The sequence below is a fragment of the Trachypithecus francoisi genome, unplaced genomic scaffold (genome assembly GCF_009764315.1).
Source record: "Trachypithecus francoisi isolate TF-2019V2 unplaced genomic scaffold, Tfra_2.0 Lachesis_group13, whole genome shotgun sequence".
NCBI lineage: Eukaryota > Metazoa > Chordata > Mammalia > Primates > Cercopithecidae > Trachypithecus > Trachypithecus francoisi.
Genome location: NW_022681458.1, coordinates 58,729,025 through 58,789,972, shown reverse-complemented (window position 1 = coordinate 58,789,972; position 60,948 = coordinate 58,729,025). Strand labels below are relative to the sequence as shown.

At 39.0% G+C, this 60,948-nt stretch overlaps 1 protein-coding gene across 2 annotated transcripts; it reads left to right on the top strand.

The window, feature by feature from the left end:
- The first annotated feature begins 379 nt into the window (after positions 1–379).
- Positions 380–44,817, top strand: NUP35 (nucleoporin 35). Of its 2 annotated transcripts, none has more exons than XM_033230939.1 (9): positions 380–485; positions 11,295–11,465; positions 13,465–13,592; positions 17,223–17,280; positions 34,582–34,723; positions 40,603–40,672; positions 41,556–41,684; positions 42,763–42,927; positions 44,185–44,817. In XM_033230939.1, the coding sequence occupies exons 2-9, from the start codon at positions 11,306–11,308 to the stop codon at positions 44,260–44,262; spliced, it is 930 nt and encodes a 309-aa protein (XP_033086830.1). In that variant the 5' UTR covers positions 380–485; positions 11,295–11,305; the 3' UTR covers positions 44,263–44,817. The 2 variants fall into 2 exon arrangements, with proteins under 2 accessions (XP_033086830.1, XP_033086829.1); XM_033230938.1 differs by lacking the exon at positions 380–485 and adding an exon at positions 7,384–7,522.
- Positions 44,818–60,948: the final 16,131 nt, after the last annotated feature.

Sequence of the window (60,948 nt, the reverse complement as noted above, 5' to 3'; positions counted from 1 at the left end):
CTCAAACTCCTGACCTCAGGTGATCCACCCACTTTGGCCTCCCAAATTTCTGGGATTACAGGCATGAGCCACTGTGCCCGGCCAAATTTGTATTTTTTTAAAGATGATGTCTGATTTTTTTAAAGGTGATTTTTTTAAAGATGAGTTCTCACTGTGTGGCCCAGATTGAGTTTAAACTCCTGAGCTCAAGCAATCCTCCTGCTTCAGCCTCCCAAAGTGCTGGGATCACAGGCATAAGTCACCATGCCCAGCCAGATCTCTACGTCGTAAACATCACAAAGGGCCTTTGGAGATCACTTGTCCTTGGTACCCATGAAGTCATGGTTCCTCTGTGTGCTTTATATGACATCACTAAGTGAATGGTAGCCCATACTACACCAGGTGCTGAAGGCTGAGATGGTGACAGCATGAGTGATAAGATGTTCTCTCCCCTTGCTCTTTCTGAAGATGACAAACTCCATCTTTTTTCTGAAGTCTTAATAAAGGTGGAAATCTTTTTTCTTCCCTTAATTTAAAAAAAATTATTTGTTTTTGTTTTATAGAATAGACTGAGAGTGGGCTTTTAAGAGTAAGAAGTTGATTTTATATTATATACAAACACTGCATAGTTAGACATTTATAAGTAGGTTGATGAATATTCAGTATACGATAGATACACAAGCAGTTTGGGTGTGAATATATTAAACTTATTGAAAAAATTTTTAAATGTGAGATTTTACATATTTCTGACTTTTTCAAAATTTGAGTTTAGAAGAAAGTTGAAATACAGCCCAGAGCAAATTTTCAGGTTGAGCTCTCTGTAGCCCTAGGTACTCCAAACCAAGTGTTTCAAGAGTCACCTGGAGTTGTGATAGTTGGCAGTTTAGGGGGCAAGAACCCTTGTACTCTATCTGCTCCTCCCCTCTCAACAGGGCAGTTGTATTTATTAAGCATCTGCACCATCCTTTGTTGAAGAAAGGGCTCCCCACCTAAGTTTGATAATCAATGGTCTACAAAAATAGCACTTTGATGAAATCTGATGTCCTGGGAGGGAGGAATTCAGAACAGAAATAGGAAACAGGTTCCATTTGACAGTTTATTTAATACGTTCAGAATGGAAGGTAGAGAAACAAGTATTGTAATCAAGATAATATCCATGTACAGAGGAATATCATGAACATGCAATATTTCTAAAATTGCAGTTTAACAAGAAATAAAAAAAGTACAAATGTTTCTCATTCAAGGTAATCCACATTTTGAAGATCTCATTTTACACAAAAAAGAGTAATTAGAACTATAAACAGGTCTTTATTTTATAATAAGCACTAACATAATTAATGTGCAGTTATGATTTTTAAAATTGGCAAACATGCAAAATTGCATTAAATAAGTTATGTCAGATAATTATCCTTTGTTTAATGTTTATTTACAGCTTGTAATTAATGTTTAATCATTTTGTTATCGGTGGTGGGAATCCAAGTTACACAGCATCAGAATATGTTATCAGCAGCAAATCCATACGGGTCTGCAACAACAATTCTTGTGTCCTCAGGAAAGAATCCGACTAAGGGGTGTAAGGCAGAAGAAGAGACCAAGGCAAGTTTTAGAGCAGGAGTGAAGGTTTATTGAAAAACTTTAGAGGAGGAATGAAAAGAAAGTAAAGTACACTTGAAAGAGGGCCAAGTGGGCATCTTAGAGGACAAGTGCCCCATTTGACCTTGGACGTAAGGTTTTACATGTTGGCCTACTTACAGCATCTTGCGTCCCTTTTCCCTTGATTCTTTCGTTGGAGACGGAGGCCTGTTAGCACTTTGGAGGTGAGCATGCGCAGGGTGTTTACTGGAGTTGTACGCATGCTCACCGGAGATGGTCTTCCCTTACCAGCTGAATGTCCTTAGGAGGTCACGTACCAGTTAAACTCCTCGATTTTGCCTCTTAATATGCATGCCTGAGCCCACTCTCCCACCTCCTTAGATCTCATCCGGAAGCTGCTGATCACCAGTTTTAGGTGTTTCTATCTATTGGGAAACTGCCTTTTCCTGGCACTGGCTGCAACCAGTTATTTCAGAGAGACAGTTTAACAACCGCTTGACATTCCCGGTTGGGGTAGGGGGCACCCTCTTTGCTCTGTTTATGCCTAAATAGCTACATACTGTAACCATTCATTTTTCAAGATACATTTAATTGAAAAGTAATGGAAATACAAAATAGGAAAAGTTATGGTCCCTGGCCTCAAGAAAATCCATCTAGTGGGGCTGAAAAGAAAACTTGCAAGTATCTTACAGCAAAGTGAGGTGAAGAGAGAAGATGATTCAGAGTTGGCATGGCTGGGGCAGGTTTCATGACAGAAAGAGACTTGAGCTGCTACTTGAAAGAAACACAAGACTTTGCAAATTGGGGTGGAAAGCTAAGGGATACTAGTCTGAAGGTTGATGTGAGCAAGAAATACAATGTGAGGAGCTGTTCACAAGAGAATGAGGGTTTCTAACAGGGAATAATGAGATAATTGATTGGAGCAAATTTTAGGATGAGGAGGTGAAGGAAATTTTCTTTTTTCGGGGGGCCAGGGAACAGGGTCCTGCTCTGTGGCCTAGGCTGGAGTTCAGTAGCAGGATCATGGCTCACTGCAGCATGGAACTCCTGGGCTCAAGTGATCCTCCCGCCTCAGCCTCCTGAGTAGCTGGGACTACAAGGTACATGCCACCACACCCTGGGATTTTATTTTTGAAACCAAAGTTCTCAGTTACCCCAAGGTGAAAGTAGGGTAACAATGTGTATTGCCTTTGGGGGTTCCTATGGAAGTCTCTCAAAGAGATGCTTCTACCCTCCCACCATGAGAGATTTTGATTTTTTCCTCTTTTGCTGTCCAGGTGACAATGTATATAGTATAATAAAGGATGTTACTACATGACATGTGCTGCACACCTGAGCCTTGTGGAGGCTGAAGAAAAGGAGGCTTCTGTAGAAAATAGGAACTCAGTGAGTGTTTTCAGATAGCTAGGTAATGCGTATGAAGAAGAAAACTTTGGGCCAGGCGCAGTGGCTCATGCCTGTAATTCCAACACTTTGGGAGGCCAAAGCTGGAGGATCACTTGAGGTCAGGAGTTTGAGACCAGCCTGGCCAACATGGCAAAACCCTATCTCTATTAAAAATACAAAAATTAGCCAGGCATAGTGGTGTGCGCCTGTAATCCCAGCTACTTGGGAGCCTGAGGCAGGAGAATTGCTTGAACACGGGAGGCAGATGTTGCAGTAACCTGAGATCGCTTCACTGCACTCCAGCCTGGATGGCAGAATGAGACTCTGTCTCAAAAAACAACAACAACAAAAAGAAAGTTTTGGTGGTGTGTTAAGTGGGAGAAACTGAAGGCAGGGAGATGTGAAGAGTTGACCGCAATTGTATAGGAATTGAAGAGGCAGAAAGAATATCTGATGATGGTAGAGAAGGTGAATGTCAGAAAAAGCGAAGTGGAGCAGACACTGTACTAAGAATAATCACCTTTCAAAGTAGGTATTGTTTCTATTTTACAAACAATAAAATCTAGAAATCAAATATAAATCCAAGTATATAGGTTTTAGTGAGAGAGTTGGGCTCTGAATTGAGGTCCGTCTGACTCTAAATTCCGCTAACACACTATAAATTTAATTTTGAGTTTCTAAGAGATGAACAGAAAAAGGGACAAAAGATGAATTTGCTTTTGAGGTTTGATGTATGGGTAGGTTGTCCAGCAAGCATCTGGAAAAGTGGCATTTGACTTTAGAGATGTTGGGCATAGATTATTAACAATTATTTGAACAGGGTGACAATGATAAGGATTCCAAGGAAGATCACTAAGAGTTGAAAAAGAAAGGAGAGAACAAAGGCTTGAACAACAATAATATTCCCAGGTTAGAAAAAAATGGGATCAATTATTGAAAAACCAGAAAAGGAGTAAAGTTATGAGAAATAGGAAGTGTAGCATCACCAAAAAAAAAAAAAAAAGAAAACATGGCCGGGCGCAGTGGCTCAAGCCTGTAATCCCAGCACTTTGGGAGGCTGAGACGGGCGGATCACGAGGTCAGGAGATCGAGACCATCCTGGCTAACCTGGTGAAACCCTGTCTCTACTAAAAAAAATACAAAACCAGCCGGGCGAGGTGGCGGGTGCCTGTAGTCCCAGCTACTCGGGAATGGCGTGAAGCCGGGAGGCGGAGCTTGCAGTGAGCTGAGATCCGGCCACTGCACTACAGCCTGGGCAACAGAGCGAGACTCCATCTCAAAAAAAAAAAAAAAAAAGGAAACACTTGTACTTAGGAAAAGATTGTCAAAGCTGTTGGATACTGCAGATGTCAAGGAGGCAGGTCTAATTTGCCAATTAGTTGGGGTCAGTAGTTTTATTTCAGAAGAGCATTACACAGGAGCCAATCTGTAATTAATTAAAAATCAAAATAGTAAAGATAAGGAAACAGATAATTTACTAAAATCTATAGACATTTCTTTTGAGATCATGAAAAAATGAAATGAGAGAGAAATTAGCACATGGTAGGTAGGTGGAAGAACAAGGCCTAGGGAGGGTTTCAATACTGGGCTTCTTTATAGCTTGGTAAGGAAAAGAGCCCATTGAAAGGGTAAAATATTGAAATGCAGGTAAAGAAAGGAAAATAAATTTATTAATGGAAAAAAGTTTTTAATTAAAAAAATAAAGAAAATAGGGCCGGGTGCGGTGGCTCATGCCTGTAATCCCAGCTCTTTGGGAGGCTGAGGCGAGTGGATCATGAGGTCAGGAGATCGAGACCATCCTGGCCAACATGATGAAAACCTGTCTCTACCAAAATTAAAAAAAAAAAAAAAAAAGTCGGGTGTGGTGGCAGGCACCTGTAGTCCTAGCTACTCGGGAGGCTGAGGCAGGGGAATCGCTTGAACCCAGGAGGTGGAGGTTGCAGTGAGCTGAGATTGCACCACTGAACTACAGCCTGGTGACAGAGCAAGACTACATCTCAATAAATAAATAAATAAATAAATAAAATAGCAGTAACACCTGTAATCAACCATAAAAATTATATAAAATAAGTTAAAGGCCATTCCTCCAATTTACAAACCCTTTCCTACTTTATCTCTACTGTTAATAGTTTGGTGCAAATCTTTTTCTTTTTCTGAGACAGAGTCTCGCTCTGTCGCCATGCTGGAGTACAGTGGCACGGTCTTGGCTCACTGCAACCTCCACCTCCTGGGTTCAAGCGATTCTCCTGCCTCAGCCTCCCAAGTAGCTGGGATTACAGGCACGCATCACCATGCCTGACTAATTTTTGTATTTTTAGTAGAGATGGGGGTTTCACCATGTTGGCCAGGCTGGTCTTGGCCTCCCAAAGTGCTGGGATTACAGGCGTGAGCCACAGAGCCTGGCCGGTGCAAATCTTTTTCAACATCTTCCTTTATTTAAAGAAGCATCACTCTTTTCTCTCACTCTCTCTTTCTCTGTATCTGTTCCTAAATAAACCTATTATTAAATAAAAATAAAATGGTGCCTCATATGTATGCATATATATTTATGTTTTCAAATTACTTTTTTTCATTATATCTATCACAGAGATCTTTCTAGGTTAGTATTTACACCCATATCAAATCCATCTAATTCATTTTAGCCGGTGTATAGTGTTCTTTTGCTTGGCTAGATCATAATTTGTATAGAAATTCCTTTTTTAAAAATTTATTTTTTATTTTGTAGCAAAGTGGGTTCTTACTATGTCTCAAACTCCTGGGCTCAAGTGATCCATCCCTCAGCCTCCCAAAGTGCTGGGATTGCAGGTGTGAGCCACCACATCTAGCCTCAATGTGTGTAGAAATTTCTTCATTGATGAACCTTTCTTGGTAGCTTAATTCTAAAAAGTGGATTGCTCCGTGTTGTGGGCTGACTAGTCCCCAAAGATATCCATACACTAAGCTTTAGAACCTGTGAATGTTACTTTATATGGCAAAAGGTATTTTGAAGATGTGATTATTAACTTAATCACCTCTACTGGATATTGAAATAGTAAGATTATCCTGGATCACCTGGGTGAGTCCTAAATGTAATCACAAGGCTATGTGATGGCAGAAGCTGAACAAAGCAGTGTCAGACAGACCAAAGATGCTTCATCTTTGGCTTTGAAAAGGCAGGAAGGTGACAAAAGCGAGGAAATACAAGTAGCTTCTAGAAGCTTGAAAAAACAAGGTAATAGATTCTCCCCTGGAGTCTCCAGAAGAAAATAGTCCTTCTGGTACCTTGGTTTTAGCCCCACAATACTCATTTTGGATTTCTGGCCTCCAGAATTATAAGAGATACATTTGTGCTGGTTTAGGTTACTGAGCCTGTGGTACTCCAATATGACTTTATCTGAACTTTATTACATCTGCAAAGACCCAATTTCCAAATAAGGTCATATTCGTAAGTATGAGGGTTAGGACATGAACATAAATTTTTGGGGGACACAATTCAATTCACACACCCATTTTCAAAAAGTCAATTCCATCTGTGAGTGGTTTTAAAATTTGATTTCTGGGAACCTACCATTTAATTCTGGAATTGTTACTGCCTCATTCCAAAGACAAAATTCTTACTGAATTTGAGATTTTGGAAGTCGTAGAAGAAATAGCTGAGCATGGGTGGATATTTTGGAAATAATCCTCATGGTATGGAGCTGAGAACACCCCAGTTATACATATGTAGCACATTATTTTATAAAGTTAGTAATTGAGCAAAACTAAACAACATATTTTTACACACACATATGCAGAATATGGGTATGTGATCTACGTATGACTATGCCCTAAAGAAAAGCAGCAAAGTGAGGGGAGATGGATGGCAGGGATGGCACAGGCAGGAGTACGAAAGATTCCGCGGTGTGGAGGGTTCGTGGGTGCGTATAATTATCCTCCATTATCTACATGTGTACTTATGCGTTCGTTAGCTATATTTTTGTGTGTATTAATATGCAACAAAACATCGTATGAGTTATGCTTTAATGTATAATTGTCTACATAACACAAAATTTAAAAGAAATGGCATACAGATAGTAGAAAACACGCTTTGAGAAAAAAGCGTCATGCACTAAGTCCAGAAATTGACATTGGAAAGAGGCACCAATTGTTTTCATCAAGCTGACTTTCCCAGGTGTTACTCGGAAAAGCTGACCGGTGATAGAGCACTGGGTCAACTCACGCTAATTATGAAACCGTGAGTAAAATAATCTGTGCTTCTATGTAACTCAAGTACCAACAAATCAGGAAGCTCACAGAGGGACGAAAAGCATTCCCAGAACCACACGCTGGTTCGCCACCTTGCCGGTGGAAAAACCCTTTTTTCGGAAATTCTTAGCGCAAAGACTTTGCCCTATTCCAAAATGGCTCCGGCGCCCACAACCTAAGCACAGCGCAGGTCCGGAAGTTACGCAACCCCAAGAGGTAGCACGCCCTTACCCGTAGGGAGCGTTTCCGCCATTTTTGAAAATTGGTAAGGTCCTGGTTTTAAGTGTAGTTGCCGACGCAATGGCAGCCTTTGCCGTGGAACCTCAGGGGCCCGCGTTAGGTGAGTGAAATACCGCTTTTCCTTGCTGGCACTGCCATCCCTGCTTTGGGCCTGGAGGCGGGCAAGACTGAAGGGCAGTCGTCAGGCTCTCGTCTGCTGGCTTCAGTCGCGGAGAGGGAACCCTTGGGTGCCCCCAAGTTTCTAGTTGGTCCCCTACTCGACGCATCGCCTCCATACTGCTACAGAAGTGGCGCCGGGAAGCTGTGGGCCTGGGAGGGTGAAGGAAAGGCCGTCGGGCGGTGACTGAGCTGTGTTTGTGCCCCCACACGCCAGCTACGCCAGACTGGCCCATACCTTAACCTCCTTCTAATACCCGAGACGCGATGCTAGTTGCTGGGTTCCCCGGTTCCCCGGAAGCCTACCTGGGAGGAACTGACCGCGGTACACGTGGGTGGGCGGTGCCCTGAAGTGCGTGGGTGCAGTCCACTGCTTCTTGATCACCTGTGCTTCTAGTTCCTGTTTTGACGACTCCTCTCTCCCGGGCTTTGCAAAAGGAATCTTGTTATTAATGGAAGCTTGAATCGTGCAACGTTTAATCAACCAGGTGGTTGGTAATCATTGAGATATTGGCCTTAATAGCAAGCTAGGAGTTCGCACGATATTTCCCGACTTTATCTGGGGAAAGTGACTCTTATGTATTGTAGGAGGTATTTTTCTCTAAGTCACGATCTGAATTTTTTAAAGATTCACTCCCATTATTTATTGCGGAGCCTCGTTGAAATATGTCGTCTTTGAAAAAAATCTACCTATTTAACAGCACGCGGATTCCTTTTTTTTTTTTTCCTGCTGAGTTTTGCGACTTGTGAGAACCGTCGAAAATTTTAGAGCGGAAAATAAACCGTCTTACTGTCATAGAGACTTACCTGAAAGTTAGGTAATAACTTTCTGAGCTTGGAAAAGAGAGCAAGTGTGATATATATATATATATATAGTGTAGAAAGAGTCTTTTTAGATTTGAAGGGTATGTAATGCTTGGCATGTTTGGTGTAAAATAAGTTCTTTTTGAGAATAGAGTGACTTGAACTGCTTTAGTAGGTCATAAAAAAACTAAATGCATAATGTCAATAATGCAGATACTCTGCATTAAAATTTATGTACAAATGTCGTCTTGGTATTTATTTTTAATATATTTTAGAGATCAGAAAACTCTTCATTTCCAGTTCCAAATTTTTCTGTTGAACAAAAACATTTTGGAGTGCGTATTTATTGGGGTTACAAATGTGAGTAAACCAATCCCTGTATATTGCCTTGCCAGAAATCTGACATTAGCCAGTATTAATGTACAAGTTCACATTTTGCAGATATTCCAGGTGCCCACTGGTGTAGTAAAACTAAGGGTTGACTTCAACAAACTGTACTAGCTGAGTACGAATCTTTTAGGAGCACAGAATATGAAATGGAATTGAGGACATGCAGCATTTTTTCCTTAAGTTTGCTTTAAGTGAAATTTAGTCTGAAGGGTGGTTAGTGACAGTCCTGATTAAGAGCCCATTTGTGCCCTCCTTGCTGCCTGGTGCTTTCTTTTTTCTTTTCCTTCCTTCTTCCCTCTCTCCCTCTTCCCTCCCTCCCTTCCTCTTTTTTGACACAGGGTCTCGCCCTGTCACCCGGGTTGGACTGGAGTGCAGTTGTGCAATCTGAGCCCACTGCAACCTCCACCTGCGCCTCCGGGCTCAAACAGTCCTCCCACCTCAGCCTCCTAGTGGCGTGTGCCACCACTCCCAGCTACTTTTTGTATTTTTGGTAGAGGCAAGGTTTCGCCGTTTTGTCCAGACTGGTCTGGAACTGAGCTTAAGCGATCCGCCCCCCTCGGCCTCCCAAAATCCTGGAATTACAGGCTTGAGGCTTCTACTGTGTCTGTGTGTGTCCAGATATATAACAACTTTTTTTAAGCCGATTCTTACTTTATTTTGCTAAAAATTTTTTTTTTCTTTTAGGGAGGGGAGTGAATGTATTGGATGTTACCAAAAACTTTGCATTTAATATGGTATTCTAAATATCTGTTAGGAATATGCCTTTGTTTAGACTTTTGGTTTGATTTTAGTGGATGTTCTTAGGAAATATTTCTGTAGTGCCATGTAACATAGTAACTAGCACTTTTAAAAATAATTGCAATGTAGTTAGAGTTTTTCACACCTTGTTTTAGCATCTGCTTTATCCATTTATTGAATTTTTTTTGTCTTTTATACACTTGTATAGTTAATATCTAGGCCTAGTATAATGGGAAATAAGAGGAAGAATAAAAGAGTTGGCAGCTTTTAGATATCAAGAAACAGATTTTTAAGGCTGTCTAGAAGTTAAGTAATAGTTAATAAAAAACATACAAATAACATAGCAAACATTTGACCTTTCTGGATGCCATGAGTCACACTCAGGCTTGTCAGCTAGTTGAAAATTATTTTCACAAGCAGAGATTGCAAATTCTACATTTATACTTTAACTACTCAGTTTTTGCTGTTATGAAATACTTGTAGAAAATAATAATTTGTATTTACTGAGCACTTAACTGTGTATCAGGTACCAGGTCAAGCTGTACTTGCTATAATTCTAACAAAAGCTCTGTTTCCCTTTTGCTGAAAGACCTTGAACGCATATCTTTGACTCCATAGCCCATCGTTTTCCTTATTCTGCTATTTTGCTCTGAAAATATAATTATATAGCTCACTCATCTTCATAAGGGAAATAATATCTATAGATTGTGAGGATTAATTTTGTATCAACAATTGTGAGAGGTTTCAGTTCTCTAAGTTGGCTTTATATTAGGGGGATATTTAGAGATGATTCTTTAGTTTTTTTTTTTTTTTAATAAAAAGGATGAGCTCTCACTGTGTTGCCCAGGCTGGTCTTGAACTCCTGAGCTCAAGTGATCCTCCTGCCTTGACCTCCCGTAGTGCTAGGATTTCAGGCTTGAGTCACCACGCCCAGCTGTGATTATTCTTGACTTAAACTAATGATTAAGAAAAAAGATACAAAAATAAGTTTTCTATTCTTTTCAACATGTTTCTGAGTTAGGGTGCTAGTTATCACTGTTATTTTGTAAGTGCTCTAATATATGCATGGTTACAGTTTTATCACAATAATGATGCACTTTTTATGGGGAAGAAAAAGAAACAATTTAGCAAGCTAAACCCATTGTGTTTGATATGCTAATACTTCGTATAAGTAGTGCAGCCTGTCCTTGTTTTCGGTTGTTATCATAGTCCAAACTGATTCGGAAATGGAAAGAAGTTATTACTGTGGTTTTTAAATTCCTGAAATAATGTAAACAAAAATAGCTGTCACGGATTATTATTGTGCTGCCAGGCATGGTGGCTTCACACCTTTAATCTCAGCACTTTGGGAGGCCAAGGCTGGTGGATCACCTGAGCTCAGGAGCTCCAGACCAGCCCGGGCAGCATGGTGAAACCCCATTTCTACAAAAAAATACAAAAATTAGCTGGGCGTGGTAGTGCAGGCCTGTAGACTCAGCTGCTGAGAGGCTGAGGAGGGAGGATCACTTGAGTCTAGGAGGTGGAGGTTACAGTGAACTGAGATTGCGCCACTGCACTCCAGCCTGGTGACAGAGCGAGACTCTGACTCAAAAAAAGAGTGACTACAAGATAACTTTACATTTTTCTAGAAATAATTTTTGTTGGCTTTTAAAATAATAAATTCAACTATAGTTCTATTATATCTAAAAGTTTTGATTAAACTTTCAAAATTATGCTAGATTCTTGCATGTATTTGTCGGATACTGTAACAGAAAAGTCTTTAATTTATATTTTGATTCATGTAGGATCTGAACCAATGATGCTGGGTTCACCCACATCTCCAAAGCCAGGAGTTAATGCCCAGTTCTTACCTGGATTTTTAATGGGGGATTTGCCAGCTCCGGTGACTCCACAACCTCGATCAATTAGTGGCCCTTCGGTAGGAGTAATGGAAATGAGATCACCTTTACTTGCAGGTAGGTGAATTGCTTAAAATAATGTTATAGACATGCTACATACAGGGATGTCCAATCTTTTGGCTTCCCTGGACCACATGGGAAGAAGAATTGACTTGGGCCACACATAAAATACAGTAACTCTAACAATAGCTGATGAGCTAAAAAAAAAAAATTGCAAAAAAAAAAAGTCTTACAATGTTTTAAGAAAGTTTAGCAATTTGTGTTGGACCACATTCAAGGCCATCCTGGGCTTCATGTGGTGTTCAAGCTATGGGTGGGACAAGCTTATGCTAGAATTTTAAAAAGTGTAATGGTGCAGCATTCACCCTCGTCAGTACATTCATTAATTTAAAAATAATTAAGCAATGTGTCTATTATGAAGCAAAGCTTTTATTTTAAGGCTCTTGGAATAGAGATGTAAGCAGTATAAGCTATAATTTCTAGAGCCACTAAAATGTATTCTGTGTTTTATTCATTCTAAGATGTCATTGAATTGGCTTTTAAGTACCACTAGCAAAAATAACCCTAAATATGACATAATGCTAAGATGCCATTTTTTGTAAAATTTCTGTTTTGGAGATGTCAGAGTGTGGTGAGGGGAGAGTGCCTCATAGAGTTGATGAAATACCATCATTTAGCTTCAACTGAATTAATTTAAAGTAATTCATCTTAAGATACAAGAATAGGAAATTATTGGTCGAAAGAAATGTAACTTGAAGATGTAGATATGAATTCTGCTTTTAGTCTTAGTGAATTGAGATTGTCACATATAGCGTGTTTGAGGAAAGGACTGACTTTGCAAACTAGGGGGAGGTTTTATATACAGAATTTGTGATTGTCAGGGTAAAGTATTGTAAATGCAGCCTGTATTTATTGCAGAACTCCTTTAGCAAAGAAATATTTTAAAAAATGACCTCAAAGTTTTGACTGAGTAGTGAGAATTAGCTACGGAAGTGGTTGAATTCTAATTGTGAGCTAATATCCTTTAGTAGTTGTTCAAATGAAAACTCTTTTTACCTTAATTGCCCTTTAAAGTATTTTTGCTTTAAAATGGTTTATTATTATTTAGGATTTATCAGGGAGAATTATAAATTATATTTGAAATAATTCATTTAACATTAAACATTAAATTTCAAATGTGTTTTATTATGGTAGCCAAAATATATTGATTGCTTATGAGCCTGGCAGTATGCTATTCCTTATTTTGTCAGTCTTAAAGGGTAGGTAACAGTATCCCCATTTTTAAAAAGAGGAAACTGAGGCTAAATGCAACAAATAATTTGCTGAAGCTCACTTGCTAGTGAGAGAGCACTATAAACCTCAGGTTATTCTTATTCCATAGACTGTGCTCTAAATAGCTCAAGCTGTACTGTCCAGGCTCAGACATTAGTCTTACCAATGGTCTGGGCTGCATCGCTATTTGTCATTTCATGTTCTCTGATCGAAAAAGACATCTTTATGTCACAGAAGTTGTTCCTTTTATTACGTCTTTATTAAGTACTTAAATATATTTCTACTGTGAGAAACATGAATGGGATCTACTTAATCTAGATAGTCAAACTCTACATTAGGGAATTATATTTATTCAGGAATCTACAGACTGGAGCTGTTTAGTACCTACTTTCAAGTGAGAAATGGGATCAAGTGTTGTATTTAAATGTTAAGCATTTTGTAGAGAGAGCAAAAGTTACATGTGTTTTCTGAAAACTAAGATTTTCATTAACTACTTGCTCTGAATCCTTTTGTTCAAAGTGCAGTCTGTGGATCAGCAGCATTGGCATCACCTGGGAGCTTGTTAGAACTGTATAATCTCAGGCTTCACCCTACACCTTCTGAATCAGAGTCTGAATTTTAACAAGGTCCCCAGGTGACTCTTCAGCTTATTAAAGTTTGAAAAGAACTAGGAGACAAGATTTTAAGTCAATATTTCAAAAATGTAAATTTTTAAAAATCTTACCAAAAAGATAGAAGAATCCTTTCTTTTCTCACCTTTTTTTTTTTTTTTTGTACACTGTAGGTGGGTCACCACCACAACCAGTTTTACCAGCTCATAAAGATAAAAGTGGCGCTCCACCAGTTAGAAGTATATATGATGACATTTCTAGCCCCGGACTTGGATCAACACCTTTAACTTCAAGAAGACAGGTAATATAAATACCATTTTGATCCACAGTGAACAACATCATGGTTTTATGTGACTATTCAGTGAGAGTCAGTACTTTGAAATGTTTCCCTGAGATCTATTTTAATGTAACTGTTGCACAGAATAAGCATTAAACACATTTGTCATACAATCTACTTAAATTGTTGATGATGAACTGTACTTAACAGCGTAGAACTCTTGATTTTCTCTCATAGGTAATTCTCAGGTTTTTATAGGTATGCCTTATCCACCTGCTCATACCTCCAACCTACTTAATATACATGTAGAATGTGATTATGGTTTAAATCATTCTGATTGTTTAAGAAGTTTAATATTTAAAAATTATGTGAAAGAATAAATGAAAATTCAGAGTTTCATCTAGATCTAGGGCACTTGTCAGCTGAGGTTAGTATGGACTTCTCTTTATTTTTTTCTGTTTTTTAAAGTCCCAACAGGGTCCTGCTCTGTTGCCCAGGCTAGAGTGCAGTGACACAGTCATAACTCTGCAGCCTTGAACTCCTGGGTTCAAACAATCCTCCTGCCTCAACTGTCCTATTGGGATATAGGCATGTGCTGCTATGCCTGGCTAATTGTATTATTTTTTGTAGAGATGAGGTCTTGCTGGCTTCAAGTGATCCTTGCGCCTTGACCTCTCAAAGCGCTAAATTTTAAGTGTGAGCCACTGTGCCTGGCCAACTTTTCTTTTAAGTGGAAAATTTAGTAGCTTCATAGACACAAGTGTTGTTTCCTATTATTATTGTGCTTAGTAGGACAATCATAAACAAAGTTTATCAGTTGATAAGTTCTTTGTATAAAGATATGTCTGCTGTTTGCTTTAGATATATGTTTTATGCCTTTCCCTAAATCGTATTTAGTGAAGTTAAGAGTTCAAGAATATTAGAAAGCATTTTTCAGTAGATTCGTGCTATTTATAGGCTTGATATATCTGGCATACTAGGCTTACTTGTCAAGTAAAGCAAAATTCATTCACTGTGGTAAACAGATTACTATTTTTTCCCAGCACTTCTAGACCTGCCTTCCTGTCCAACAGGAGCCACTAGCTAAGTGTGGCTATTTTTTTTTTTTTTTTTTTTGAGACGGAGTCTGGCTCTGTCACCCACACTGGAGTGCTGTGGCCGGATCTCGGCTCACTGCAAGCTCTGCCTCCCGGGTTCACACCATTCTCCTGCCTCAGCCTCCCGAGTAGCTGGGACTATAGGTGCCCGCCACCACGCCCAGCTAGTTTTTTTTGTATTTTTTAGTAAAGACGGGGTTTCACCGGGTTAGCCAGGATGGTCTCGATCTCCTGACCTCGTGATCCGCCCGTCTCGGCCTCCCAAAGTGCTGGGATTACAGGCTTGAGCCACCGCACCCGGCCAAGTGTGGCTATTGATACTAGAGATATAACTAGTCTCAATTGAGATATACTTTAAGTATAAAATACACACCAGAGTTTGAAGACTTAGAAAGAATGTAAAGTATCTTATTTTTTTATGTTGATTACATATTGAAATGAGAATGTTTTGGATATGTTCGGCTAAATAAACAATTACTAAATTTCACCTGTTTGTACTTTTTAAATGTACCTACTAGAAATGGTAAAATTACCTGTATGGCATTTATTGTTCCTAATGGACAGATATTCTGGTCTGGGATGGTTTTCTAAAGGTTGGTAAGTAAAGCTTATGTTTAGTTTGGTATGAAGGCTGGATGTGTTGGTGCACGCCTGTAATCCCAGCACTTTGGGAGGCTGAGGTGGGCGGATTGCTTGATTTTTATGTATTTTTATCATTTTTATTATTATTTTTTGAGACAGGGTCTTGCTCTATCAGCCAGACTAGAGTGGAGTGGAATGCTCATGCCCCACGGTAGCCTTGACCTCCTGGGCTCGAGTGATCCTTTCACCTCTGCTCCTTAGTAGCAGGGACTACACACGTGCACCACCGTGCCTGGCTAATTTTTGTACTTTTGTAGAGATGGGATTTGTCCTGTTGCCCAGGCTGGTCTTGAACTCCTGAGCTCAAGTAATCCACCTTCCTTGGCCTCCCAAAGTGCTGGGATTACAAGTGTGAGCCACTGTGCTGGGCTTTGGGCAGATCGCTTGAGCCCATGAGTTTGAGATCAGCCTGGGCTACATGGCGAAACTCTGTGTCTACTAAAAATACAAAAAAAAAAAAAAAAGGGCTGGGTGTGGTGGTGTGTACCTGTAGTCCCAGCTACTCAGAAAGCTGAGGTGGGATGATTACTTGAGCCTGGGAAGCTCAGGCTACAATGGGCTGTGATTGTGTTACTGCACTCAACCTGCACGACAGAATGAGACCCTGTCTCAAAAATAAATAAAATAATAAAAATTTAAAAATTGTTTGTTACAAGAACCACTGGCTTCTAAATTTGTGCAAGTTTTCATTACTTCTCTGATGATATAGGCAAAGGCTTGCAGATATTGCTGTATTCAAAATGCTTGAAAGACTCACGGGTCATAATTTATAGAGAATGTTTTTGATTTGAAAGTTGGTAAGAGTATCATTGCTAGATTAGAGCCCAAATTAGTTATGCCCCCTGGAATTTGCTCAACCTTTTTCTAATCATGAAAGAATTGGCATTAATAATTGAAGAATACATTTTATATCTCTCCCAACATTCTCTCAGCATTTACTTCTGGTTGCTAGATGAAGCTATTTGAGATTTCCTTAGTTTAATTAGAATCTGTTTTTAAAAATCTTTATTGAGTTCTAGGTAGAGTCTGTTCTCATTGATTGATTGAATATCGTCTTTGTTTTAGAAGGATTTTTAACTGTTTTAGTCCTTAATTATATTTAAAGGGACTAAAATGGGTAATTTACCAGTTTTGGAACGTTCTACTGGTAGTGGTAGGGATATGCTGTCTATTATTGTGTAGACTGATTTGAATCTATAGTATTTCATGGTTTCTAAGTATCTGTTGAAATCATATTCTGTCACCCTTCTGATTTTCTGTATGAACTTGATCATTTTAAAAATTACCATTATCTCTGTTATTTCAAATATTGTACATTAGAAACTAAAAACAGGCCGGGCGTTGTGGCTCAAGCCTGTAATCCCAGCACTTTGGGAGGCCGAGACGGGTGGATCACGAGGTCAGGAGATCGAGACCATCCTGGCTAACACGGTGAAACCCCGTCTCTACTAAAAATACAAAAAAACTACCCGGGCGAGGTGGTGGGCGCCTGTAGTCCCAGCTACTTGGGAGGCTGAGGCAGGAGAATGGCGTGAACCCGGGAGGCGGAGCTTGCAGTGAGCTGAGATCCGGCCACTGCACTCCAGTCCGGCCGACAGAGCAAGACTCCGTCTCAAAAAAAAAAAAAAAGAAACTAAAAACAAATAGTTACCATGTCACCTTTTATGGAAGATAACGTCTTTTTTTTTTTTTTAACATGACTTTTCTTATTTTAACAAATACTAAGGGGTCTAGTATATTTTAGGTTAATACTGTTTAACTTACGGAAAAAAAGAGTGCCTTTGTACTTTGAGCTAATTAGAGGCATCTCCAGCACCTGATAAAAATTCAGTTTTCTGTTGAATGAAGGCTTTTAATGCTTACTGTATTTGTGTTTTGCATTTTTACCATAACACTTTCTTCTGTTTTTGCGTAGCCAAACATTTCAGTAATGCAGAGTCCTCTTGTTGGAGTTACATCTACTCCTGGAACAGGTAAGTGATTTTTTCTTTCTTTCTTTCTTTTTTTTTTTTTTTTTTTTTTTTTTTTTTTAAAGACAGGGTCTGGCTCTGCTACTCATGCTAGAGTGCAGTGGTGTAATCATGGAGTAAACAGCTCTAACACCAAAGACTTCTCTCTTCGTTGAATGAAGATAATATGTTTGTTGGTAATTGCCAAAATTTTTTGTTTTATATTTCAAACCTGGAGATTTTCTGAAATCTCTATAACTTCTTTCAGGAAGGAAATACTTTGTGTATTGATTCTTTTCTAAATCAGATCACCCCAAAGGCATGATGGGGTGAATATTCAGAATGTCTTTTTAAGAAATTGTATACTTAATAGATGTTTGAAGTGTCTCCTTAGTTATTAAAATTTGTCAATAAAAAAGCCATTGCAATTGGGATGAAAAGGAATAGTTAAGACACTGAATAATAAAGGTGTTTTGAGAGATGTTAATGCATAGTTATAAATCTAAATGCTGTTGAATAGAAGCAACCACTGATTATATGCCTAGTTTTTCTTTAAGATTAATGGCTTTTTAATCATCATTATCCTTAGCACAGTTCTTCATATGTAGTCATATGCGTATAATCCCATCAAATGTTTATTCAGCAAATATTTGAGCACCTAACTGTACTCTGGGAAATAGTAGACAAAATAGATACTCCCTACCTTTATGGAACTTACATTTATTTGCAGAATTTACATTTATAAACAAGTAAATTATAAAGTTTGTTAGAAGGTATTGCATTTTGTGGAGGAAAAAAGTTAAGCAGCAAAATGGGGAAAGGTGGGGACTTAGAGTTTTAAATAGGGTAATGTATTAGTTTTCTATTGCTGCCGTAAACAAACTACCACAAACATAAAAGTGGCTTAAATAATACAAATTCATTATCTTTCATTTCTGGAGGTCAGAAGTTTGAAATGGGTCTTGGTGGGCTAAAATCTAGACATTGGTAGTGCTGTGTTCATTTATGGAGGTTCTAGACAATAATCTGTGTTTTTTTTTTTTTTTTTTTTGAGACAGAGTCTCGCTCTGCCCCCAGGCTGGAGTGCAGTGGCCGGATCTCAGCTCACTGCAAGCTCCGCCTCCCGGGTTCACGCCATTCTCCTGCCTCAGCCTCCCGAGTAGCTGGGACTACAGGCGCCCGCCACCTCGCCCAGCTAATTTTTTTGTATTTTTAGTAGAGACGGGGTTTCACCGTGTTAGCCAGGATGGTTTCAATCTCCTGACCTCGTGATTCGCCCGTCTCGGCCTCCCAAAGTGCTGGGATTACAGGCTTGAGCCACTGCGCCCGGCCTTTTTTTTTTTTTTTTTGAGATGGAGTCTTGCTCTGTCACCCAGGTTAGAGTGCAGTGGCACGATCTCGGCTCACTGCAACCTCTGCCTCCTGGGTTCAAGCGATTCTCCTGCCTCAGCTTCCCGAGTAGCTGAGATTACAGGCACCCACCACTGTTCCCGCTAATTTTGTGTGTGTGTGTGTGTGTGTGTATTTTTAGTAGAGATGGGATTTCACCATATTGGCTAGGCTGGTCTTGAACTCCTGACCTTGTGATCCACCTGCCTTGGCCTCCCAAAGTGCTGGGATTACAGGCCTGAACCACTGCATCTGGCCAGCAATAATCTATTTTCTTGCCTTTTCCATTTCTGGAGGCTGCTTACCTTTCTTGCTTGTGGTTCCCTTCCTCCCTCTTCACAATCAGCAACTTTGTAACTCTCTGACCTTTCTTCTGTAGTCACATTGCCCTCTCTTAAAGACCCCTGTGAATACATTGGGCCCTTCTAGGTAATCTAGGATAATCTTTGTATTTTAAGGTCAGTTGATTAGCAGCCTTAATTTCACCTGCAACCTTAATTCCCCTTTGCCGTGTATGTAACATTCACAGGTTCCAGGGATTCGATCATGGACATCATTTGGGGACCTACCCAAGATTATTCCACCTACCACTGATAGTTAGGGGACAAACTTTACTCAAAAGTCTGTAAGTGAGGGAAGTAGGGAATAGTATTCTAGATGGAGGTAACAGCAAACACAAAGGTCCTGAGGTGGGAGTGTGTCTGGGGTGTTCAAGGAAGAATAAGGGGACAGTGTGACTGAAATGGAGTAAGTGAGGGGGAGAATAGTAGAAAATGAGGTCAGAGAGGAGAGGTAATGGGGGCAGATGTATTACAGGGCCTTGTAGGTTATTGTCACAATTGGTCTTTACCCAGAAAAGGTGGAAGACAATAAGGACGAAACTGTTGCTGGATACAACTAGTTTGGGAGTAAAAATTAGCCTAGAAGCAAGGAGACAAGTTAAGAGGCTACTTGTAGCAATCTAGATGAGAGATGATAGTGATAGAAAAAGAAGGCAGGCAAGAAGGAAAAGAATACAGTAACAGAAAGATGGAACATTAGAAACAATAGCAAGACAGTAGATTTTAAACTAAGAAATCAGGCATGTGCCTGTAGTTCCAGCTACTCAGAAGGCTGAGGCAGGAGGATTGCTTGAACCCAGGAATTCGAGGTTGCAGTGAGCTGATTTTGTCACTGCACTCCAGCCTGGGTGACGGAGCAAGACCCTATCTCTAAAAAAAAGTAAATAAAAAAAAAAAAAAAAAAGCAAAACTAACCAAATTAACAATTATGTAAAATGTATTAAACACTCTGGTTAAGGCAGATGTTGTCAGAATAGATAACAAAAGGAACACCCAATACAAATTGGATCCTTTGAATCCTGCGAGTCTGAATTTCTTCAGGCAGTCTGTGAGCACTCATTGGCCGTGTCTTTAAAGTCTACATTTCTAGTAACAGGTTGTTCAAGGAAACTCAGTCATTTTCTATCACGATGCTCAGAATTCTTCCAGCCTCTACCGACTGCCTGATTTCTAAAGCCATTTCCACATTTTTAGCTGTGTGTTAACAGCAGCACCTGACTTGTCCCAACAATCTGTACTAGTTTGCTGTAGTTGCCATAAGAAATTACTACAAACTTAGTGGTTTAAAACAACATGTATTATTTTCTAGTTTCTAGAGATCAGATATCTGGGCCGTTGCTTAGAGCTCAGGTGTCAGCAGGGCTGTGTTTCTCTCTGGAGGCCTTGGGTGTGAATCTGTTTCCAGGCTCCTTCAGGTTGTTGGCAGAATTTAGTTCCGTGCGGTTATAGGAATGAATGAGGTTCCTCTCCTTGCTGACTGTTACCTTAAGGTTCTTAACTTCTAGAGTCTGCCCTCACTCCTTGCTTGGCTCATGGCTCTCCATCTTCCATCTTCAGATATCAAACATCTAGAATGTCACCCTAATCTTTTCAGCTACATAACTGAGGTTGAATATCTAGGAAAATTAGTTCTGAACAGCCTTAAGCTGATCAAACTGTAACAAATAGGTGGATGATGATGCTTTGTTACACACAGAAATAGTGACTATTCAGTTATTTGAATCATGCCAGGTACCACTGGCTCACGTCTGTAATCCTGAGGCAGGCGGATCACTTGAGTCCAGGAGTTTTGAGACCAGCCCGGGCAACATAGTGAGATGCCTGTCTGTACAAAAAAATTAAAAAATAAGCCTGGCATGGTGGCACACACCTGTAGTCCCAGCTACCTCGGAGGCTGGGGTTAAGAAGAGCACTTGAGCCTGGGAAGTCGAGGCTGTAGTGAGCAGTGATCACACCACTGCATTCCAACCTGGGTGACAAGAGTGAGACCTTGTTTCAAATAAAATAATGGAGTCCGTAAGTGATTCCAGGGACGTTGAAAATCCAAAAACAGGGCTGGATGTGGCATGATGGCACATGCCTATAATTCCAGTACTGTGGGAGGTCAAGGTGGGAAGACTGTTTGAGCCTGGGAGTTTGAGGCTGCAGGCAGCTATGATTGCACCACTGTACTCCAGCCTGGGTGACAGCGAGACCTCAAAAAAAAAAAACACAAAAAAACCCCACAAAAACACATAAAGTTAAGTAATGTTTTACATTTTAGCAGCTCTCTTAGTTGACTGAAAATCATACATTTTAATTTTCTTAACTGTTGTCAAGTGGAAAAGCACAGGATTAATGTTAATATCTTTTTGTTAACTTATTTTTTTTCTAATATAGTGACTTCTGTGAGGTTTTGTAATTGTGGAAACTATATATGAAAATACAAGAGCTGTGATAGGAAAAATAGCTATCCTGAATTGGCCACTGGGAGCCACTGCTGCTTCTACTTTGAGTTTAAGGAATTTGCATATAGAAAGTCTTAATAGGACATAAGTTAACAAGAATATTTTTGAAAAGATGACAAGGTGTGGAGACCTATCATCCATGGCCAATGATAGGCAAGAAATAGGAAAAGAGAATTGATAAGAAAATTGAGGGGAAAACCTAGTTTTTCATTTAGAGCTTTTTTTTCTTTTTTTCTTTCTTTTTTTTTTTTTTAGCTCCTGTATTTAGTGTTAAGTGAAGTTTTTTTGGATGATTAGTAAATCTTAGCCTTCTGAGATTGGCAACTTTTATAAAGAGATGTCATGGGATATAATGGCATGACTGCCATTTTATGCTTAGGGTTTTTTTGCATCCAATAAGGAGGTTGATGTGTTTTTGTTTTTTCTTTTAAACATTCTGTAACTGATGTTAAGATCTTTTTTAGAATATTATTTCTGGTGCAGGCAAACATTGGTCATAAGTCAAAATAGGAAATCTGGATTAAAGAATATAAGAAACTCTTAGTCATGGTATATTACTGCCCCTGGTAAAGAACATTGAATGTGTTGGCTCTGCTTGCTCCATCCTCATCCCTCGATATTTTTCTCTGCTGCTATTGAAGTTTTCTTCTGCTTTTCTTCTTCCTTTATATTTTTTATTAATTTTTTTCTTGAGAAGTCCTTTCACTTGTATATTAGCTCTCTTCCAAAATGGTAGGTCACTAGTTAATTAACTAGAATCGTTATTTGTGTTAGCATATTGTTAACAGGTTAAGTGTAATATTAAGTGATAGTAGCATTTTATGGCTGCTTTTGTTGATGCAAGGACCTCAGAGTTTTGATAGTGTTCCTGGAAGTGGGGACCAAAAGTGACTCTTCGTTTTTTGGTTTGGGTTAGGTACTCCTTACATGTGCTCCTTTTAAAGTTCTCTCTGCTTGGCTCTCTTCTGTCTTTATTACTTGATTATGAACTCTTTCAGGATAGAGACTTCCTGTGTCTTCAGTGTTTACCCATCTCAGAGCTGGGTACAAAGGGCCTAACATTAATCCTCTGCTTTTCCACTTGACAACAGTTAAGAAGATTAAAATGTATGCTTTTCAGTCAACTAATAGAGCTGCTAAAATGTAAAACATTACTTAACGTTATGTTTTTGCATTTCTTTCTTTATTATTTTTTTTGAGAAAAGATCTCGCTGTCACCCAGGCTGGAGTGCAGTGGTGCAATCATAGGTCCCTGCAGCCTTTAACTCCCAGGCTCAAGCAGTCCTCCCACCTTGACCTCCCATAGTACTGGAATTTTAGGCATGTGCCACCATGCCATACCCAGCCCTTTGTACATGTTTGTTGACTGAATATATTGATGGATTTAAGCTGTAGAGAGTTGAATGGTGGCCTCCATACAATATGTCCACATCCTAATCACTGGAACCTGTGACTGTTAACTTATATGATTGCATTAAGGATTTTCAGAGGGGAGACTCTGAAGGAGAGTCTAAAGAGTTAGGGAGGGAAGAGGAGGGAATCCTGGATTGCCTGGATGGCTCCTAAACCCAATCACAAGGGTCCTTGTGGGTACGAGGCGGAAAGAAATTTGAAACAGAAGAGGAAGAGAAACATATAGAGGAGAGAGAAGGTGATGTTCATAAGGGGACAGAGATTAGAGTGTTGTTTCCAAAGCATGCCGTAAGTCACCAGAAGATGGAGGAAGCAAGCAGTGGATCCTTCCTTAGAGTCTCCAGCAGGCATGCCACCTTGCCAACAACATAATTTTGGACTTCAGGCCTCCAGAACTTGTGAGAGAATAAATTTCTGTTTTAATCTATCCAGTTTGTGGTAATTTGTTACAGCAGCCACAGGTAACTAATATATGTAAATATTGTTTCGAGACAATGACGTTCCAACACCAGTACCTACTACCAAATAAGAGGATTGGAGTATTTGCATCCAACTTGGCAAGGCATTTTTCTTTAATAATACTGAATAAACACTGTCCTTATTCTAGACTATGTAGCTTCTTATTGCTGCTGAACCATATTATCACAAATTAATGGCTTAAAACAACACGAATGTATTGTGTTACAGTTGGGGAGATCAGAAGTCTGAAGTAGGCCTCAGTGGACTAAAATCAAGATGTTAGCAGGACTGCATTTCTTTCTGGAGGCTCTAGAGTATAATTTTTTTTTCTTTTCCAACTTCTGGAGGCCGCCCACATTCTTTGACTTGTGTCCCCCTACCATCTTCAGAGGCAGCAGTGTTTCTACATCATTGTTTTCCTTTCCTCTTCCCCTTTTAAAGACATTGTTGGTTATATTGGGCCTTTTTGGATAATCTAGGATAATCTTATTTTTGATAGTCACCAAAATTTTATTTACTCTCATGTCAAATTATGCTACCATTGAGTGGTCTCTAGTTACGGTGGTGGCAATATTTATGTTTTAGTCAAAATAATAAATTCAGATAGTTTTAGAAAATTAAATAGAGCTTACTGTAATCCCAGCACTTTGGGAGGCCAAGGCGGGTGGGTCGCCTGAGGTCAGGAGTTGAAGATCAGCTTGGCCAACATGGTGAAACCCCATCTCTACTAAAACTACAAAAAATTAACCAGGCATGGTGGTGGGCGCCTGTAATCCCAGCCACTCAGGAGGCTGAGGCAGGAGAATCGCTTGAACTGGGGAGGTGGAAGTGGCAGTGAGCCAAGATTGCACCACTGAACTCCAGCCTGGGCAACAAGAGCAAAACTCTATCTCAGAAAAAAAAGAAAAAAAAAAAAAAGAAAGAAAATTAAATAGAACTTAAATACTTATAACAAAATGCAATAATCTTTAACCTTATTTTGAACTAGCCACTCCAGATCTTAGAGCTATTCTTTTTGGAATTTACTTTCATGTTCAAATGAGATGCTAGATTAGTTTACTCTTGCCGTTATAACAAATTACCACAAATGTAGTGACTTAAAACACTTTACATTCATTCTCTTAGAGTTTTGGAAGTCAGAAATCCAAAATCAGTTTCACTGGGCTAAAGTCAAGGTGTTGATAGGATTGCCTCTGGAGATTCTATGAACAATCAGCTTCCTTGTTTTTTTTTAGCATCTAGTTGGATTCTTGTTTATGCCTTTTTCCTCCATCTTCAAAGCATATCATTCTAATCCCTGCTTCCATAATCACATAACCTTCTCCGAAGTAAAATCTCCTTGTACTTCCCTCTTGTAAGGTTACTTGTGGTTACACATAGGGCCCACCTGGATAATCTCCCCATCTCAGGATCTGTAATCACATCTGCAAGATCCCTTTTACCACATAGATAGCATTTGCAGATTTCAGGGATTAGGATTTTGTTCTCTTGGAGGGTTGTTATTTAGCCAGCCACATATCATCATATTGCTAATTCTTAATTTTCAGCTTTTAATTTTGCTGTATTTCTCTTAAAGTAATTGAAGATACTATATTTTCCCCTCATATTATCTGAATATAGTTACATCTAACTTTATTCCTTTGTCAGTGTTTGAATTGTGACTATGTAAATACTGCTCAGTGCTGAACCAATTAATATGATTATTCTTTCTGTAAAACTCTTGATTCTCCAATAGCTAATAATTGTATTTTTTTCTATGTGCCATTTGTTCCCTTTATTTTAAGCAAACATTCTGTTGCTATGGTATACACCTATTTTAGCACACTCATTTTTCAAGCACATTTTTCTTTGTTTTAAACTGAGAATTTCTCTCTCCTAGCCTCTGTCTTGATTTCTTGTTTTGGCATGGTGTATGACTATCATCCTAGGACTTGCAAGTTTCTAGCGTCAAGTTCTTTTTCCTAGAAAGCATACCTTCCTCTTTATGTCCTGGTTTTGGTGAAGAACATATTTGAGTAGCTTTCTAAAAAAGCTTGCTTAGGAAGTAAAAATCTAAGACCTCATGTCAGAAATGCTTTATTTTCAGTCTTCACACTTGATTGATAGTGTAGGCGGGTAGGTTGGAATTTTGGAGGCATCATTCCATTGTCTTCTGCCTTCCAGTGTTCTGTGGAAGCCATTTGTGATGATGATTCCTGAGTATTTCTGTGTGACCTGTTTTCCAAAATTTATGGTATCTCTATGGTTGGTATTCTCAGTTTCACAAATGTGACTAGGTGTAGAGCTTTTTAAATTGTTTTTCTGGGGAATTGATGGATCCTTGGCATCAAGAAGCTTATACTCTTCAGTTCTGGGAAACTTCCCTGTATTATTTGCTTGACAATTGCTTTCTCTCTGCTTTCTGTGTTCCCTTTTTTGGAATTATTTCTGTTTGTGTGTTGCATTCCTGCAGAGATTTCTAATTATTTCTTCCCTTTTATGTTATCATTTATATCTGTATGCTACTTTCTGAGAGATTTTCTCAAATTTTGTGTGTGTGTGGTTTTTTTATTTTTTGGCTTTTGTTTTTGTTTTGAGATGGAGTTTTATTTGAGATGGAGTTGCCCAGGCTGGAGTGCAGTGGTACAATCTCTGCTCACTGCAACCTGCCTCCAGGTTCAAGTGATTCTCTTACCTCAGCCTCCCAAGTAGCTGGGACTACACAGATGGTGTGCCACCATTCTGGGCGACTTTTTGTATTTTTAGTAGAGACAGGGTTTCACCATGTTGGCCAGGCTGGTCTCAAACTCCTGACCTCAAGTGATCCACCTTCATCAGCCTCCCAAAGTGCTGGGACTACAGGTGTGAGCCACCGTGCCCCACTATCTCAATCAGTTTTTTATTTTCTCTGTCATTTTAATTCCAGGAACATTTTTGTTGTTATTCTTTGAATATACTTAGAAATACAGCATTCTGTTCTTTCATAGGTAAAATGTCCTAGCAGTGAGGTTAATAGCAGTCTTGTTTATTCCTGCTCTTACTGTCTCGTCTCTTCTAGTTATTGATATATATGTTTTTTTACCCCTCTAACATTGCTGGTGAGCAAATATTTATCAAATGAGGCACTAAAAAGCTACTTGGAATAACTGTGTGTATAGGATTCAGTATTGGCAGCAGGATAGAATTGATGGAGAGAAGCTGTTGTGTATCTTACTGGGCTTCACCTTTAAGTGTTCCCAAAGAAGAATCTTTTAATAGCCTTATTGCCTAAGCTGGTGTTCTAAATATAGGCAGGGGCAAGTTTCCTTTTCAGTGTGCAGATTTTCACTTAATCTCCTTACAGTTGTCTTCTGCTGTCAGACTCATTGAGTTTTGAGCTGTTTAGGTTCCTTTTCTCCAGAGACAAACTCTTTGGTCTTTTGAGGGTGGATTGGGAAAGTGACAGTTATCTGGCTGCCTCGGATAAGGAGAGGCCTGGCCTCTAAGCCCTTATTATATACTTTACACTAGTTTTCCTTAAGTTCAGCCAGGAGTTTTCCACAGTATCATTGTCCCCAAAACCTGATACTTTTTTAGAGTGTCTGTCATTAGGTGTTTGCAAGGGATTACAAGTGAATATAGGGTTCAGTTCACTATGCTTGATTGGACATTGTACCCACTGTTCAATATGCTTTTTGGGTACAATGTGTGTGCCATACTGCAAAGTCCGATTAAATAGTCCTTATAAGATTATCCTTACTTCAGATACTAGCTGTTAAGTTTGGAATGATCACTTTAGACCAACTGTCTATAAAGTAAGAGATTCCCAAGGCTGCTTGTAATGTTTGGCAGTTTACTAGAAAGAACTCACAACCCCACTGAAAGTGCGTACTCATGGTTACAGTTTTATTACAGCAAAAAGAAACAACGTAGATCCAGCCAAAGGAAGAGACATAGGGCGAAGTTGGAAAGGGTTCCAAATGTGAAGGGAGATGTGTTATCCTCCCATTGTCAATGTATAGCAATATACATGGAGTACTACCAACTAGGGAAGCTCACTGAAGCATCTATGTCCACAGTTTTTATTGGAGTTTCATTACGTAGGCATGATTGAATTACCAATCAAATGGTTGAGTTCAATCTCTAGTCTTCCTCCTCTCATTGAGCAGAGACCAAATCCCTTAGTACGTTTTGTGCTACTTTGTTTCATGATAAGAAGTTAACACTGCCAGAAACCTGTTTTTTTCCAAGTTTCATTTGGCTTATATCTGTTTAAAATTTACTAGTCTTTTTATCTCTTTTGTTTTCATTTAGGTTAGTGGTCTATTTTGAAATAATTGAATCTTTCTTTAATTGAAGACATTGTCATAAAGGGTAATAAGGTCTTTTGCCCTCTGCTTTAATCCAGTTTTAGGAAGAATGTTTGAATAGTGATTTACTCAGGGAGACACATTACACTCCAATTTGATGTGGTTTGATAGGCACACTTTATTTTCATCTTATAAAGCATGGCATGTGGGCACCAGAAGTCTGATTGAAAGGAAGTAAAATCAGTGGAGCAATTAAACATTAACTAGGTGGGGGGCAATTATGCTAAAGTTATGTAAATAGTTTTAGATTATGTATAAGTAATTATGTTTTTCAGAGTAGTTGACAGGGCAAAAATTAGATTGCTTATTCGTTTGAGACTTATTTTTGGTTTGTTTTATTTTTAAAGGTTGTAATGGTTGTCATAATTTGAACCTTCATTTAATTTCTTGCTTGATGGTTATTACATGATGTAGCATAACTAAATTTTATCTTAATGGTAATACATGTAGACCATAGAAAATTTGGATTGGCTTCAGATTAAATGCCTTTTACTGTCTTTGGTTTGTTAATGGAATCTTTGTAGTAACTAAAATTAGTTAAGAGTATCTTTTGTATAAATATGTGCTTTTGCTTACTTACTAAAGCAATAGTTGGTAACTTAGTTGATAAGCAGATTCTTAAAAATATAATATCTCTTGTCAAAGTAGGATGTTTCATTTTAAATTAGCCTTATTCTAGAAATATATTGGACAGGTTGAGTATCCCTTATCAGAACTCTTTCGGACCAGAAGAGTTTCAGATTTTGGAATATTTGCATTATACTTATCAGTTGAGCATTGAAAATCTGAAATTTCTTTTGAGTGTTATGCTGGTGCACCAAAAGTTACAGGTTTTGGAACGTTCTGCATTTTGTATTTACAGATTTTGGATACTCAGCCTATACCTATTAAATGCCTCTGTGGTGATGAGGGAAATAAATTGTTAAATGTATTATAGGATGATGTACTTTAGTATTCCTGCACATCTACCCTGTACATTTGTACAAATAAAAAAAAAATTATCCCGTATAGTTGAAGATTACCTGAAAGAAAATTTTTAAAAGGTTTAACAAATATTACTTAGTTATTATGTTTATAATGAACCTGTAACACAAGACTTAGGTGTTTCTCCAAAAATAAAATGAGACAATAGACAAGAACTTAAAAAAGTTAACTGTTGTTAGTAATACATAACTTCAATTACAGCACAAATGTTAATTTATAAAGTCAAGTCTAAAAGACTTCTAGGAATGATGTCCATGTCTTGCCTCCAAATGATATCAAAACAAAACTACAGCCTGGACAGGATCAAAAGAGTTGTCAAGCAAAAACTACAATGCAATAATATCATTCTAACTGAAGAGAAAAAAATATAATCACTTAAGAATTTCAAAAGTCTGCTGGGCGTGGTAGCTCACGCTTGTAATTCCAGCACTTTGGGAGACCAAGGCAGGCAGATCACCTGACGTGAGGAGTTTGAGACCAGCCTGGCCAACCTGGTGAAACCTCGTCTCTACTAAAATACAAAAATTAACTGGCTGTGGTGGTGCACACCTGTAATCCCAGCTACTCCAGAAGCAGAGACAGGCGAAACCCTTGAACCCAGGAGGCGGAGGTTGCAGTGGGCTGTGATTGCACCACTGCACTCCAGCCTGGGCAACAGAGCAAGACTCTGTCTCAGAAAAAAAGTATTTCAAAAATGTTACCTCATTAGGGTTGCTAAACAATTTGAGTTCCTAGACTCCTTTGAATTCAAAGTTAGAAACTAGAACTAATCTAATTTAACCTATTAATGTAAACTTTCCTTTAGGAAAAATATGTTTCAGATCACCTCACATCTATTAAGCTTATTAAATAATCTATTTTATCCAGAACGCTATTCTATACCTTACTAGACAACAAGACGTTCAAATAGTAGTGCTATTTTGAGTTCTACAGATCTCCAAAGCGCTTTTTGCTGGGGCTGCACTAATTTACGCTCCCACCAACAGCATGTAAGGGTTCCCTCTGCAGCCTCACCAATGTTCTTACATTCTTATTTTTTGATTTTTTTTTTTTTTTTTTTGAGATGGAATCTCACTGTCACCCAGGCTGGAGTGAAGTGGCACGATCTCGGCTCACTGCAACCTCTGCTCCCTGGGTTCGAGTGATTTTCTTGTCTCAGTTTCCCAAGTATCTGGAACTACAGGCACCCGCCACCATGCCCAGCTAGTTTTTGTGTTTTTAGTAGAGATGGGGTTTCGCCATGTTGGCCAGGCTTGAACTCTTGACCTCAGGCGATCCAAATGCCTTGGCCTCCCAAAGTGCTAGGATTACAGGTGTGAGCCACTGCGCTTGGCCTATTTTTTTGACTTTTTAATAGTAACCATTGTGATTGGTGTGAGATGGTATCACATTGTGGTTTTGAATTGCAGTCTCTCTGATTAGTGACATTGAACATTTTTTCATGTTTCTCGGTCACCTACATGTCTTCTTTTGAGAAATGCCTGTTCATGTCCTTTGCCCACTTTTTAATGTGTTTTTTTTTTTCTTGTTAATTTAAGTTCCTTACAGATTCCTTTGTTGGATGCATACTTTGAACATATTTTCTCCTATTCTGTAGGTTGTCAGTTTATTCTTTTGATAGTTTCTTTTGTGTGCAGAAAGTCATTAGTTTAATGAGGTCCAACTTGTCAATCTTTGTTTTTGTTGTATTGGCTTTTGCGATATTAGTTATAAAGTCTTTGCCTAGGCCAATGTCCAGAAGAGGGTTTTCAAGGTTTTCTTTTAGAACTTATTTTGAGGTCTTACATTTAAGTCTTTAATTCATCTTGAGTTAATTTTTTTATATGGTGAGAGGCAGGCTGCTTATGGCTAGCTAGTTTTCCTTGCACCATCTATTGAATAAGGCATCCTTTATCCATTCTTTATTTTTGCCAACTTTGTTGAAGATCCATTGTTTGTAGGAGTGTGACTTTGTTTCTGGATTCTCCATTCTGTTTCATTGGTCTGTGTGCCTGTTTTTGTACCAGTACCATACTGTTTTGGTTACTATAGCCTCATAGTTTGAAGTCAGGTAATATGATGCTGCTGGCTTTGTTCTTTTTGCTTAGGATTGCTTTGGCTGTTTGGGCTCTTCTTGCTTCCCTGTGAATTTTAGAGTTGTTTTTTATAATTCTGTGAAAAATGATGTTGGTTATTTGATTGAAAATGTGTTGAATTCCTTTGGGCAATATGTTCATTTTAATGATATTGATTCTTCTAATCTATGAGCATGGAATGTTGTTCCATTTGTGTCATCTGTGATTTCTTTTGTCAGTGCTTTGGAGTTCTTGTAGAGATTTTTCACCTCCTGGGTTAGATGTATTCCTAGGTATTTTAATTTTTTTTTTTTGTATGTGGCTATTGTAAATGGGATTACATTTTTGATTTGGTTCTCAGCTTGAATCTTATTGCCATATGTAAATGCTACTGATTTTTGTGAATACTTTTTAAAGCACTTGCTTATGAGTGAGCATGTGTGATGTTTGTCTTTCTGTGCCTGGGTTGTTTCACTTAAGATACTGACTTCCAGTTCCATCCGTGTTGCTGCAAAATTGATTCCTTTCTTTTTAATGGCTGAATAATATTCCATTGTGTATGTATACCACATTTTGTTTATTCACTCACCCATTGATGGACCCTTAGTTGATTCCATATCTTTGCTATTGTAAATAGTGCTGTGATAAACTTATGAGTCCAGCTATCTTTTTGGTATATTATTTCTTTTCCTTTGGTTAGATACCCAGTAAGAGAGATTGTTGGATTGAATGGTAGTTCTATTTTTAGTTCTTTGAGAAATCTCCATACGGCTTTCTATAGAGGTTGTACTAGTTTACCATCAGTGTATGAGTTCTTTTTTCTCTGCATCCTTGCCAGCATCTGTTTGTTTTGTTTGACAATAGCCATTCTGACTAGGGTAAGGTAATAATGTAGTTTTGAATTGCATTTCTCTGATGATTAGTGATGTTGAGCATTTTTTCATATACTCTTAGCCATTTGTATGTCTTTTGAAAAATGTCTATTCATGTTCTTTGCCCACTTCTTTAGTAAGTTATTTTTGTCAAATATATATATATATATTTTTGAGATGGGGTCTTACTCTGTCATTTAGGTTGGAGTGCAGTGGCGCAATTTCGGCTCACTGCAACCTCCACTCCCAGGCTCAAGTGATCCTTCCATCTCAGCCTCTCAAATAGCTGGGACTACAAGCGCACACCACTACGCCCAGCTAATTTTTTGTATTTTTAGTAGAGGTAGGATTTCGCCATGTTGCCCAAGCTGGTCTTGAGCTCCTAAGCTCAAGCAATCCTCCTTCCTTGGCCTCCCAAAGCGCTGGGATATCAGCTGTGAGCCACGGTGCAAAGCCAAGCTTTTTATCACAGTAGCTTTTTCCCCCACCTTCTATAGATAGTCTTTTTGGTTTCTTGAGAACATACTTTGAGAAATCCAGGTGACTGTAAACACTTTGGAATGAGTTAGGATGGTTTTCAGCTCATTTGGGAATTAAGGATAAATGACAAGCGAGGAGATATATACAATAGTTAGAATGTGTTAAGTAGCCTCCAGAAAATCAGTAAAAATGGAGCATGACTCATGCGCATTGACCTGTAGAACAGTGGTTCTCAAACATCTTAGTTTTATAGTTTTTACCTTGTTTATACTCTTAACAGTTAAAGAGCTTTTGTTTATATAGATTATAGCTATCAATATTTACTGCATTCAAAATTAAAACAGAAAATTTTAAAACTTAAGTATTAACTGATTTAAAAATAATAAAGCTATTTCATATAAACAACCCTTTTTGAAGTGAACAGTAACTATTTTCTAAAGATAAAAAAATTTTGTGGAAAGAGTGACATTGTTTTTGTTTTAAAAATCTTTTTAGTGTCTGGCTTAATAAAATACCTCTGAATTCTCATGAATCTGCTTCTCTGTTCAACCTGAGTCCATTGAATCACATAATCACATGAAGTTGCCTCTGGAAAACTCCATTGTATACTCATAAGAGACTGAGAAAAAGGCAAATGAAACTTCATGTTTTTGTGAAAATAATTTTGAGTTGGCTGATATCATGAGAGGGTCTTGGGGGAGCCAAGGGTCTGCAGACCATGCTTGTAGTACCGCCATAGGAAATAAACATAACTAGATTACCGCCTCAGAGCTCATGCTTTGGATTCCTATTGCCTGGATTGGAATTCCAACTTCCCTACTGGATGTTATTTAATGTTGTCATTTTCCTAATTTGTTAAATGGACTAATTGGACCGATTTTATAGGATTGTTAGGATTAAATGTAATTACACTCATAAAGTATAATAATCACTTAATAAAATGCTACGTTTGTTTTTTTTTTTGTTTTGTTTTGGAGACAGAGTCTCTCTGTCACCCAGGCTGGAACGCAGTGATGCTATCTCAGCTCACTGCAACCTCCGCCTCCTGGGTTCAAGTGATTCTCCTGCCTCAGCCTCTCGAGGAGCTGGGATTACAGGCATGTGCCACCACACCTGGCTAATTTTTGTATTTTTTAGTAGAGATGGGGTTTTACCATGTTAACCAAGCCAGTCACCAACTCCTGACGTCATGATCTGCTCGCCTTGGCCTCCCAAAGTGTTGGGATGACAGGCGTGAGCTACTGGCCTGGCCCTTAAAATGCTACCTTTTACTATCAAAGTTTTAGTCCCGTTATGTCACTCTTGCTCAGAATTTTCTGTTGGTTTCCTACCTCACTTAGAGCTTTGGCTTTTACAGTGGCTTTATAAGGTTTTTCTTCATGATCTGGCATATTGCTGCCTCTCTGCTTTCATATCCTTGTTCTCATCTCACATCCCCCCCACTCACTTTGCAAATGTGGCCTTCTTGCGTTCATCTAAAACCAGTCATGTCTTTCCTCAGGGCCTTTGTTTTATTATTTTCTCCACAGAATGTTCACTTCTTCAAATATTGTTTTGCTTCCCTTGTCCTTCAGGTTTTTGCTTTAACGCACCTGAGTGAAATCCTTTTTCATTTAACCCATCCACACAAATTGGCCCTGTCTCCCTTCTCTGCTTTATTTTTTTTTTCCCTATAGCATTTTTAGTTTTGTAGCACACTAAGTATTTACTTATTTGTCTCTCTTTCTCTAGAATGTAGGCTCCAGTAGGGATGGATTTTTTGTTTTTATTTGTCTAATGTGTTTACTGCTATACCTTCAATACCTAGGTTGATGCTTGGTGCATATTTAAGTGCTGAAAAAATATTTTTTGAATGAATCATTATTGCTACTGTGAAGATGAAAGGGAAATAGTCTCTGTTTCTCACAAATGTATAATCTTAATTGGACAGTGCTTCAGAGATAAAATGAATTGTAAAGTGTTTATTTAGCATGGCATGTTGGATACGTAGAAGTACTCATTAATTGGTGGCTGTTACTGAAGAATAAGAAATAAAAGGATAAGACATTTTAGATAGAAATGACCTGAATAAAAGGAAATTGCATTCACATTTTAAGGGGTAGGGTAGATATTGTTTAGTGCATACCGGAAAAGTAAGATTGCAACTGTATAGCCAAGGCTGAGGCATTCGGATTTTGTTCTGTGGGTAATACATTTTTACATGTTCTTAAGGCAGAGGTGCTGTGATGAAAGTGGTAGGTTTGGAAGATGAAACCAGCGGAAGTCTTTGAGGTTGCCTGGGATATCCTTCTGGTGTCGGCTTAACCAGACATGCTTAATAAAGCATTTAGATAATTTATCATACATAAAACATTTGCAAAATTATAAACTATGTCCAATTATTACTTCCTCTAATTGTGTGGTAGCATGAAATTGCTATTTGACCACAGTTGTATGTTTTGAACTATTTATGTAATTGCCAACTTTATTAGACTTTATCATTTAAAACTAAGATTTTTGATTTAGAATCAATCAAGGTGTTTATACTGGTAACTAATGTGCTAAATATCTTAATACAGGGCAAAGTATGTTTAGTCCAGCAAGTATCGGTCAGCCACGAAAGACGACATTATCTCCTGCCCAGTTGGATCCTTTTTATACTCAAGGAGATTCTTTGACTTCAGAAGATCACCTCGATGACTCTTGGGTGACTGTGTTTGGGTAAGGTTTTTAGATCATTTGCCTTTTAAAAACCCCACCCTAACATTTTATAATGAATATAATCAAATATACAGGAAAATGGAAAGAAGCGCATAGCAAACACCCATATTACTACTACCTAGATTCTATGGTTAACAATTTGCTACATTTGCTTTATCTATCATATATCCATCTATCAATTCATTCTTTTTGTTGGTACATTTCATAATCAGTTGTAGACAACAATACATATTACCCTGACACTTGAGCATGCATGTCATTAACTAGAGTTTGGTATTTATTTGTAGTTTTTTTAATCATTCGTCTGTTTATTTCTTCCCAACTTATTTTCTCTTAAGCATATTTGCTAGATGGAACACAGTTGTCCCTTTAGACTTAGGGACTCCTTCCACTTTTTCTAGTAACTAGTTCTCTACATTTAGTGGAATTCACCAGTTTTGAACTAACAGAATGAACATTTATTTACACACACATACACACACACACACACACAATGTCACAGGGTTGATACTTTCTAGTCACAAAGTATTGAATATTAATAGAAACAGAGTATGACACTCCTCGTTACATTTTTGAATAGATTTTTAGGTCCAAAAAATACTTTAAAATACCTTTTTAAAAAAAAAAATTATTTCCATAGGTTTTTGGGGAACAGGTGGTATTTGGTTACATGAGTAAGTCCTTTACATGATTTGTGAGACTTTGGTGCACCCATCTCCTGAGCAGTATACACTGACCCCAATTTATAGTCTTTTATCCCTCAGCCTCTTCCCACCGTTTCCCCCGAGTCCCCAAAGTCCATTGCGTCATTCTTATGCCTTTGCATCCTTATAGCTTAGCTCCCACTTATGAGTGAGAACATACAATGTTTGCTTTTTCCATTCCCAAGTTACTTCACTTAGAATAAGTGAGTTATTTCACTTAGAATGATAGTCTCCAGTTCCATCTAGGTTGCTGCAAATGCCATTAATTAATTCCTTTTTGTGGTGGAGTAGTATTCCATTTTGTGTGTGTGTGTGTGTGTGTGTGTGTATGTGTTTATGTATGTATGTATATCACAGTAAAACACCTTAGAGATCATATTGTATAATGTTTTATTTTACAGGTGAGGAAACTGAGGTGTAGGCAGCTTAAGTGATTTATTCAGCAGTTCACATCTAGTTATTATTAGCAAAGTTCCAGCAAAAACTTAGGTCTTTTGATATTCAAGCTAATGTTTATACTGTACAATATAAGGTTTGTTTCTGAAAGTATGATTTGCCATACTGTATTAGTCCATTTTCATGCTGGTAAAGACATACCCGAGACTGGAAAGAAAAAGAAGTTTAATTAGACTTACGGTTCCATGGCTAGAGAGTCCTCAGAATCATGGTGGGAGGTGAAAGACACTTCTTACATGGCGGTGTCAAGAGAAAATGAGGAAGAAGCAAAAGCAGAAACACCTGCTAAACCCATCAGATCTCATGAGAATTATTCACTATCATGAGAATAGCACAGGACAGATTGGCCCCCATGAATCAATTACCTCTCCCTGGATTCCTCCCACAATACATGGGAATTCTGGGAGATATAATTTGAGTTGAGATTTGGGTGGAGACATAGCCAAACCATTTCATTTCATCCCTGGCCCCTCTAAATCTCATGTCCTCACATTTCAAAACCAATCATGGCTTCCCGGTACATCCCCCAAAGTCTTAACTCATTTTAGCATTAACCCAAAAGTCCAGTCCCAAGTCTCATCTGAGCTAAGGCAAGTCCCTTCCACCTATGAGCCTGTAAAATCAAAAGCAAGCTGGTTACTTCCTGGATACAATGGGAGTATAGGAATTGGGTAAATACAGCCATTCCAAATGGGGGAAATTGGCCAAAACAAAGGGGTTGTAAACCCCATGCAAGTTCAAAATCCAGCGGGGCAGTCAAATTTTAAAGCTCCAAAATGATCTCCTTTGACTTCCTGGTCTCACATCCAGGTCACGCTGATGCAAGAGGCGGGTTTCCATGGTCTTGGGCAGCTCCGCCCCTATGACTTTGCAGGGTACAGGCTCCCTCCTGGCTGCTTTCCCATGCTGGCACTGAGTGTGTGGGTTTTCCAGGCACACAGTGCAAGCTGTCAGTGGATCTACCATTCTGGGGTCTGGAGGATGGTGGCCCTTTTCTCACAGCCCCGCTAGGCAGTGCCCCAGTGGGGACCTTGTGTGGGAGCTTTGACCCCACAATTCCCTTCCACACTGCCCTAGCAGAGGTTCTCCATGAGGGCCCCACCCCTGCAGCACAGTTTTGCCTGGGCATCCAGGTATTTCCATACATCTTCTGAAATCTAGGCGAAGGTTCCCAAACCTCAATTCTTGATTCTGTGCACCCACAGACTCAACACCATGTGGAAGCTGCCAAGGTTTGGGGCTTCCATCCTCTGAAGCCACAGCCCAGGCTCTACATTGGTCCCTTTCAGCCATGGCTGGAGAGGCTGGGACACAGGGCACCAAGTCCCTAGGCTGCACACAGCACAGGGATCCTGGGCCCGGACCATGAAACCATTTTTTCCTCCTGGGCCTCCAGGCCTATGATGGGATTGGCTGTCTTGAAGGGCTCTGACATGCCCTAGAGACATTTTCCCCATGTTCTTGGGCATTAACATTAGGCTCCTTTCTATTTATGCAGATTTCTGCAGCTGGCTTGAATTTCTCCTCAGAAAATGAGTTTTCCTTTTCTCCTGCCTTGTTGGGCTGCAAATTTTCTGAACTTTTATGCTATTTCCCCTTTAAAATGGAATGCTTTTAATAGCACCCAAGTCACCTTTTGAATGCTTTGCTGCTTAGAAATTTCTTCCGCCAGATACCTTAAATCATCTCTCACAAGTTCAAAGTTCCACAAATCTCTAGGGCAGGGGCAAAATGCCACCAGTCTCTTTGCTAAAACATAACAAGAGTCACCTTTGCTCCAGTCCCCAACAAGTTCCTCATCTCCATCTGAGACCACCTCAGCCTGGACCTTATTGTTCATATCACTATCAGCATTTTTGTAAAAGCCATTCAACAAGTCTCTAGGAGGTTCCAAACTTCCCACATTTTCCTGTCTTCTTCTGAGCTCTCCAAACTGTTCCAACCTCTGCCTATTACCCAGTTCCAACATCGCTTCACATTTTTGGGTATCTTTTCAGCAATGCCCCACTCTACTGGTAGCAATTACTGTGTTAGTCCATTTTTATGCTGCTGATAAAGACACATTTGAGACAGGGAAGAAAAAGAGGTTTCATTGGACTTACAGTTCCACATGGCTGGGGAGGCCTCAGAATCATGGTGGGAGGCAATTTTACATGGTGATGTCAAGAGAAAATGAAGAAGCAAAAGCGGAAGCCCCTGATAAACCCATCAGATCTTGTGAGACTTACTCACTATGATGAGAACAGTATGGGAAAGACTGGCCCTCCCAATTCGGTTACCTCCACCGGGTCCCTCCCACAACACATGGGAATTCTTGGAGATGCAATTCAAGTTGAGATTTGGGTGGAGACACAGCCAAACTGTATCACATGCTGATACTGGAATGTATCTATTTATTATATTTTTTTGGGGGATTAAAAAACGTAAAAGTAACACATGAGCTCCTTGAAGGAAGAAAGGTGCACAATAAATGTTTAGTGTATTCAATTTATTTAAAATTAAAAAGTTCAAAAGGTATGTAAAAATGTACAATGAAGTCTTCCCATGTAAAAATGTACAATGAAGTCTTCCCTTTTGCTTTTCTCGTCAGCTAGTTTTCCTCCTCTTTAAGGCAATGATTGCCACCTGTTTTTTGTGTATGTTTCCAGAGAGATTTTCTGTGTTATTGATTTCTATTTAGGTAAAAAGCAGGGTCATTGCATTCTGTTGTTCTCTAGAAAGCCCATACTCAGTCCTATATCCATAGCAATTGGGCTGGCGTGTTTTTTTTTTTTCTTCTTCTTCTTCTTTTACATTTTTATATTCTCTCATAAAATGGCTTTTTGCTTTGTTTTGTTTTTGTTTTTGATTTTTTTTTTTGAGACAATCTCTCTGTCATCTAGGCTGGAGTGCAGTGGCTTCATCATAGCTCACTGCAGTCTCCAATTCCTGGCCTCAAGCAATCCTTCTGCCTCAGCCTCATGAGTAGTTGGGATAACAGTAATGAGCCAGCTTGACTGCATGTTTTTGAAAGTAGATATGCACTCTTAAATCTGTTTTTCAGACTCAATAGTAGTGGTTTAACTTTTAAGATTTCCAGTAATTAGATAAATTACTTGAAGCACTCCTAGTATGGTTTCGAATTTCAGACATTAACTTTCCCAGCTATTTATTTTTTTACTTTCAGGTTTTAACAACCCTCTGTGACTTTAATTTCAAGAACTGAAGCATTCTCCTTTAAGGGATAAAGTATTTTATTTTGATCATTTATGGGGAAGTACCTCTAAAAGATGCAGTATATATGTTCTTTCTTTGGTAGTTTAACTTTTTCCTACTGACTTAGGGTTATGAAATATCATTGTTTTGGGTGATTCTACTCTAGAGTATTAGAATGTAAGTTTCTACTCAAAGTGATCCAAGAGTTTTAGAATTATGTTTTATTTCTTAAGTATTTCCCTCACTTGCAGCCGTTCTTTCTTCTTTTCATTTTTGTTTTATCTCTGCCCTGTAGGCACCCAACCTATTTGTTGTTTTTCTTTGTGGTTAGAAATTTCATGTCCAGATTTTATACAAATGAATTTTCAGTTCTGATTGCAGTGAATATTTTACTCATACAGATTTAATTAATTAATTAATTTATTTATTTTGAGAAAAGGTCTTACTTTGTCACTCTGGCTGGAGTGCAGTGGCATGATCTCAGCTCACTGCAACCTTTCCCTCCCAGGTTCAAGCGATTCTTCTGCCTCAGCCTCCTGAGTAGCTGGGACTACAGGTGCCGCCACCATGCCCAGCTAATTTTTAGTAGAGGCGGGGTTTCATCAGGTTGGCCAGGCTGGTCTCGAACTCCTAACCTCAAGTGATCCACCTGTCTCGGCCTCCCAAAGTGCTGGTATTACAGGTGTGAGCCATCGCGCCCAGCCTCACATAGATTTTTAATGTGTTTGGTTTCTGATTTATTTTTGAGACTCAGATTTTTTTTTTTTGTCTTTAGGGTTCTAGTTCAGTCTTCAGATAACTGAAGTTAGAGGTTAGAGAGCCTCCAGATAGCCATTTCTATTCTGTTGGTAGTGGTTATTGTTCTCAAATTGAAAATAGCTTTATTGTTAGGACTATAAAATAATAATGTGTCATTGTAAAATAGTCAAACCATACAGAACTTTATAAAGAAGAAAGTAAAAATTACTTAGAATTTTCTCATGCAGAGATATGGCTAATCAAATTTTGGTAACCGTCCTTTTAAGTGATTCTGTGCCATAGATATTGATGCTGAATTTTATCTTTGTTATAAGACTTAATTTCAGAATTTTTAAGTGATGCTCAATGTATAATGATTTGCTTATAATTTAAAATTCTTTATCTTTTCATAACCGTAGTATACCTAAATGTATTACATATTAACGTACATATATTGAAATAAATTATATATAGAACTGCAACTTTATAGTTTTTTTCTAAGATCTGGATAATGGCAATGAAAGGTAGCATTTTTAGAGATTTCAGAGGTAGAATTTGAGGGTGGAGAAGAATGGCAGAATAAGACTAACTTTAAGGTATTTGCTTTTGAGTGACTGGTCGTTGACAGAATTAGCCCATATCGAGGAAAACAGGATGATCAGCGCTCTCCTGTTGAAAGATCTAGACAGTTGGGGGGAATCTATCTTGAAACATTATCTTGTAGTAATTTGCATTCACATTGATAGTAGAAGCTGATTATTTTCTTTGGACAACTGTTTTTTTCAGGTTTCCTCAAGCATCTGCGTCCTACATATTATTACAATTTGCACAGTATGGGAATATCTTAAAACATGTGGTAAGGCTTAATTTTTTTTCAGTTCAGAGTTTTGACTAAAGAGGGGTAAGTTGTGAATTGAGAGAAAGTTTGCTTCTGAATTTTGTGGGTTTTGTTTTGTTTTGTTTTGTTTGTTTGTTTGTTTGTTTTGAGACGGAGTCTCGCTCTGTCACCCAGGCTGGAGTGCAGTGGTGCGATCTCGGCTCACTGCAAGCTCCGCCTCCCGGGTTTACACCATTCTCCTGCCTCAGGGTTTTTTTTTTAAACTTAATTTTTTTTTAAAGTTTTGATATCGTATATCCTTTGAAGTCTGGAAGTTGGATAGTTTTTGATAAAAAGAGATAAAGTGAGTTTGAAAATCCACCTCACCCCCTTCCTTAAATAGTTTACAGTCTTAAAAAAGATAGATTATACCAAGTATTATATTACTATTTTCCAATTTGAGCTTCTTTTATTGGGGATAAAGGAAGTAGGAGGTTCCTGAGCTTTTAGAGTTTTTAGAGCTTTATAGTTCTAAAATTTAAAAAATTATCTTACCTTGTGCTACAAGTTATAAGTAACACATCTTTTTTTGTTACTAGAGATTGACTTAATTAATTCCTATACAAAATCAAATTGAGTAGTTTTAAATAATTTTATGGCAAATGTTGCTATGATCTCTTTACAGTAAACATATTTTGAGAAGTATTTTACTTTCAGAGAATATGTACATATTGATTGTAGAGAATTGAGAGATTGTTGAAGCTGTTTTAAGTATGATTTTTGTTGAACTTCACAGCTTTTTACAAGGCATCAAATACAAAATGGAAGTAAATTTATCTTCACGTTTCTGTTTTGTAGTAGAATTCATTAGATGTAGATTTTATATATTTTCTATTTTAAGAGACAATTTCATTCTTTGCAGATGTCTAATACAGGAAATTGGATGCATATTCGTTATCAATCTAAACTGCAGGCTCGGAAAGCCTTAAGCAAAGATGGGAGAATTTTTGGAGAATCCATCATGATTGGTGTAAAACCATGTATTGACAAAGTAAGTTGTTGGTGATGTAAGGAAAGTAGCTTAATCTGTATGAAGAACACAAGACCAAAGTTTGAAATTGGTGGTTGTGTCACTTGGTTTCACTGTGTCTCTTTTTCTTAGTTTGTAACATGTGATGATACTTACAGTACTCTTTGTGGTAAGCCGAAGGTATTTAATCATAGACTTCAGAATTTAGAGATAATCTGTCCTCACCTCTTCATTTTTCAGATAAAGGAAAGAAACCGAGAGGACTTCAGTAACTTGTCCAGAGTTGTTAAAGATGAGGCCTAGATTTTAGGTGTCTTGACTACTAATTCGTTCTCTTTCTTGTGCAAAGCAAAACCACATTCTTTAAAGTACTTAAATGGAATGATACTATTTCAGAATGAATTAGTTCATATGAATGTTAACTGATAGTTAACTTTTAAATGCCAAAGGTGGTGGTTTCAAAATATTTCTATTTCAAACTATTTTAAAATTATTCTATATGTACTCATTAAATAGTACAGAGTACAATTTTAAACTGTTCTTTGTGGCTTGTTAAATCATTGTGAACATTCTTTAAGTATATGTGAACTTGTACTACATACCAGGCATTGTGCTTGGTGCTAGTATACACACATTAATGAACAAAGCAAGACGTGGTTCCTATTCTTAGAATCTGTTATAGCAGTGTAGTTATATAGTTATAATACTGTGTTGTAACAAATGTTTGCAGAGGCCAGAGAATATTTGAGGTTACTGAGCACTAAAAATCTTTGGATTTTGATTCTTTTCCAGGTTTCCCCAAGAATTTTTTTTGTCCTTGCTGATTTTTCATAGTGTTCTAGGAAATTCTTATTTTTGTGGTCTATAGTTGTATTGAGATTGTTTGAGGTCACTGAAGTGAGATTTCTGGCTGAGCATTCAATCTCAAATGCTACCTAAGGAGCAAATGTTTTCTCAAGCTTAAAATTATTTGGAAGTTTACTTAGAGCAAATAAAGTATTTCATCTTTATCTTTTAATTAAATTTTCTAAGTAGACTGTAATACGGGATAACATGTATTATGTTTATAAACAAAGGAGTTGTTTCTTTGTTTCTCCAGAGTGTTATGGAAAGCAGTGACAGATGTGCTTTATCATCTCCATCTTTAGCCTTCACACCACCAATCAAAACTCTAGGTACACCAACACAACCTGGAAGTACTCCTAGGATTTCTACCATGAGACCTCTTGCTACAGCATACAAAGCCTCTACTAGTGATTATCAGGTATTTTAAGGATTAGATAAAAAAAGATGTACTTTAGCAGCTGAGTGCATAGCATGCTTAACTTTTTCATTGTATTGATTTGTATGCAATTAAATGTTTCTTGATGAGGCTATTACCTTGATGAAACCTTTACACTTGAAAAATTTTCTTTTTTAAAGTTAGCGTCTTGGCCAACTGGAAAGTTATCATGAATTAAAAAACAATTTATTTGCCATTCCTTAAAAGTTTTTGAGAGTTGTTTTAGTTTTTTCTAAGTTATATTTGCATACATACAAAATGTATCCCATGTACATCTTTGACATGAGGGCGCATTAAAGCTCTATTAAATTGATGACTAAATTGATGGTATCCGAAGTGCAGAACCTTAGGTTGGAGTAGCTTTGGTTATTGAAATGAAGACATTGACCAACTCCCATTCAGACAGAAAAAAATTTCTCATTTCAAAAAAGCTTAAAGAAGTTAATTATGTTCTTCGAAGAATGGTAGAAGTATTATGACCTCACTCAGTATATTATTGTGTCCTACTGATTAGCCAAGTGTTTGAACTTAACCAGCTGCAGAAACAGGTCCTGAAAACACAGTACATGAAACACTTGTGCTTTAGTAGGGCAGATAGTGGTAGTTCAGTTTTTTGACTTCCTCTGATATTTGGAGATCATTCTAGAACTGTTTCTTTAGTTTCTGTTACTGTTATTTTAAATTTCCCATTTTTTGCAGCTTTTGTTTTATTCAGTTTTCTTTCTTTTGTTTTGAGATGGAATCTCACTCTGTTGCCCAGGCTGGAGTGCAGTGGTGAGATCCCAGCTCACTGCAACCTCTGCCTCCTGGGTTCAGGTGATTCTTCTACCTCGGCCTCCTGAGTAGATTACAGGCACGTGCCACCACGCCCAGCTAATTTTTTGTATTTTTAGTAGAGATGGGGCCATGTTGGCCATAGTGGTCTCGAACTCCTAACCTCGAGTGATCTGCCCACCTTGACCTCCCAAAGTGCTGGGATTACAGACATGAGCCACTGCACCCAGCTATTAAATTTTCTAATTTAAGAAACAGATATTATTTGCTTTGCCAAAGAAATAAAATTTTGGCATTCTTAAAAGCATAAGGATATTCTAAGTCCATATATTAATTTAAAAATATACAATTCAGTGCTATACATGCATTTTGGTGTTTCTCTTTCAAATGAGCAATTCTAGAATTGACTATTACACTGAAATAACAATAACCTAACAGTTTTGTGTGTGTATATGTTTTTAATAGGTTATTTCTGACAGACAAACGCCAAAAAAAGATGAAAGTCTTGTATCCAAAGCAATGGAGTACATGTTTGGCTGGTAGTAGAAGACCAAGGAGGAGGTTGCTACACTAAAACCGAGTTAGCAGAGTGCTGCTGGTTCCTTCGGTTAGTTATATAACCGTTCCTGCAATATTGGATAGCTGTCTCATACTTCTTTTAGAAAGAAGCCTTTTTCATTAAGGATACAGCCTTTTTGTAGCTCGCACTTTAAAAGATGTTTGAGATACATTTTAAAGAAAACTAAAAATCCCTGTGAACAGGATTTTGTGCTTTCTGTAACAGTGCATGCTTCAGCACAGAAAACTCAGCATTGATTATTGTAAATTAAATAACTGAAATTGTGGTGAGACTTCTTAGTCTTCATGAGAACGTGGGGGTGCATTTCATGAAGGGGAACTGTAGTTATTTTTACTGACACAAAGATTATAATTAGCAATTTGAATTATGGTCTTTTAATTTAGATAGTATTTAATATTTTAATTATCCTTGTTTGTATATGTCCTGTCACAGAATGTCCTCTTGATGTATTCTAAAATGAGCATTCTTTTTAAAAACCTACTACTAAAGTTTCTTGATAATAAACATTGTCAATGATATGTGTATTAGTCTGTTTGCATTGCTATAAAGGAATACCTGAGGCTGGGTAATTTATTAAAAATAAAAGAGGTTTATTTGGCTTGTAGCTGTACAAGAAGCATGATGATTTACTCATGGAGGAAACTGAAGGACAGTGAGCATATCACATGGTGAAAGAGAGGAAGAGAGCAGGAAGGAGGAGGTTCTAGACTCTTTTCAATAACCAGATCACACATGAACTCATGACTACAGGGAGGGCAGCAGGCCATTCATGAGGCATCTGCCCCCATGATCTAAACATCTCACCCTAGTCCCCACTTCCAACATTGGGGATCATATTTCAACATGAGATTTGGAGGGGACAGATATCCAAATGATATCAATATGTATTGAACATTTTTTGAAAGGGCAGTTTATTATAAAAAGCTTTAAGTATTCTTTGAAAGAGAAAATATGTTATGAACCACTATAGACCAGCTTTAATTACCATTAAATTTTGCCATACTTGTTTCTTTTCTTCCCCTTTTATATTGTTTAAAGCACATCTCAGATAAGATGTCATTTTACTCTAAATACTTGAGGATATATCAAAAAATATTTCTACATGGAATTACAATGTCAGTATTCCACTGGTCATAATTAGTATCTTTTTTTTGAGACAGAGTCTTGCTCTATCACCCAGACTAGAGTGCAGTGGTGGAGTCTTGGCTTACTGAAGCCTCTACCTCCTGGGCCCAAGTGATTCTTGTGCCTCAGTTTCCCAGTTAGTTGGGACTACAGGTGTATGCCTCCATGCCTGGCTAATTTTTGTATTTTTAGTAGAGACGGGATTTCGCCATGTTGACCAGGTTGATATGGAACTCCTGAACTCAAGTGATCCGCCTGCCACGGCCTCCCAAAGTACTGGGAAGTATTACTAAGTGTAATACTGAGGAATGTACTGGCATGAATGAAAATGCATTTATAAAGTATATTTTCATCTGAAAACTTTTACATTGAAGTCTTTTTCTTCCAATTTAGGATTATATTTATATCCTATTTCATTATGTGCATAACTCAATTATTCAATTTAGAACTGGCTACTAAATTCCATTTTACAAGTTCTGCATTTGTATTTGAATTACTACACATTTTATTAAAAGGGTTGTTTATTGAAGGGAGTGTTTATTTATTTGCATAGGCCTTCATGGAGTGTGAAGTTTGCTTTTGGGCCAAAAAGACTTGTTTGCCGTATTTTGTTTTGTTATTTCTCCCAGTATCATATCCTACCCATCTTTGTATCTGTCATTTAGTTTAAAAGATCCAGGAAAATTTCAGAAAACAAGCTGTCTTATTTTTGAACACTATATAAAAACAACAAAAGTGGAATATCTGTGATGTTAGGAAAGTTACCCTGAACTAAGCCTCCTTTTAAAACCTCAGAGAAGCTGACTTCAAACAAAAATAAATGACATGAAACTATAGTCAATGCAAGGTTGTTAAAGAGTATAAGGAAAAAAAGAACATCCCTGTAGGCATTGAAAGCACACCAGAAAGGCATGCCCATAAAATGGATAAAAGCTATAGAGTATACTTAAAATTGAGTTTTAAGATGTTTAGAAAATGATCCAAGATATGAAAAAACAAAAATAATATTGAAGAACTTGGGGAAATATTAGTAATAGAGGAAAAAATCACCATAAATTAAGACTAGAATAAACGACAGCTGATGAACAACAGGTAACACCCTAAGAGAAATGAAAAATAAAAATGGAGGACTTTTAGAAATCAGAAAGAAAAGAGATAAAAAGGATTAGTAGGGATATGACACTTTAGAGACAGAAAAGAAAAAATGCAGCATACAGAACAAAATCAAATGACTACTTTGAAAAAAACCCTGCCTACCTGAGATTATACCAATGGAACAACCAATGGCAATATACAAACTGGGTTTGACTAGACAAAAACAGCAACTGACTTATAAGAACAAGGGTTAAAAGAGCAGCACTATGTCAGGAGGAAAAAGAATAGCCCCTTTAAGATATCTGTAGAAAGAAAATGTGAGTGAAAGATTTTGTATCTACCAAAACTGATTAAGTATAAAAATAGCTCCTCAGACACTATCAATGTGCAAGAATTCAGGGAACTGTTTCCCTTGAGTGTGTCCTGAGGAATAGACTAGAAAATGCACCTTCAGCAAGCTAAATGCCTAGAAAGATGACATAAAGTCTGGTGAGCATTTAATTTTATGTTACATCATGAGCAAAGTGCTGACCAATTTTACTGCTTGACGCTCAGGCCACTAGGGAGCTTTTCCCTTATCTGTGCTTTTCAAGTCTACTCAGGCTAATATGGCAGGAGCCAGTCTTTGGTTTACAGTAAAATACCAAGCTGATTTATCTGTGAATCAAGCCTGGAGTTTTTTCCTCCTCTGTCACCTGATAGTAGTGGTGAACCCCAGCGAAGCCATGAGCTTCGGGAAAGGTGCTGGTGTCTTGGAGGTGAGTTACATGGGCTACCTTTTCATGAAAGTTGGAGCCCTGGGAACTGCTTGGGCACCATCCTGAATGTACCATGAGTTGTTACTATGCTGGTCTATTTTTAGGGTTTGGTGGATCTGACAATACCCAGCTTGTGATGGATAGCTCTGGTCACATAGTTGATGTGCTCTGATGTGAGGAGCTACCTCTTTAAATAGTGACTAGTTATCTGCTGTGGAAAGACTGACTTAGCTCCAGAAACCTGAAGGTCTGTGTTACGACTTATGCAACCAGGGCTTGCCAGAGACTCTATGTAGCATCCTTGTCTACCAGGAATGTCTCTGGCATCATGGGATTTGCCAGGTCCTATGGCCTAAATGTCGAGTTATTTGTACTATAAGCCTGAACGTGCTCCCAAACGCCCTCACTCTGGGCCCCACTAAAATCTAAGCCGCATAAGAAATGGGTCAAAGGAGTTTTCCTGTCTACAATTTGTGTTTCTAAAATCCAGAAGCCTATAAAGTGCTGTATCTCTTTTTAGTGGTAGGAAGATCAAGGTGAAATAATTTATCCATTAGTGAGGGGCAGTCCTAGCATGCTCCAGACCAGTGAACCCCTCATAACTTCACCAATATGGTTGTCCTCTGAATTTTTGTGGTTTATCTCTAACCTTTTGGGATGCATGTGACTTAGGGCATCCAGAGTACTTCCAGTTATTATTATTATTTTTTGATGGCGTTACGCTCTTGTTGTGTGGGCTGGAGTGCAATGGCAGGATCTCGGCTCACTGCAGCCTCTGCCTCCCAGGTTCAAGTGATTCTCTGAGTGGCTGGGATTACAGGCGCCCACCACTAGGCACAGCTAATTTTTTGTATTTTTAGTAGAGACAAGGTTTCCCATGTTGGCCAGGCTGGTCTTCAATTCCTGACCTCAGATGATCCACCCGCCTCAGCCTCCTAAAGTGCTAGGATTATAGGCATGAGCCATCGGGCATGGCCAGTTATTTCTTTAAAAAAATACTTTTTCTTGTGGTACAATACATACTACATAAAAATTACCATCTTAACTTTTTTTTTTTTTGGAAGACAGGGTCTCTCACTTGGGCTGGAGTGCAGTGGTGCAATCACAGCTCACTGCAGCCTCAACCTCCTGGGCTAAAGTGATCCTCCTACCTCAGCCTCCTGAGTAGCTGGGACTACAGGCGTATACCACCATGCCTGGCTAATTTGTATTTTTTAGTAGAGTTTGCCACGTTGCCCAGGCTGGTGTTGAACTCCTGGGCTCAAGCTATCTGCCTACCTTGGCCTCCCAAAGTGCTGGGTTGCCGGTGAGAGCTACTGTGCCCATCTCATCTTAAAATAGTTTTTAAGAGATGTTCAGTGATATTAAATACATTCATAATATGCAACCATCATCACTATCCATTGCCATAATTCTTTTAATCTTGCAAAAATGAAACTGTCCATTAAATAATACCCCTCCCCTTCTCCCAGGTCCTAGCAACCACTATTCTTTCTAGCTCCAAAATTTTGACTATGCTTTCTCATATAAGTGGGATCTTGCAGTATTTGTATTTTTGTGACTTGCTTATTTCATTTAGCATATCTTCAAGATTGATATATGTTATAGCATATGTCAGAATTTCCTTTTTAAGGCTGAATAATATTCTCTCATATGTATATTACCATATTTGATCATCCATTTTTTGATTTGTTGTAGGGTACATAGCAACTAGAACAGAGGGTAAGAACACAGATACATTAATGTCTAAGATCACATAGATATGTAGTAACAGCAATAGGACAAAAACTTTTTTTTTTTTAGAATGCAGTTTTGTTGAACTGTAACATTTTAAGATTTAGGTGTTTAGTTTCTATTTTAGGTCCAGGAGTACATTTGCAGTATTGTTACATATGTTAATTGTGTGTTACAGGGATTATTTTGTCACTTACATAATAAGCATGGTACATGATAGGTAGTTTTTCAGTCCTCTCCCTTCTCCCACCGTCCAACTTCTGTTGTTCCCTTCTTTGTGTCCTTGTGTAGTCAGTGTTTAGCTTCCACATTGAGTACACATGGAATGAGAACATGCAGTATTTGGTTTTCTGTTCCTGTGTTAGATTGCTTAGTATAACCATCCATGTTGCTGCAAGGGACATGATTTTGGTGTTTTTTTTATGGCTGTGTAGTATTCCATGGAGTATATGTAGCATATTTTCTTTATCCAGTCTATTACTGTTGTTGGGTATTTACGTTGATTCCATGTCTTTGCTGTTGTGAATAGTGCTGTGATGAATATACATGTGCATGTATTTTTATGGTAGGATGATTTATATTCCTCTGGGTATATACCCAACAATGAGGTTTCTGGGTTGAATGGTAATTCTGTTTTCAGTTTTCTGAGGAATTGCCACGCTGCTTTCCACAATGGCTGAACCAATTTACCTTCCTCCCATCAGTGTATAAGTGTTCTCTCTTCTCTGCAACCTTGCCAACATTTTTGTTGACTTTTAATAGCCATTCTGACTGGTGTGAGATGATACCTCATTGTGGTTTTGATTTGAATTTCTGTGACTAGTGATGTTGAACATTTTTTCATATGCTTGTTGGCTGTATATATGTTTTCTTTTGAAAGGTGTCTGTTCATATCCTTTGCCCACTTTTTAATGGGGTTGTTTTTGCTTGTTAATTTAAGTTCCATATAGATTCTGGATATTAGACCTTTGTGGGATATATAGTTTGCAAATATTTTCTTTAATTCTGTAGGCTGTCTGTTTAGTCTGTGTAATGGTTAATACTGAGGGTCAACTTGATTGGATTGAGGGATACAAAGTATTAATCCTGGGTGTGTCTGTGAGGGTGTTGCCAAAAGAGATTAACATTTGAGTCAGTTGACTGGGAAAGGTAGATCCACCTTAATCTGGTGGGCACAATCTAATCAGCTGCCAGCAAATACAAAGCAGGCAGAAAAACATGAAAAGGAGAGAGATGGGCCTAGCCTCGCAGCCTACATCTTTCTCCCATGCTGGATGCTTCCTGTCTTCGAACATCGAACTCCGTTTTTCAGTTTTGGGACTCCAACTGGCTCTCCTTGCTCCTCAGCTTTCAGACAGCCTATTGTGGGACCTTGTGATCTTGTAAGTTAATACTTAATATACTTATATATATATGTATATATATCTGTATATAGCTGTATATCTAGGTATTTTATAACTTTTGTGGCTATTGTGAATGGTATTGCATTCTTTATTAGGCTTTTGGCTTGGATGGTCTTGGTGTTTAGAAATGCTACTGATTTTTGTACACTGATTTTTACATCCTGAAACTTTGCTGAAGTTGTATATCAGATTTAGGAGCTTTTGGGCAGAACTTATGGAGTTTTTTAGGTATAGAGTCATATTGTCTGCAAGCAGAGATAGACTGACTTTCTCTCTACTTGGATGCCTTTTATTTCTTTCCCTTGACTGAGTGCTCTAGCCAGGGCTTCCAGTACTACATTGAATAGGAGTGGTGAGAGTGGACATCCTTGTCATGATACGGTTCTCAAGGGAAATGCTTTCAGCTTTTGCCCATTGAGTATGATGTTGGCTGTAGGTTTGTCATAGATGGCTCTTATTATTTTGAGGTGCTTTCCTTCAATGACTAGTTTTTTGGGAGTTTTTGACGTGAAGGGATGTTGAATTTTATTGAAAGCCTTTTCTGCATCTGTTGAAATGGTTTTTGTGCTTAGTTCTGGTTTATGCGGTGAATCATATTTACTGATTTGTATATGTTGAAGCAACCCTGTATCCCAGGGATAAACCCTGCTTGATTTTTATAGATTACCTTTTTACTATGCTGCTGGTTTTAGTTTGATAGTATTTTGTTGAGGATTTTTGCATCTATGCTCATCAAGGATATTGACCTGAAGTTTAGTTTTCTTTTCTTTCCTTTTCCTTTCCCTTTTCCCTTTCCTTTTCCCTTTTTCCCCTTTCCCCTTTCCTTTCCGAGTCTCACTCTGTTGCCCAGGCTGGAGTGCAGTGTCATGATCTCAGCTTACTGCAGCCTCTGCCTCCCAGGTTCATTCAATTCAAGCAGTTCTTCTGCGTCAGCTTCCAGAGTAGCTAGGATTATAGGCGCACACCACCACACCCGGCTAATTTTTGTGTTTTTAGTAGAGACAGGGTTTCACCATGTGGCGAGGCTGGTCTCGAACTCCTGACCTCAAGTGATCTGCCCACCTCAGCCTCCCACAGTGCTAGGTTTTCAGACTTGAGCCACTGGGCCCAGCCAACTTCTCCCTCTTAACACTTCTTTAGCTGTGTGCTAGAGATTCTGATATGTTGTTTTATTCAAAGAATTTCTTTGTTTCTGTCTTAATTTCCTGTTTAAACAAAGGTTATTCAGGAGCAGGTTGTTTAATTTCCATTTAATTACATGATTCTGAGTGATTTTCTTAGTTTTCATTTCCATTTTTATTGTGCTGTGGTCCAAGACTGTGTTTGGTATGATTTCAATTTTTTTGAATTTGGTGAGGATTGTTTTATGGCTGATTATGTGGTTGATTTTAGAGTGTGTGCCACGTGCAGATGAGAATATATGTTCTCTTGTTTTGGGGTAGAGAGTTCTGTTAGGCCCCTGGGTCAAATGTTGAGTTCATGTCCTGAATATCTTTGTTAGTTTTCTGCCTCGATGATCTGTCTAATATTGTCAGTGGGGTGTTGAAGTCTCCCACTATTATTGTGTGGTTATCTAGGTCTCTGTGTTGGTCTCTAAGAACTTGCTTTATGAACTTGGGTGCTCCTGTGTTGGGTGCATATATTAATATATTAGGATAGTTTGGTCTTCTTGTGGAACACTTTACCATTGTGTAACGCCCTTCTTTATCTTTTCTGATCATTGTTGGTCGAAAGTCTGTTTTGTCTGAAATTGGAATAGCAACCTCTGCTTTTTTCTGTTTGCTGTTTGCTTGTAGTTTTGTCTGAGTTATTTTGGAGAAGCAATCTCAAGTTCTGAGATTCTTTCCTCATCTTGGTCAATTCTGCTGTTAATACTTGTGGTTAGATTATGAAATTCTTGAAGTGAATTTTTGAGCTCTGTCAATTCAGTAGTTCTTTCTTAAAAGGATCATTTTGTCTTTTATTGGCTTTATCATTTTATTGTAGTCCTTAGGTTCCTTGGATTGGGTTTTGGCTTTCTCCGGAAAGTTGATGATCTTTGTTCCTATTCATGTTCTGAATTCTATTTCTGACATTAAGCCATTTAAGCTTGGTTAAGAACCATTGCTGGGGATCTATTGTGGTTGGAGATGAGAAGACATTCTGGATTTTTGAGTTACCAGAGTTTTTGTGTTGGTTTTTTTCTCATCTGTGTGGGCTGATGTTCCTTCAATCTTTGAAGTTGCTGTCTTTTGAATGTTTTTCCCCCCTTTTACCTTCTTTGATGCCCTTTGTGGTTTCACTGTGGTATAAGGTGAGTTCAGTCAACTGGCCTTAATTCTAGTCTGCTTCTGGGTCTTGGAGGATTACCCCCTCAATTACTATCTCTGTGCCTGCTTTTCTTCTCTTTTCCTTTCTCTTCTCTTCTTTTCTGTTTAAGGCAGTCTTGTTCTGTTGCCCAGGCTGGAGTACAGTGGTACAATCTTGACTCACTGCAACCTCTGCCTCCCGGATTCAAGTGATTCTCCTGCCTTGGCCTCCCGAGTAGCTGGGACTACAGGTGCCCGCCACCATGCCTGGCTAATTTTTGTATTTTTAGCAGAGACAGGGTTTCATCATGTTGGCCAGGCTGGTCTTGAACCTGTGGCTTCAAGTAATACGCCTGCCTTGGCCTCCCAAAGTGCTGAGATTACAGGCATGAGCCACTGCACCTGGCCCCTGCTTTTCTTTTGTTGGGTGTTCTTGTCCATGGAGCTCCCTCAGGCAGGTTTCACAGTTGTAGACAAGCCATATACTTGCTGGGTCAGCCATAATCTGCTCTCCAAGTGCTTCCTGGGGGGACACAGGGTTGTGCCTGCCCTGGCATAAGCAGGACCCCTGGACTAGAAGCTTTAATGGATATGGCCCTTCTTTTTTTTTTTTTTTTTTTGAGACGGAGTCTCGCTCTGTGGCCCAGGCTGGAGTGCAGTGGCTGGATCTCAGCTCACTGCAAGCTCCGCCTCCCGGGTTTACTCCATTCTCCTGCCTCAGCCTCCCGAGTAGCTGGGATTACAGGCGCCCGCCACCTCGCCCGGCTAGTTTTTTGTATTTTTTTTAGTAGAGACGGAGTTTCACCGTGTTCGCCAGGATGGTCTCCATCTCCTGACGTCGTGATCCGCCTGTCTCGGCCTCCCAAAGTGCTGGGATTACAGGCTTGAGCCACCGCGCCCGGCCGATATGGCCCTTCTTAAGAGAGTGGATGGAGTTGCCTGCCCTGCCATCCAGGCATTTCCAGGGCAACAGGAGGCTGTGCCCCTCAGCAAATTCAGGCAGAGGTAGGACCTCTGGACTGGAAGCTCTAGCAGGTGTGGTTCTCCTGGAGTCACCCACCCTGCCCTCTGGGTATTTTCCAGGACAACAGGGTGCTACAATCAGACAGAAGTGGGACAGCTAGGCTGGAAGCTCTAGCAGGCATTGCTTGCCTGGCTGCCAGCTGCAGGGGTGAGTGGGGTCCTCCACCCTGTTATTCAGGTGTTTCCTGGGACAACAGGAGGCTGTGCCCACCAGCTAAGTCTACACAGAAAGGGACCACTGGGCTAGAATCTGTAGCAGGTAGTGCCTACCTGGCTTCTAGTGGTGGGGTTGGGTGGGGTCACTCACCCTGTTATCCAGGTGCTTCCTGGGCAATACGGGCCTGCAAACTCTGGCTGAGTTCACACCGAAGTGCGACTCCTGAGCTGGATGCTCTGGCAAGCACTGCCCACCAGGCTACTAGTAGTAGGGGTGAGAGGGGTGGGTGGGGTGAGTGGGGTCACCCATCCTGCTGTCTGGGTGTTTCCAGGACAAGAGGCTGCAGCCACTGGCTGAGTCCAGGCAGAAGTGGTTCCGCAGGGCTGGAGGCTGGCACCAAGTCTTGTCCAGCGAGGGGATGTGGAGTAATGTTACTGCTCCCAGGCACCATGACTACAGCCTCTATTGGGTCTGTGGCACCAGTGCTGGTCTGCTCTGGGGCTCAAGGCTTGTCGAGGTCCCCTTGGACTTGAGTGTTGCCCCTACAAAGTGTCCCGGTGTCTCTCCACCTCAGTGCTCAAAGCACAGTGGGGGAGGTGCAGGGGGCCCAGGATGATTCTCCAGTTCGCAGTCTTGCACAGGTCCCTGTGGAGAGTGTGTGTCCCCCAGAGGGCTCTCACTTATTGATCCTTTTCTGTGTTGAAGAGATTCTCCTGCCTCCACCCTAAGCCCAGACAGGCTGGTGGCCAGCTTCGCTCCTCTCTGCTCTGTCTGCCCGTCTGCTGCCTTGATGCATCCTGATGTGGTTTCTCGGATGACTGGCCTGCAGGGTCAGTGCTCACGAGCCCTTTTGTTTCCTCTCCATGAGAATGGCATGCATGAGCTGCTTCTAGTCTTCCATCTTCACCCAACCCCCAGGGTTATTTGATTTTTAAACTACTTAGGTGAACTGGATAAATACTTTACATGACTCTCCTGGGTTCCAATCACAGGTCCTTCATTAACTACTAATTAAAGAATATTTGAAAAGATTGTATTTTAAAAACATAAAGCCAAATACAATATTTCTTTTTAGTCATATAAAAAAAGTATACTTAAAACTTTACAACTTGCAAAGGATGATCTAAGTGTAAATTACTGAACACATTTGGACACATTTGTTAACTGAATATTTAAATAGTATCAAAGTGCTGACTTTCTTCACATATTTTGTTTGTGCTAGCACTTATTGTCTAGGCTGAGGCACAGGGACATTCTTGGGACAAAAAAGCATCTCTGACTCAGAGGACACATATGCATCCTTTAGCTCCAAGATCTCCAAGTTTTGCCAACTGGGAGAAACATCAGGGCAATATGTGCTGGGGTAGAGGCAAAGACACAGGAAGGGACTCCAAACTTTTTTCTTTCTTTTTTATTGAGATGGAGGCTTGCTCTGTCACCCAGGCTGGAGTGCAGCGGCACGATCTCGTCTTACTGCAGCCTCTGCCACCTGGGTTCCAGTGATTATCCTACCTCAGTCTCCCAGGTAGCTGGGATTACAGGCACATGCCACTATGCCTGGCTAATTTTTGTATTTTTGGTAGAGATGGGGTTTCACCATGCTGGCCAGGCTGGTCTCAGGAGGGTTGGTGAAAGAGGTTTCTCTGGAGCCTTTGGGTCATATCTTAAGTTATCAGGTTATTTCTTGGCTCATCAGCGGAAGATATTTTGTAAATTTAAACCGTCTATCTCTTCCTGGTTATTTTTTTTTTTAATAAATTCTTTATTTTATTTTTTTTTGAGACGGAGTCTTGCTCTGTCGCCCAGGCTGGAGTGCAGTGGCCGGATCTCAGCTCACTGCAAGCTCCGCCTCCTGGGTTCACGCTATTCTCCTGCCTCAGCCTCCGGAGTAGCTGGGACTACAGGTGCCCGCCACCTCGCCCGGCTAATTTTTTTTTGTATTTTTTAGTAGAGATGGGGTTTCACCGTGTTAGCCAGGATGGTCTCGATCTCCTGACCTCGTGATCCGCCCGTCTCGGCCTCCCAAAGTGCTGGGATTACAGGCTTAAGCCACCGCGCCCGGCCTCTTCCTGGTTATTATTTTTTTTATATGTAGTAAAGTCTTGCAGCAGGTTTTAAAGCACAATTTCAAGTGGCATTTAAATAGATTGTCTTTTTTGTGTGTGTGTAATGGCGTTTCGCTCTTGTTGCCCAGGCTGGAGTGCAATGGCGCAATCTCGGTTCACTGCCACCTCCGCCTCCCGGGTTTAAGTGATTGTCCTGCCTCCGCCTCCTGCGTAGCTGGGATTACAGGCGCCTGCCACCACGCCCAGCTAATTTTTTGTATTTTTAGTAGAGATGGGGTTTTACCATGTTGGCCAGGCTGATCTTGAACTCCTGACCTCAGGTGATCCACCCGCCTCAGCCTCCCAAAGTGCTGGGATTACAGGCATGAGCCACCAGGCCTGGGCGATTGTCTATTATTGAAAACAGCTTTCATGTACTCAATACTTTAAAAACATATCTAACTCAAACTTCAGATGTACTCCATCTTGTGGTGACTTGTCGGAAGTGTTCAACATGAAAAAGTTTTAGGGTAAAAATTTTTTTCCTTTTTTTTTGTTTTTTGTTTTTTGCTTTTTTATACTTTAAGTTTTGGAATACATATGCAGTACCTGCAGGTTTGTTACATAGGTAAATATGTGCCATGGTGGTTTGCTGCACCCATCAACCCATCATCTAGGTTTTAAGTCCTGCATGCATGAGGTATTTGTCCTCACGCTCTCCCTCCCCTTGTCCCCCTACCCCCTGACAGGCCCCAGTATGTGATGTTCCCCTCCCTGTGTCCATGTGTTCTCATTGTTCAGCTCCCACTTATGAGTGAGAACATGCAGTGTTTGTTTTTCTGTTCTTGTGTTACTCTCCTGAGAATGATGGTTTCCAGCTTCATCCATGTCCCTGCAAAGGACATGAACTCATTCTTTTTTATAACTGCATAGTATTCCAAGGTATATATATGCCACTTTTTCTTTACCCAGTCTATCATTGATGGACATTTGGATTGGTTCCAAGTCTTTACTATTGTAAATAGTGCTGCAGTAAACATAAGTGTGCATGTGTCTTTATAGTAGAATGATTTATAATCCTCTGGGTATATACCCATTAATGGAATTGCTGGGTCAAATGGTATTTTCTGGTTCTAGATTCTTGAGGAATTGCCACACTGTCTTCCACTATGGTTGAACTAATTTACACTCCCACCAATGGTGTAAAAGTAAACCTATATCTCCACATCCTCTCCAGCATCTGTTGTTTCCTGACATTTTCGTGATTGCCATTCTAACTGGCATGAGATGGTGTCTCATTGTGGTTTTGATTTGCATTTCTCTAATGACCAGTGATGATGAGCTTTTTTTTCATATGTCTGTTGGCCGCATAAATGTCTTCTTTTGAGAAGTGTCTGTTCATATCCTTTGCCCACTTTTTGATGTTTTTTTTTTTTTTTCTTGTAAATTTGATTAAGTTTCTTGTAGATTCTGGATATTAGACCTTTGTCAGATGGATAGATTGAAAAAATTTTTTCTCATTCTGCAGGTTGCCTGTTCACTTTGATGTTAGTTTCTTTTGCTGTCCAGAAGCTCTTCAGTTTAATTACATCCCATTTGCCAATTTTGGCTTTTGTTGCCATTGCTTTTGGTGTTTTAGGCATGAAGTCTTTGCCCATGCCTATGTTCTGAATGGTATTGCCTGGCTTTTCTTCTAGGCTTTTTATGGTTTTAGGTTTTACGCTTATGTCTTTAATCCATCTTGAGTTAATTTTTGTATAAGGTGTAAGGAAGGGGATCCAGTTTCAGTTTTTTCATATGGCTAGCCAGTTTCCCCAACACCATTTATTAAGTAGGAAATCCTTTCCATATTGCTTGTTTTTGTCAGGTTTGTCAAAGATCAGATGGTTGTAGATGTGTGGCATTATTTCTGAGGCCTCTGTTCTGTTCCATTGGTCTATATATCTGTTTTGTTACCAGTACCATTCTGTTTTTGTTACTATAGCCTTGTAGTATAGTTTGAAGTCAGGTACTGTGATGCCTCCAGCTTTGTTACTTTTTACTTAAGATTGTCTTGGCTATACGGGCTCTTTGTTTGTTTCCATATGAAATTTAAATTAGTTTTTTTTCTAAATCTGTGCAGAAAGCCAATGGTAGCTTGATGGGAATAGCACTGAATCTGTAAATTACTTTGGGCAGTATGGCCATTTTCATGATACTAACTCTTCCTATCCATGAGCATGGAATATTTTTCCATTTGCTTGTGTCCTCTCTTATTTCCTTGAGCAGTGGTTTGTAGTTTTCCTTGAAGAGGTCCTTCACATGCCTTGTAAGTTGTATTCCTAGGTATATTATTTTCTTTGTAGCAATTGTGAATGGGAGTTCACTCATGATTTGGCTGTTTGTCTATTATTGGTGTATAGGAATGCTTGTGATTTTTGCACATTGATTTTGTATCCTGAGCCTTTGCTGAAGTTGCTTATCAGCTTTAGGAGTTTTTTGGCTGAGACGATGGGGTTTTCTAAATATGCAATCATGTCATCTGCAAACTGAGACAATTTGACTTCCTCTCTTCCTATTTGAATACACTTTATTTATTTATCTTGCCTGACTGCCCTGGCCAGAACTGCTTCCAATACTATGTTGAATAGGAGTGGTGAGAGAGCGCATCCTTGTCTCATGCCAGTTTCCAAAGGGAATGCTTCCAGCTTTTGCCCATTCAGCATGATACTGGCTATGGGTTTGTCATAAATAGCTCTTATTATTTTGAGATATGTTCCATGGATACCTAGTTTATTGAGTGTTTTTAGTATGATGGGGCGTTGAATTTTATTGAAGGCCTTTTCTGCATTTATTGAGATAGTCATGTAGTTTTTGTCATTGGTTCTGTTTGTGTGATGGATTACGTTTATTGATTTGCATATATTGAACCAGCCTTGCATCCCAGGAATGAAGCCGACTTGATCATGGTGGATAAGCTTTTTGATGTGCTGCTGGATTCAGTTTGCCGTATTTTATTGAGGATTCTTACATTGATGTTCATCAGGGATATTGGCCTGAAATTTTCTTTTTTTGTTGTGTCTCTGCCAGGTTTTGGTATCAGGATGATGCTGGCCTCATAAAATGAGTTAGGGAGGAGTCCTTGTTTTTCTATTGTTTGGAATAGTTTCAGAAGGAATGGGACCAGCTCCTCTTTGTCCCTCTGGTAGAATTCAGCTGTGAATCTGTCTGGTCCTGGGCTTTTTTTGGTTGGTCGGCTATTAATTACTGCCTCAATTTCAGAACTTGTTATTGGTCTATTCAGGGATTTGACTTCTTTCTCGTTTAGGCTTGGGGGGGGTGTATGTGTCCAGGAATTTATCCATGTCTTCTAGATTTTCTAGTTTATTTGCATAGAGGTGGTGGTAGTTTGTATTTATGTGGCATCAGTGGTGATATCCCTTTTATCATTTTTTTATTGTGTCTATTTGATTCTTCTCTCTTTTCTTCATTGTTAGGCTGGCTAGCTGTGTATCTACTTTGTTAATCTTTTCAAAAAACCAGCTCCTGGATTCATTGAATTTTTGAAGGGTTTTTCATGTCTCTGTCTCCTTCAGTTCTGCTTTGATCTTAGTTATTTCTTGTCTTCTGCTAGCTTTTGAATTTGTTTGCTCTTGCTTCTCTAGTTCTTTTAATTGTGAAGTTAGGATGTCAGTTTTAGATCTTTTCTGCTTTCTGATATGGGCATTTAGTGCTATAAATTTTCCTCTAAACACTGCTTTAGCTGTGTTAGAGATTCTGGTACATTATGTCTTTGTTCTCATTGATTTCAAATAATTTCTTTATTTCTGCCTTAATTTTGTTATTTACCCAGTAGTTATTAAGGAGCAGATTGTTCAGTTTCCATGCAGTTGTGCGTTTTTGAGTGAGTTTCTTAATCCTGAGTTCTAATTTGATTGCACCAGTTTTTCCTTTCCATATTTAGTGCTTCCTTCAGGAGCTCTTATAAGGCAGGCCTGGTGGTGACAAAAGTCTCTCAGCATTTGCTTGTCTGTAAAGGATTTTATTTCTCCTTTGCTTATGAAGCTTAGTTTGACTGGATATATAATTCTGGTTTGAGAATTCATTTCTTTAAGAATGTTGAATATTGGCCCCCAGTCTTTTCAGGCTTCTAGGGTTTCTGCAGAGAGATCCACTGTTAGTCTGATGGGCTTCCCTTTATAGGTAACCTGACCTTTCTCTCTGGCTGCCCTTAACATTTTCTCCTTCGTTTCAACCTTGGAGAATCTGACAATTATGTGTCTTGGGGTTGCTCTTCGTGAGGAGTATCTTAGTAGTGTTCTCTGTATTTCCTGAATTTGAATGTTGGCCTGTCTTGCTTGGTTGGGGAAGTTTTCCTGGATATTATCTTGAAGTGTGTTTTTTAACTTGGTTCCATTCTCCCTGTCACTTTCAGGTCCACCAATCAATCATAGGTTTGGTCTTTTCTCATAGTCCCATATTTCTTGGAGTCTTCATTCATTCCTTTTCATTCTTTTTTCTCTAGTCTTGTCTTCACTCTTTATTTAGTTGATCTTCAAGTTCTGATATCCTTTCTTTCACTTGATTGATTGCGCTATTGATACTTGTGTATGCTTCACGAAGTTCTCCTGCTGTGGTTTTCAGCTCCATCAGGTCATTTATGTTCTTTTCTAAACTGGTTATTCTAGTTAGAAGTTCCTATAACCTTTTATCAAGGTTCTTAGCTTCCTTGCATTGGGTTAGAACATGCTCCTTTAGCTCAGAGGAGTTTATTATTACCCACCTTCTGAAGCCTACTTCTGCCAGTTCATCAAACTCATTCTCTGTCCAGTTTTGTGACCTTGCTGGAGAGGAGTTGTGATCATTTGGAAGATAAGACGCATTCTGGTTTTTGGAATTTTCAGCATTTTGCCCTGGTTTTTCCTCATCTTCGTGAATTTATCTACCTTTGGTCTTTGATGTTGATGACCTTTGGATGCAGTTTTTGTGTGAGCGTCCTTTTTGTTGATGTTACTGCTTTCTGTTTGTTGGTTTTCCTTTTA

What these genes read in the sequence shown, in the direction of transcription:
- NUP35 (XM_033230938.1), top strand. Translation starts at nt 7,483, where the DNA reads ATGGCAGCCTTTGCCGTGGAACCTCAGGGGCCCGCGTTAG. An exon ending in GAGATCACCTTTACTTGCAG is followed by an intron (nt 11,466 to 13,464) that starts GTAGGTGAATTG and finishes TGTACACTGTAG; the next exon opens with GTGGGTCACCACCACAACCA. An exon ending in CCTCTACTAGTGATTATCAG is followed by an intron (nt 42,928 to 44,184) that starts GTATTTTAAGGA and finishes TGTTTTTAATAG; the next exon opens with GTTATTTCTGACAGACAAAC.